This window comes from Gobius niger (assembly GCF_951799975.1).
Source record: "Gobius niger genome assembly, chromosome: 7".
In the NCBI taxonomy this organism is placed as follows: Eukaryota; Metazoa; Chordata; class Actinopteri; order Gobiiformes; family Gobiidae; genus Gobius; species Gobius niger.
In genome coordinates, this window is record NC_136858.1 from 8,735,162 (window position 1) to 8,807,250 (window position 72,089).

The window sequence follows — 72,089 nt, forward strand, 5'->3', positions numbered from 1 at the left end:
CTCTATTTGCATCGGTACAAGTGGGTAAGTTTAACCATTAATTGGTGTATGTTGAAAATTATATCTGTTCCACTGTACGATACATATGAAAATGGCAGTGGTGTGGTAACTTTATTATTTTTAGGAGTGTCTAAAATTCCTCTCAAGAAGTTTCATGTGAATTAATCAAATTTAAAGTGTCACTATCACACATTTTTTGATTTTGTAGAGTATTCAGTACAGGGTCATTACAGAGTCACAACTATGACTTGAGGTCTGTTTAACCTTGATGATAGATAATCAAATTTATTTTATTACAGTGGGCATTGTGTTTCTCAGTTGAGTACATTATTATTATTATAGGGGCAAGGGGCTCTACAGATCTTCTCCGCTGCTTTTGCGAGGCGCTTGAGGCTCCTTCGGCAAGAGGTAGTACTGGCACCGTTAGTCCTTTTTTTCAAGGTGAGTGAGGGCTGTATCAAGCACAGTGAAAGACTGAAGATGCTATATCTTCAGTTGAGTGATTGGACCGATAAGCAAACTGGTATCGGTCCAGTGTGTAAGGAAGAACAGACTTAATGTGGTCCATGACGAGCCACTTAAAGCACTTCATAAGAATTGGAGTGAGTGCTACTGTGCGGTAGTCCTTAAAGCAGGAGGGTGGTGACTTCTTTGGCACTGGAATTGTGGTCGTTGCTTTGAGACACCTTGGGACAAAGACCTGCTGCAGAGATGTGTTAAGAATGTCTGTGAAGACTTCAGTGAGTTGGTTTACTGCTCACATGGGCATGGATGTCGTGGTGTCCTTGGCAGACATTTTTGAGTCTCCATCTACAAAGTAATTCCTCAATAATTTGTCTGCTCAGTTCTTCATGCTTGATTGAAGATCCATCTACATGTTAATCAGAATGGCTTCAAAAAGTTGTAAAGCAGCTGTTATTGCAGCAAAAAGGAGCCAGTACATGAGTCAGTTGACATACCTGTGGCTATGCAGGTGAGTGTGACGTTGATTTTCCTGCTGTACCACTCCTGCCTGTGCTCCTGTGCCAGTTGTACTATAGTGTTGCTCAAGTTAGCAGCTGCATCATGGCGGTGAACATCCCTGGGGTGATTGCTATGGTGTTTTTCTACCTGCTGGTGCTCGGGACGGGCATCTGGGCGTCTTTCAAATCCAGGAGAGAGAAGAAGAAGAATGTGGTGTCTGAAATAGAGATGACCATCCTGGGGAACCGCGGCATCAGCCTGGTGGTGGGGATCTTCACCATGACAGGTGGGTGGGAATATAATTGCTGATAATACCAGGGGTGAAAGTTTGCCGATAGGATCCGTTGCTGCGTTCCGTTAAAAGATTTGCCAGTGGCACACCGGGAAGGAGAAGAGGGGCGCTCTCTCACCTCACCTCTCACAGTTGTCTGCCTATAATAATAGAGCGTGGGCTCAAACGTGTTGAAGTTTAGCCACTTAAAGCAGCACTAAGTAACTTCTTTACCTTAACCCTTAATCACACCCAAGCACATGTTTGTGCTTTGGACTGTTATTTTTTGCATAACTCCTAAATGTTTTATGCCAATTGATGGACATTTTCCCAGGGAGTGTGTTTTTGGATGATCTAAAATAATGTGATTTTTATCCCACTGTAAGCACTCAAAACAAAAATACTCACGTTAACGTCCCTTCGACACAAAAATGTGCTTGAAATCTATAAAATAATGGATTGATATTTTTTGAAACTCTTTTTCTTTTTTGTTTTTTCTTTTTTGTTTCTTTTTTTAATTTTTTTTATTGAGTTTTTACACAAATACAAACAAAGGCAGCAGAGCTAAACGGCTCTGTTAAACAGGGTAAAACGAGACGGCAGTTGAGGGAGGGGGATGTGCATACATTGATGGGTGGGGAGACAAAGACAACAAGAGTGGACACGTGTTTGCTTTCACTGTATAGATATTTTTCTTTGTTTTCCCCTTGGACAGAGAGTGTGTGTGTGTGTGTGTGTGTGCGTGTGTGTGTGTGTGTGTGTGTGTGTGTGTGCGCGTGAGTTTTAGTAATATTAATTATGGGAATTGTCATGGTGGGTGTCAGAGGCTGGCGCTTGAGGAAGAAAGGAAAATAAATAAATAAAATAAAATAAAAAATAAAGAGTAAAAATAACAACAACAAAAAAATAATAATAATAATAATAAATAATTAGATAATAATAATAAAACTAAATTAATTGAAAATAAGTATAAATAATAATATTTTTTGATAGATAGATTAAAAGGAGAAAGAATAATTATGTGATTTGGAGAGCAGAGAGGGAGGATGAGGGAAACAAACACGGAATAGACAAGCAGACACACATATACGTACCTACCATATATATATATATATATATATATATATATATATATATATATATATATATATACGTCTCTTAGCCACTCCTCTTTTTTTTCTTTTTTTCTTTCTCCTTCTCTTCCCTTTCACTTTTCTCCCTCCTCCCCTTCTCCTCTCAGGCCATTATTCCTAGTCGCACTCTAGCCCTGAGGAGAGCGCAGACCAGGATAGCTCCATAGACTCCAAGGCAACCCTCTCACCCCACTGGGGAGTCAGTCTGCCTCAGGGACTTTTGATGTGCCCACCGAGGCAACCCCCTCACTCCAATGAGGAGATGGTCTGCCTCAATGGCCCTTTGTAGAGCCACCGCCATTTTAGTTCAGAGAGGGGAGAGAGGAGAGACTTTAGGGATAGAGAGCTGCGTACTTGAGTGTGATGATGGAATGATGTTAGTAATAATAATCATAGTGATAGTTGTAATGATAATAATTATAATAATAATAATACAAATCTATTATTAAAACAGGCATCAACAACCAAAACATATATATATATATATATATATATATATATATATATATATATATATATACATATATACACACACATATATGTACATACACATACGTACATACACATACGTACATACATACATACATACAAACATACATAAATACACACACACACACACACATGTAGAAAGTTAAATAGGTATTAAAGAGGTATATGTGTGTGTGTGTGTGTGTATGCGTGCGTGCGTGTGTGCGTGCATGGTGGTGGTAGTGGTGGTGGGGGGCTAGGGTTGAGCACATGAACAAACTGATATCGAGTTGAATGTGAATGAGTAAAGTGTGAGTTATAGAGCAAGTTTGTCCATTATTATTGTTCAGTCTCCTCCACCTAGGTGCATACTGTAAAATGTTTGACCAGGATATATATGCATATACATATACATACATACACATACATACAAACAAAAATTAAAAAAAAAAAAAAAAAAAAAAAAAAAGAAGACAAAAAAACATTGATCATCAGGAAGAAGGAGTATCTAATAATAATAATACAAATACAGATAATAGTGATATTATGAATAAAAACAGAGATTAATCGTTATAGTGAAGTTATTGGTGTTGTAGAAAGGTTAAGAGTGGGGGCCAGATAGGAGGGGCTTCAGCATGTGGGGGGGGGGCTATGATTGTGATCCAGAGTGATAGTGTCTATAAGGAGGTTTTTCCATTGTGTGATGCTGGTTTTATGTCTTGTTTTCCAGTTCATGAGGATTGTTTTCTTGGCGACAGTCAAGGCCACAAGGAGTATTCTGTTATGTGTTATTCAGGGTGGTTGTGGATGTGTCACCAAGAATGCAAACAGAGGGTGACAGAGGGATGCGGCAGCCAAAGAATGAGGACAGAGTATTTGTGATCTTTGACCAGTAGTTCTGTATTGGTGTGCAATGCCAAAAGGCGTGGATATAAGTGTCCGGGGTGTTCTGAGTACAGTTTGTGCAGTTGATGGAGGAGTAGCCCATTTTTGATAATCTTTGTCTGGTGTAGTGTGTTCTATGAAGGATTTTGTATTGAATTAGTTGTAAGTTTGAGTTATTAGTCATAATGTACATGTTACGGCAGATTTGCGTCCAGAAGTCGGCACCAGGAGCAACCATTAGGTCGTATTCCCATTTCGCTGTTGGGATGCAAAAGGAGGTGTCTGATTTAGAGATCAATTGATAGGTTTGTGACAGCTGCTGTTTAGGTTTTAATTTGAATAGATCGATAGTAGGTGATGGGAGATTTAGGTCTAAATGAGTATTGTTGTATGCAGCTGTTAGGGATGATTTGATTTGTAAATATTGAAGAAATTGGTTGCTCCCGATGCCGTATCCCCGGACAAGGTGATTGAAGGAGACCAGTGTGTTGTGATGGAAGATGTGTCCTAGGTGTGTTATGCCTTTTTCGGACCAGGTATGAAAGTGGATTGTCTTCTTGTTGCTTAGTATGTCAGGGTTGTTCCAGATGGGGGTTCTTTCTGAGGGGGTGAGTTTTGAGTTTGTTATGTTATGGAATTTCCACCATGCCATCAGAGCTGAGGATATAGAGATTGATTTGAAACTTGGGTGGAATTTGAGTGATTCACTGAGGAAAGGCATGTCTGATTGTGGACTGGTGAGTAAAAGGTGTATTCATTTGCGGATGGATGTTGTAACCTCCAACTGTCACCAAGGCCAATACTCCCCATGAACTGGTTTATGACATTTGAGGACTGACAGGGGCGGCTTTGTGTGTTACTTCGGTCTATCGATGGGTTGAGTGTTGTGTTGAAATCTCCTCCGATAATAAGGGGAAAGTCAAAGCTTGTAGTTAAGGTAGTAAAAAGGGAGCTGAAAAACTGTGGGTTATCGATATTGGGTCCATAGACATTACAGATTGTTACAGGGTTGTTGCGGATTGAAATATTGATAATGATGAAACGACCTTCTGGATCACATAAAGTAGAGTTATGGGTAAAGTTGATATGTTTTTTAGTTAGTATAGACACCCCTCTTTGTTTTGAGTTATAACAAGAGGAGAATATATGATTAAAGTGGGTAGAGTCAAGTTTGGGTGTATCTAATGGTGATAGGTGTGTTTCCTGCAGAAGACAAATATCTGCCAATTTTGAGATATGGCTTAGTATTTTTGCTCTTTTCGACTGTGAGCCAATCCCTCTTCCAAGAGATAAATTTTAAAGAAGTCATTTTAGTGCGCTATGTTTTGATGTTTGTAAAAAATAATGTGCTTTTGTGTAGGTGTGTGAGTGTGTGTGGTGTGAATGAGGACTTTCGGGTGTGGATGTAAGTGTGTGTATGAGGAAAAAGCAAGAGAAAACAAAAACAGGTAGGGGGGAGAAACAAGCACAAAAGAACTGGACAACGGGTGAGACCAACAAAAGGGCCGAGCCCTTGCAATGGGGACATAACTTAAAAGTAAACAAATTCAGAGACAGGTGCGTTTTTTTTTTTTTTTTAAACTTAAATAAAAATGAGAATAAACTAACTCAACAAACAGTGGAGGGAGAGATAACATACTAATAAATATAGCCGCAAGCGGCGATTATCGGCCCTCGCCGACCGCCCTGCCCCCTTTGTCTCCCTCAATCTAAATTTACGGTGTTGCTACTGCCTTGTTTGTTTTTTAAGTTTTTCCCTAGGGTCTTAGTTTTGGGATTTTTGGAATGCGCTAATGTGCCCTCTCAGTGAGTTTTTGTCAGAAAAAAAAGAACGTTTTTTGACAATGCTGAGAACCCTGCTCTTAATTTATACATTATACAGAGAAAAATGTGAAAACTGCGTTCCAAATTATTATGTAAATGACTTTTTCTCTGATTTCCTAAACTGTCAACTCAAATGAGAGTCAGCGTCATTTTCAAGTCTTTAACTGGTCGAGGATCATTTAAATGTGGCTTCCAACCTTCTCAGTGTAAATGTGAGTTGACTTTCTTCACAGTGAGACTTTAGGTCAGACACCATGAGTGACAGTAACATGAGGCTAAATACAGTGAGCTCTTTGTTTCCAGTAAAAAGGCTGAGGCCTCATTGCTCCTCAGTCACAGACTGAGAATGTAAAATGGTAAATGGTCTCAACTTATATAGTGCTTTTCCACCTACATTAGGCACTCAAAGCGCTTTACAGCAAGGATCCACTCACCCATTCACACTCTCATTTATACATCAATGTACGCAGACACTGGGGCAATGTGGGTGAAGTGTCTTGCCCAAGGACACAACGACAGCGTGCACTTTCAGGAGGTGGGATTCGAACCCCTGACCTTCCGATCATGAGACGACCCACTCTACCATCTGCGCCACAGTGAAGAAGGAAGTCATGCAGCTTCTGCTTAAGACAGAACTTCAGACTTCTGCTGCATGTAAGAGTCATATCATATTCTGAAACTCAAATATGTAGGAAAAACATAATATATGGAAAATTATTATTACAACTACAAAAACGAGTAGCCTTAGCGAGTGTGTTGTCCAAAGTCCTGGAGAAAATACTGCTTGATTGTCTCGGTCAGTTTATTGGGACAACTGACAACCAGTTTGGATTCAAAGCAAAACTGGGAACTGAATTATGTATCTTTGGATTAAAGGAGACCGTACAAATGTATGTAAGAAAAAACTCTTCCATGTTAATGGGCTTTTTAGATGCTTCGAAGGCGTTTGACAGAGTAAACCACCATACGCTTTTTGTCAAACTTAAGCAGAGGGGTGTACCTGACAGTATTACAAGAATCCTGGCCTACTGGTGCTCTAAGCAGAAGATGCAGGTCAAATGGGGGAATACCATCTCCGCCTCCCTTGGGGTCAGCGATGGAGTGCGCCAGGGTGGGCTTCTGTCCCCGGCTCTATTTAACCTGTACATGGATGAACTGTCCCATCAACTAAATAAACCACTGTAAAACAGGATGTGTGGTTGGTGATACACTGGTCAATCATTTCATGTACGCTGATGATCTGGCCATTGTTTCTCCCAGTAGTACTGTTGAATCTTTGCTCGGAATATGGACTCAAACATGACATCATCTACAATGCGAAAAAGAGCACTGTGCTGATGTGTCGGTCTAAAGGAGATAAGGACCTCTGTTTCCCACATTTCTACTTGTCTGGGAAAGTCTTACTGTGTGCGACAGGACAAATACTTGGGTCACTTTATTACAGACTGCCTTTGTGACAATCATGATATTAATCGGCAGTGTCATATAATTTATGCCCAAGCAAACATTCTTGTCAGGAAATTTCACATGTGCTCTGACAGTGTGAAAATTAATCTGTTTAGAAGTTTCTGCACACCTCTGTACACAGCTCCTCTGTGGTGGAAATATAAAAAAGCCATGTTACAGAAGCTCAAAGTCGCATATAATGATGCTTTTAGGATGCTACTAAAAAAGCCCAGGTCTAGTAGTGCAATATATTTTTTACAAAAACAACATCGTCGCCTTCGCAAGGTGGTCATCCACTATATACCCCCATTCACACTATATACCCCCATTCATTTTCATGCAATAATAAGTAGTGACACTGTCACTGTGAGTTTATGCGCTGTTTTCGTGCGCTCCGCGCACATAGGTTAAGTGCGCTGCGCGCTATTAGGCCGCTCGGGCCTAATAATATTCTCACACGAAAACAGTGTTTCCGCGTACGCGGATACCACAAACTATATATTTTCGGAAAGTGCTCGCGCATTCCTACCTCATGGTAGAGGTCCTGGGTCTTAGTGCCCGTTAGTGACCAGTCGCCCATTGACTTTTATGGGCTCTGTACAATTACAATGTTGATTTTTGCATTACATATGTTAGTGCATTAGTGAGGGTTGTGCGCTCTGCGCACTTTGGGTGAGTGTCCAATTACAATGTTTGTTTTCTGATACATGTGCACGTGCACGGAACGTTAGTGCATGTTTGATAGGAGGCGAGCGCTTCGCGCTCGTTTTGTGCGCCAGCCCTGATGCCACTCGGGCCTAATTATTTAGAAAACTGAAAACAAGAAGACACATATTTCCACAGCTGTAATATTTGAGAAAATTGTGCTTTTAATTTTTGTGTGTGCACAACCGTAAACACACATATTTATGAGGGCTTTAACTCACGATTAATCGAATAAATATTCAATTGCGATTAATTAAATTAATCGTGATTAATCGTATCATATGTTTTGACACTGTGCTCACACATGACCTGAAAGACAAAGCACTTGTATTAACTACATATTGTAAGCTAGGGGTCTCCAACCTATTCACATGGTGAGGTACTTTTATGTCACTAAAGCTAAAGGTTTGCAGATTCTGTCCAAATTTTCAGCACCAAAATGTCTGTGTAGGCTCTCATTTGTACAGGATTTGTCCATCTGCAATGACGGTTCTTGAGTCATCTTCAGGACTCTGTAGTTGAAGTGTGGAAGGTTTCGCCTCTTATTCAAAAGGCTTCCTAAAGTTTCAGCTAACCCGCAGACCAGATATAGACCACAGGGAGGAGTTTAGCTTGGCTCAGTCCCTCCCCCCTCCTCTCACCTGCAGGTAAACAACTTTGCAGTTTTAAGTCCTAATGACCTAACTCACATAAGTCAGTCTGAACGGCCCTAATCTCATCTGATCACAGCTAATTACCTGCCTATTGATCTGACCTGGCCTGAGCCTCATTAGCAGTGTTGGACAAGTTACTTTAAAATTGTAATATATTCTATATTAGTAATTACAGCATTAAAAATGTAATATGTTTGTATTACATATTACTGTTTTAAAAATATGGCTGAGTTACACTACTTTTAGTTCAGGGATGTAGCACCAAAATCTGGGCCCAATAGGTACAAACGATTGTTGTTTTGGCAATGGAGAAAATCGGCCCTCCATGACGCAAACTTGCCTCCCCCTGATGTAGGTTATGTTGGACACAATAGGGGTTATGCGCTAACGACTTCCGCATTCCGCTAAGTGAGTAAACCACTTCCGGTCAGCGTGTTAAAGAATAGGACGAGGAAATTACTACCAGCATAACACACTGTTACATGTTGTACACAATATAAATGGATCACATTTGCGTCACCACATAGAACTCGCTGCTCAAACGAGGGATTCCCGTACCATAATTAGAGTATTTATTCATAGCTAACGCTTGCCGAGCTGCAATTTAGCTAGCTAAAGCTGGATGTTCACGTCGCTATGACAACAGTAAACAATGGTCCACTCCAGCCCGTATGATTGATAACAAACACTTCGGAGAATGGCACTTTTTTAACACACGATCCCTTCGGGACTTGCCCAAAATAGCGGTTTCGGATGTTTATCGCCTGAGTAGTGCAAAAACACCAAAGACCAAAGTAGACAAAGGCTTTAAGCTCTACGCATCGACTTGACAACTACGAAGGTATGTATAAATGTTAGCCTTACCGTTTTCACCGAAGCTAGTCAATAGAAATGTTTTATGCCTCAACTGGTCTAGATTAACATACTAACAAATGCTAAAAGCCTGTTTTATCATTTTGTTATCCTTAGTGCGTCTTGTAACTATCTTGATAGGCTACTGTAGAAAGTTACCTAAATCATCGAAGCTAGTCAATAGAAATGTTTTATGCCTCAACTGGTCTAGATTAACATACTAACAAATGCTAAAAGCCTGTTTTATCATTTTGTTATCCTTAGTGCGTCTTGTAACTATCTTGATAGGCTACTGTAGAAAGTTACCTAAATCATCGTTTGAGTGTAGTTTCACTGTGCTAATATTATTGTCTGACAGCGAACTAACAGCATGTTACTTTTCTTTACTTTACGTTTTCCTAGTGTCTAATAAAGACACGTTGTCAGGGACTGTCAGCATCCGGGCAGTGTGTCTTGCAAGTGAGTGCTCCTGCAAGGCAGGGACAGCATTGTGCAATCACACAGTGGCCGTGCTATTTCAAACTGCTCACTATTCTGAGCTTAAGTTGTTGGCTGTTCCCCCTGTCTTTAGCTGCACTGAGACAGCACAACAGTGGCATAAGCCAAGAACAGCTGTAAGTAGTGATCATTTTTTACACATTTCTTAGTGTTTGACAATATAATATTCCAGGATTGTGTATATATTCTTATTCTTATATTCTTATTTTTATTGTATGTTACAGGGTGTGAAACCTGGGCCAGTAAACAACATGGTTATAACCAGTCCCAGAATTGGCCAGCTCCAGGAGGGAGGAATAAGGTGAATTAAAAATAATAATAATTGCGTCTTGTTACTTGATTCATTTTGGGTAACTCTTTATTTTACTCTACCCTTGATACATTGTACTTGCCAAATTTAGTACAATGTGATGGGCATTGTAACAATGTGCAATAACTTGTACATTGTTACAATGCCTTGTAAGGGTTGTAACTTGTAAGGGTTAGACACACGATTTTGCAGGTACATAATGCAATAAGACACAAGACCATAATAACCTCAAGCCCTAACCCTAAGGGTCTTAGGTCTTATTACATTATGTACCTACAAACTACTAATACACATTATTCCATTGTGTATGTACAGCATAGATACAAGTTATTACAGATTGTTACAAAGCAGATGACATTGTTCTAAATTTTCTTAGGTACAATGTATCAAGGTACTATAAAATAAAGTGTTACCTAATTTTGTTGCAGTTACTTAGTTTACATAAAAAAATGCAAGACCAAGTGGTTGATTTTGCACACCGTTAGTTGAGTCTGCTTTTGGAGCAGTCCAAAAGGGGAGTGTGCTGTCTTATCCGCAACCCATTAGGATCAGCAAGGTTCTAAACATAATAAAAGATGCTCCACCATATCCGGCTGTTCCTTTGGAGGCCTACAGGCTGGAGCGCACAACATGTGCCCATGTGTGCACTGAGGAGGAGCAACTCCATCTTTTGAGCCTTGCAGTAACACAGAACATGTTGCACAGAATTGAAGCTGGAACCAGAGAGCAGGCTTCAGACCAAGAGTGGCACCGTCTTCGCAGGCAGCGAGTTACAGCTTCGCGATTTCGTGAGGTTTGCTTCGTTCGAGGAGTGAACTCTGCAGAAACCTTAGCCGAGCGCATCTTCAAAGGCACCAGGAAAACAGACTGCATGAGAAGAGGAGCGGAGATGGAGCATGGTGTGGCAGTGGAGTACTGCAAAAATGTAAATTACTTGTGGCCTTATCATACATCCTGATGCACCCTGGCTGGGTGCTTCACCAGATGGTGTGGTCTTTGATCCGGTCTCTGAGCCATCCTTTGGACTTATTGAAATCAAGTGTCCAAATGTTAAAAGCGGAACCGCCAGGCGGGGTCCTTCTTGTCAACATGTTTGCGGCCTTCCCTCATACATGAAGCGAGGCTGCATCGAACAAAGCTCACTGCCTCTTGTCTCATCATTTCTTCCATTTATTCAGGTAGTAATGTATAAAGCACATACAATATCACATACAACATGATTGTTTACTATTGTGGTTGTTTATAGCCATTTTTCAAGTAGTTTGGTAAAGCTAGATTACGTTAGTATGCTGTTTGGAATCAGGCTCGTGGTAGTAAGGCTGTAACAAGAACATAAGCTCCGAGACATTGTTGAATTGTAATTAATGTTTAAATGCTAGACTGCCTTCTTTTATGAATATAGGAATGGTTATCTGTTTTGATATATTTTTGGTTCGGTCATTTTGGAAAGAAAATGAACATTGATTAGCAGACCAAGCGATTGTACTTATAAACATTATTTTAGTTGTACTCAAGTAATGAAATACACTTGTTTTAAAAAAAGTAGAAAACTACATATGTAATTAGATATGAGTGAAGTGAAAGCACTATTTTCTGGTGAAAATTGCTAAAGCTAAAAGTAACATAGTGATAAACCAGATAAGATAGTAACCAGGTACTTGTACAGTATAAAGGTTACACGTGATTATTGAAAAAAAGTGAAACATGATTAGACAAAGTAAAAGTATACATGATTTTTGGTAAATACAGAAATGTAATGTATTTGAATAATTTCTGTAATTAAATATACATGAAGCGAGGCTGCATCGAACAAAGCTCACTGCCTCTTGTCTCATCATTTCTTCCATTTATTGAGATGTTTTTTCTGGTGCGGGTCTGCCCCCTAGACCGGACCCGTAGGGGGCTTACATGTCCCGGTTGCTTACATGTCACTTAAACCTCCACACTGGCCCAGGCTTTGACCAGTGGTTGGTTTTGATAATTACTAAGAAGACATGCTACTGTAAAAATCTGGTTAATGCTACCTGCAATGGTTAATGGGATGATGGTTTCAAATAACTTGTTCTCCTTGATACGCCTTATAACTCTTTCAACATGTATCCTTAGACGTGCAATCTCCTGAGTGGCAAGGACCTCACTGTGGGAGAGTTGTGACTTTTTTTTTTTTTTTATTACTTTATTTTTAAAGAAGTTTTCCAAATAAAAAAGAACAAAGAACACAACTCTTACACTCGGCAGAAATCTACATTGAATATTCTTTGTTTACAGATTCAACAGGGGTACAATTTGCATATTAAACATTTTGAAAATATTTTGTCCATTTGTCCCACCTCAAGAAATAAAGTTTAGCCTGTAGCCTCAGCATAAAAGTCAATCTTTCCATTTGGTGGGTCTCCTCAACCACCTTCAGCCAGTCTTCGACCGTTGGTGAAGCATCTTGAAGCCATTTCCTTGTAATTGCCTTTTTCGCTGTGACAATTAAAATTTGTATTAAATATTTATCCTTGGTTGTCAAGTCCACCGGAAGATCTCCAAAGTATAACACTAACATTGTTTGAGGAATCCTAAAACCTACAATTTCTTCTATTTTTTGACCAACTTCAGTCCAAAAAAGTCTTAATTTTGTGCAAGACCAAAAAATGTGAGTGTGATGTGCTTCCTCCTCTCCACAGCCCCTCCAGCATGATGAACTACGTGAGTTAATACCCATTTGTTGCTTAGGGGTCACAAAGAAACGTATCATATTTTTCCAGCAAAATTCACGCCAGTAAGCTGAACTCGACGTAGAGTAAACGGTTTCACAAATATTATCCCATTGATCATTAGTTATGTCGAACTTCATTTCTTTCTCCCATCTTTTTTTAATATAATCTGTTGAGTACCCTCTACTGTTAATCAGATTTTTGTATAGTTTGGATATAGTCGATTTACTTCCTTTGGAGTAAGTTTGTGTAATTAAATTAATTATTTCGTTTAGTTTTGGGGTATCTATTTTTTGCAATTTTGATGATAAATACTGCCTTAATTGTAGATATCTGAAGAAATCGTTTGATTCCAAGTTATATTTCCTCTGACATATTTGAAAACTTGGGACAGCCTTCTTGTCCAATATCCTACAATAAGCTGTAATCCCATTCTGTACCAAGTGTTTAAATCGTGAATCTATTTGGTTTGGCTTAAATTCTGTATCAAATGCTGCCCATCTAAGTACCCATGTCTGATTTGATAGTTTTAGTTCTTTTACAACTTGGAACCATGTTGATAACGTAAAAAATGCAATTGGAGAGAGTTGTGACTTTTTAAGGATAAAAGGAGGTCTGTAAATCTTACAGTGAACTAATTCATCAACTCTAAACCCTTTATCCATCATTACGGCCATATTATCATCCAAAAGAGGAATGATGCCGGACGCCTTAAACAATTCTGTATCCCTGATTGAGCCAGCGTAAAGGCAGGATACAAATGTTACAGCCCCATGTGGTGAGACGCCTACCATGGTTGTGTGAGACTTGTAAGCTGAATACATTTCACTTTGAAGTAGAAGAGATGTAGGAACCTGACAGTGTAACTCAGTGCACAATAACTTGGGTGTCCGAATAGGAGCCAAACACTTTGGGCATTGTCTTCTTGATGTTTTCAGGGCACATCCAAATCCCAACGGCACCAAGCAGTGTGTATAGGAAATTTACCCAGGTGTTAACAATGCGGCTCACAGTAGATTGGTGGATGCCGAACCGCTCTCCAATATCACGCTGGTTCAGTCCCAATGACAGGTACACCAAGAACAAAAAGAACTCATCAATGAGAGTTAAGCGACAGCTCTGGTGAGAAAGAAAACAGAACATGGACATTAAATAATCCTATTTGTTATAACACTCCCCAAAATGAAGTTTGAAAAAAGTGCATGCAATTAACCAGAATAACAATAACAACATGAAGTCTTTATAGGAATTAGCCTATGTTTAAAACACCATTCAGATGCTGCCTCACCTGATGACTGTGTGCCAACACGTACAATGCATTTAGTGGCAGGTTCAATCAATTTCCAAAAGGCCAGCAGATGGCGGTAGCTGGGAAATCTTGAAAAACAAAATATAAAACTATTATTTAAAACATTCGGCTACTCTGTAGGTCTACATGATTCTAACAAAAATGTTAAAATATGTTTATTTAGCTATGTTTAATGAAGTGACATTTTTAAACATGTTTGTCTGATAACAAATCTTTTTTTTTTTTTGCTGTCAAACCAATGCTATGTGCATAACATTAACATAAAAGAACATGTTGAGTCGTTCAACATGACAAAAAGACAAAAAAGTGATGTGAAAATTGGTCACTAGATGTTTATTTATGCATCATAAGAAGACGGTTTGAGCCTTCAGATGGTTCTATAGACACTGCCTTATTCTAATGTGCGCTTTTAACAATTAAGAATCATGCACAATTGGTTGAAATAGACTATTGATCATAATATAGCCCACAGTTTTTTAATTTCAGTAAGAAAGACGTGAACACACATTGTCAAAAGGCAGCCTGCTGTTTATAGCAAACGTCTCTAACTAAAACTTGGTTACATGCTAAAGTTAAAATGCTCACCTGGTATAGAACCTTATGTCATCGTCCGAGCCAGAAAATCTCTCCAGCTCTGTCGGATGGACGCGTCTTCCAGCTGCCTCCTGAGTTCCTCGATTACTTTCTCCTGGTCTTTTATGACATCTTGAGCCAAATCCAGTGCAGCAGGTTCAGGCCGGGAATCATAGTCATGGCACTGTAACACTAGGTCCATCTCGGTTGATTCATCCAGCTCTGGTCGTGTTCTTCTTTCCCATACGTTGGGCCTTGATATAGGCAGTACATAGTTGTTCCACTGGGACAGCACCTTCTCTTAACTGTCGCCGATGCACACCAGGAATCCCATCCTTTCTCAAAAAATGCAGACTACAGACGGTTGTGTTGGTTTTGATATCAAAATTATCACGTCTAATGTTGCGTAGCCATATTTTTCTCAGATTTTCATTGGTTAGAAATGGTGGAAACTTACGAAAGAATTGAATCTTCCAGACATCGTACAACGTGGCACACAGCAAAAGCCCGACCGTGGATTCTCACTGTTAAGATATTTGATTGGTTTACTAAAAGACATACTGAAAAAATGTACAAAAATGCAACCTCAATAAGCGTTTGTTATCAATCACACGGGCTGGAGGTGACCATTGTTTACTGTTGTTATAGCGACGTGAACATCCGGCTTTAGCTAGCTAAATTGCGGCTTGGCAGGCGTTAGCTATTAATAAATACTCTAATTATGGTACGGGAATCCCTCGTTTGAGCAGCGAGGAATTTGTAGTTCTAAGCTAAATTTACCGTGAGGCTAAATCCTATGGCTAAATTGACCGGGCAGGTGCCCGTGGCTCTGTGCGCGCTCTGTGCTCATTTGATGCGCGGTTGCGGTCAGTGAGGAGAGGGCTGACCTCTCCAGGTGAACTGTGTGGTCAGTGAGGAGAGGGCTGACCTCTCCAGGTGGACTGTGTGGTCAGTGAGGAGAGGGCTGACCTCTCCAGGTGGACCGTGTGGTCAGTGAGGAGAGGGCTGACCTCTCCAGGTGGACCGTGTGGTCAGTGTGGAGAGGGCTGACCTCTCTAGGTGGACCGTGTGGTCATTGGGCGCTCACAGATATGAGCGGTTGTGACATGGTTTCTACTGATCAGAGACGTTATGACAAGTTTACTAAAACTGAACGTGTCCAAAGAGACTTGCAACTATTCAATTCAAGCCAAACCATTTGTAAGCTTTTAGTCGCTACTGTAGCCAGAAAAAAACAGATACTATTTTATTTAGTATGGTATAGGGTGGCATATTCTGCAGTGTATGCTATATTTCTATAAAGAGTCAATACAAGTTTAAAATCTATATTTAAAAATCCAAAATGTAACAATAGTTTGTCCTTTTTAAATATAATTCAAATAGAAGACATTATCTTCTGATGTACAGAACCTGATTTGGAATTCCAAATTATGTACAAATCCTTTACTCTGTTCACTCTGTGATGAAACTACCATTAGTAGAACTACAGTTCTAAAACAAAATTAAAGTTTAATGTTGAATTAATAGTTGTCCATCATATGCACTACAAACAAGTGGATTGTTTGAGTCTACATGTTCTGTTAAAAAACAGCCGCAAACCGTGCGTACCGCAGCGGCCCTTTGAATGTATATATATGTATATAAGTGTATATATATATATATATATATAACCCCAGTGGCGGCTGGTGATGTGAAAACCAGGGGGGGCTGTTGCCTCCATAGATATATGATTTCTATGGTTGCCTCTACCTACTTTCAATTATATTTTACTTAGAAACATTGTTTTTAACTTCAAAAATAAATTTATCTTTGGGGCACTTAATGTTATTATTTTATGCAGAATATAATAAAACTAAACTTTTTTATAACAGTTTTATTCAACTAAAAAATAAAAGAAGCATGGAATGAATTTATGCTTTTGGAAAATAATTTTTCTGACTAAGTGAAATAAAAGTGTAATGATAGTCACTATACATATTTTTGTTGTGCACCACTGATTTGTGTTTTGCACCAACAGAACCAGAACAAAGGCAGGAGGTGTTTCCTCTTTGATTTCTTGAACAGTATTAGACTCTGACCTGTGATTTCATTATGACCCTCAGAGCCACAGGTTTAAACCCGTATAAACCGTCAGACAAATGATCCGCTCAGAAATAATGTGCAGCTCACGTATAGACGAGAGTCCTCCTCCTGTAGCACCTGGAGCTCCACCTCTGTTTCCCTCAGTGAATGAATGACGTTCCCCTCTTCTGTCATAAACTCCTCATGGTCCTGAATCTTCTCTCCATCAAATGTCCTCGTCCTGGGACAGAACTGGCCAAGTCAGCGAGGGTTGTCCCAAAGTGTAAGATAAACAAGCAGCAGCTAAAGCAGACGAGCTAGTTAGCATCGTAGATGTGACTTCTGACTGAAGAAAGTTGTCAAAAGTCCATTAGTTTGACTAAATCTTTCTCTCAGGAAACAACACGAAGCTTCTCGGGTCCTTTCTTCAATCGTCCGTGAGCTCAGAGCTGCTCCAACAACAAGCTCCTCACGTTTGTTTACAGGAGACGCTTCCTCGTCTTTCACCTGTTAAATCTCCGATGGGCGCTGAGGCCAAGCGCCCATCGGGGATGTATTATTGCGCGTCTCTGATTGGTTGAATTAATGATACACATTGACGTTTTTTTACCATAGTAGAGCGCCATTGGTTAGATCGCGTGGGCGCTGTTCCTCGCCGCCCCGAGCACAAAACTACACATTTATGATGCTGTTGCAGCACACGATGAACCAGGCAGACAAAATGACACACTCCTTCACCTCCGCTCCCCCTCCCTCAGTGTATAAAACACCTGTACAGAAGACAGTCATGATTTTGCTAAACTCAAAACTTTTTCTTTTTTTCTTTTTTTACTTGCAAAATTGATAGGAGGAGCGGCGCCCCACCACCCATAATGGACCAGCCGCCACTGTATAAACCTGTCTCCCAGCCATTAATTAAGATCGTGGTGCTTAGCACGATTGGGAGCCCTCCTTACCTCGTGTGGCACAAAAAGATCTGCAGAGTAATGTAAATCAGAGTGCCCTCTGCTGGCGAACAAATAAACCTTTTCTCTTATTTTTTTTCCGACACCCCTCGAGGTCGACTTGGGATCAGTCTGCAGTCTACCAGTAGACCGTGATCAACTTGTTTGGCACCCCTCCATTAAAGGTCATATATCATGCAAAATCGACTTTTTGGTGCTTTTAACCATGTTGTTGTGCTATTTCCTTATCAAAAACACCCCAGAGTGGTTTTTGGCTTCATTCACGCAGTTCTCAACAATCCTCCTGAATCCTGCTCTCTGAGCAGCTGCTCCGCCCTCTGCTGGAAAACCACTGACTTTTTTACACCATACTGTCAAACAGGAAGAAAAGAGAAAACAAACAGATGTCATGTTTGCACTGAAAGTTGTGAGGAAGGACCTCTTTCTAACCTACTCTGTACACACCTGTTCTTTTTCCTTCCCTACCAATAACATCACGGAGAAAAAGCGCATTTGGCTATGAGAGGACAGACTTTATTCAGCCTTCCTACAGAAGAGGACACTCGCCAGACTTTGGAATTTCTTTCCGGGATTCGGCGACTACAGTGTTTTTCTTTGACTGTCTCTTGGCTAACCTTCCCTGGAATCAAAGTGGATTAACTTTTAGAACCAACGCGAGTCCCAGAACATAAAAACTGGATGGAGCAGCCAGGACAGAGCGGTGAGTCAATCAAAACGCGTGTAGTGTGTGTTATGGATCTACAAAGCTGTGTTGCAGAAGTCAACTCCTTATAGCTGCATTGTGAAGTAACTTCACTTATTACTGTGATATTTATATTTCTTTTACTGCTAATTTTGCACGAGTGGATTAGCTCGGAGAGAGGGGACGGAGTTAACTGAATCGGAGCGTTGTGTCTTCCGGTTTTGCAAAATACCCCCAGGAAATACTAAAAAAAAATAGTACTTCCAGGGCTGCCAACTTTTCAACAAACTTTGGAGTGAGACTTTGGTCGGTCCCGAGCTGGGGGGCCTTTTCATGGCGATAGTGTCTCGTAATCGTATTAAATTCTAAGCCAAAAACAAGTAGGATTTACATGACTGAGCACATCAGGAGCTGCATAATGGATCAGAGGGGGTTTGGCACCACCCCACCATCAGTACCTATTGAAAATGTGGGAGGGCACTCTAAAGGGGGGGTTTAGGGGTCCTCCCCCAAGATTTTTTTTAAAAATCTAATATGATTTCCTGCAATCTGGTGCATTTTAGATCATCAACAATAATTTTAGCTGGTCTATTTACTGGTGTTAAAGAATTATATTTCTGGGCCCCTTTCGAATTGGGGCCTCTCAGCAAATGCCCAGTGGTCCCCCTTCATCGTTACAGCCCTGCCAAAAGGTACAATGACACAAAGCATTGTGCATATTTGAGGACAGTCAGTCACATGCTGCTCAGAAACACATTTAAAACATCCCCCGCTCTGAAGTCAGTAATAAGTTTAACTCAATCAATCAATCAATCAAAACTTTATTTATAAAGCGCTTTTCATACAAGGTTGTAACACAAAGTGCTTTACAGATTAAAAGCAGTTCCCGCCCACCCAACCACCCAACCACCCACTCTTCCAAACAGACAACACTGCTCTCCCCACCCCCCTCCCCATAGCCACACACACACACGCAGGCACACACACGCAGCCACACACACACACGCAGGCACACACGCACACACACACACATACACACACACACACGATGAGGTAATGGACGTAGTGCTGAGTCTGGGTACAGATGAACCAGGTAAGGAAATGCCATCAGAGGAGCCGTCTGCACCGGGGCAGAGGGCTCCCTCAGAGGAAACACTGGAAATTCTAAAAATGCAGAACTGCAATATGCAAATAATAACATTAGAATAATAAAAACATATATATAAAACTAACTGAAAACTAGTATAATAAGATAATTATAAACATAAATAATAATAAAAATAACTGAATAAATAAGTAAGTAGAAATCAGCTAAAAGCTAAGCTAAAAAGGTGGGTCTTGAGCCTGCTCTTAAAAACATGAACGTTCTTTGCAGCCCTGAGCTCCTCCGGCAGGTTGTTCCAGAGGCGAGGGCTGTAATATTGGAAAGACGCCTCGCCATAAGTCTTTTTGTTGACTTTAGGAATAACAAGGAGACCTCTGCCAGAGGAGCGAAGGTTCATGGGGTAAGAACAGTTCTGAAAGATAAGAAGGACCAAGACCATTAAGACATTTAATAAAAACCATTAAAAGAACTTTAAAATCGATCCTGAAACACACGGGGAGACAATGCAGCGATTCTAAAACCGGTGTAATGTGGTCCCGCCTCCTGGTCTTCGTCAGGACACGAGCTGCTGAATTTTGTAAGAGTTGTAAACCTGAGATCCTCTTTTTGGGAAGACCAGAAAGCAGGGCATTACAGTAGTCGATACGACTGGTGATAAAAGCATGCATTAGCGTCTCAGTGTTGGCCCGAGAGAGAATGGGGCGGACTCTGGGTATGTTCTTCAGATGGTAAAAACCTATCTTTGTGATATTCTTAATGTGTGGAATAAAAGTCAGCTCAGAGTCAAAAATCACTTGTGTTTCCAGTTATTATAATGTATTCATTTTATATTACTCCATTAAAAATATATATTTAAACTTGGCATCACTTTTAAAAACATTTATGTTAGGCATTGTTTGGCTTATATTTCAGTGTTTTTAGTTATCTCTGTTTCTCTGCGTCAGTCATAATTATTACCAACAAAAAGCAAGTAGCACAAGCTTTAGTAAATTTGAAAATTTGATCCCTGTATTTTACCGTATGCTAGAGGATGCTTGATGATAAAACTTTGAATATGATTAATAACTACTCTTTCTCTGCTTATCTCCATTGCGCAAGAGGGGGAAAAAAACGTAAGTGAAAGAGGTCTAGCTTCGGCGCGATCTCCTCTGTAACTGTTGTTTATTAGGCCTATTTCATTAGGACTTTTATTTCTCAAACTCGTTGCCTTATGCGTGCTCACTTTGAGCTCCTCGTGGAGCTGCAGCCGAACTGCGGTGGAGGGAGGTGACCGGGGCGGAGGAGGAGGCAGTGGGCGCGGTGATGTTGCTTCGGAGGCGGCCGAGAGTGGAGTGAGCTGAGTGAACAGGTGGAAGATGTGAGTGTCGGGGCTCCTGTAGCCGCCTCGTCACTCACAGAACCCACGCGCCTTTTCTCTCCCATGGCCCGGGCGAGCTGGTGCTGGGAGCGTTCGGGCGCTGTTTCCCCAGAGCCGCGCTATAAAACCCTTTCCCCGCAGGCCGCACTCACGTCCCGCGGTCGTGCATTCGCAGTCCCTCTGCCACTCCTTTCTCCGTCCGCCGCACTCCAGCAGTGACTTTTGTTTTGCAAAATAAGCATGCACATCCAATACATAAAAAGAGCCGTTCACCTCCGCGAACCTGTTCATATATCGTCCACTGTAAAGACTCGTTCAGAGCCGGATCGTTCGCGACCGACACATTACCAGAGGAGCCGTGGACAGGCACACAGACAAAATAAAGCGTCTGCAGCCGCTCACTGCAAAAAGTCAGGGATATTTTTTGGTTGAGCGTGTGATATGAGGAGTGTGGCGTGAGAGCGTGTGAAGGCACTCAAATGCGTGTGTCTCACGGTGAAAGCGTGAGAGTTGGCAGCCCTGTACTTCATAGTGGTAGAGGTACAATATATCATATAAATGCCTATACTTTACTTTGGGATGTTATAATAGCATGATACAGATCCTTTAAGTGCTAATATCATTTATTTCATATGGCCAAAAACAGTTGGATAGCATATTAAGGTATTGATCCGGGCACCACGGTGGCGCAGCGGTTAGCACTCGTGCTGCACAGCTTGAGGTAAAAGTCCTGGGTTTGATCCACGGCCGGGGCCTTCCTGTGTGGAGTTTGCATGGACTACCCATGTCTGTGTAGGTTATAATCATGCTATTATAACATCCAGGTTCCCCTACCACTAAAAACAATAGGCCTGGATCAATGAGAGTGTGTTAGGGAGCACCAGTTGGGAACAACAGACGGAAATGAGCCCATGTGTGTTCATTAACATGCACTGTCCCAACCAAATAAACAAATAAATACAATCTGAATGCATGAGTGTTTACGTACAAGCAATTCATGCTCACCATGTTCTGAAATGAGAGATCCAAAATACTTAAATGTTCTATTTTGATAATCCACAGCTACATGGGTTGGAGGAGGCTTCATCGTGGGCATCTCTGAGATGGTCTACACCCCATCCATGGGACTGACCTGGGTAATCCTCATGCTCGGGGCATATTCTGTTTCATATCTACTTTGTAAGTATTTTTCATTTTATTATTCACATTAAGCATAGCTTGGTAAAATAGGAGCAAAGACCAGCAAGATGGCTGCATTTATCAGAATCTTATCAAAATTGCATCTCGAATAGTTGTAGCACATCGCAAATACTGCTGTTAATTAGGCAACACAATGTTCTTTGCAACCAAGCAAATTTCCCGTATGGGCAAACCTTTTATTGCATCTACATCAGGGTTTTGAGCTGGAATGTTGCGATTTGCGACATTTCAACAAGCACAATTCTCAACAACACTGCAATTGCCTTAACGGAAAACACCAAAATGGCAGCAAACATGAATCATCTTAATGTCCGTGAAACTATAGATGGTTTTCCGTTCCCATGATCCTCTGCGCCGCCATTTGGTGTGGCGTTCGACGATGTTTATGCACGACTCGCATGCACATTTCATGAATAATTGTGTGGCGACACAGCCGTTCTGTAGTCGCTAATGTATTTTTTCACTCACAATGCTCCATGTGATGGGTAGGCTAACATACTGATTGTGATGTGCATGTGTACACATGCACGGTAATCATTACAGTAAAACACGTAGGCCATAGCGTGCTCTTAAACTTGTCCATCGAACCAAACAAACAGCTGTCATGTGAGCGGATAAACAATGAGGAATGGCTGTATTTATAACGTGTATCAGCGCCAATCTGTGCTGCGTTTACCTCCTGATGAACGAAGAGAGTAGCAGCGGCCGACTCGCTCTCGCCTCCCCTGCCTTCTCCTCACACTCTCCCCGAGCGACTAACGCTCTTCCCCGGCCGCCTCGCTCTCGCCTCCCCGGCCTTCTCCTCACACTCCCCGAGCGACTCACGCTCTTCCCCGGCCGCCTCGCTCTCGCCTCCACGGCCTTCTCCTCACACTCTCCCCGACCGACTCACGCTCTTCATTTCATTTCATTTTATTTATTTATTTCATTCAAAAGTGATGTTCACAATCACAATAAAACCGCCAACACAGTATGAATGAAACGGAGCAGAGGAGAAGAACAAGTCTCATAATATCTGCCCCTTTTGTTACTTTACACACTTTACACTTCACATTGTTGTGGTATGTCTACATACATATATTTACAGTCTTATGTATGTACATATGTATATTTGCAGTATTAACAGATGTTTTTATATTCTATATTCAGTTTTTCAATGTATAAAATACAGAATCTTCGTATTCTTGAATGTTTACAAATGGTCAAAAAGAAACAAACCGTCGTATTCATGTTTGTTCAAATCAAATATCCCACATTATTCATGTCCAAGTACTTCATACTTAGTAGCAGCGGCCGACTCGCTCTCGCCTCCCCTGCCTTCTCCTCACACTCTCCCCGAGCGACTAACGCTCTTCCCTGGCCGCAACGCGCTCTTCTCCTCACACTCTTCCCGACCGACTCACGCTCTTCCCCGGCCGCCTCGCTCTCGCCTCCCCGGCCTTCTCCTCACTCTCTCCCCGGCCGCCTCGCGCTCTCGCCGGGTCTGACTTTACAGGGACGGCCTGTGCTTCCTCCGTGATTTGTCCGAGTCTCATTTCTCTGCTAGCTGCTACTACTGTACCTGGTTTGCGTTTGGCAGCAGCATGAAAAAATAAGTCTATGAGCTCATCGTAGACTTGCTTTATTTCATGCTAGCAGCTAGCCCCGTTGTCAAATCTGTTTGATGCCACTTTTTCTCATTTATTTTTTATCTGTCAGATAAAAGCTGACAGACCCTGGCAAAACCAGGGTACATCAGCCAAGGCATGAGACAGACACAGACTCAGACACAGAGCGGAATAAGCACAGGCTGCCCCGTAAAGTCAGACCCGACACCCGGGACGAGCGGTAGGCGGCCATAGTTTAAATCTCTCGTACGAATGTTTCTGTTACTTAGTGATGAATTACTTTTGGGATATTGAGACATTTTCTCGTCGTCATGTCGGGATCAGCCCCACACAACACAGGTGTGAGCACTATTTCTTCACGATAGTATCAATGATCCGTAACACAAACAATTAGACCCTTGACACACACGATGGCCGGATAAAAGGCCCACTAATTGTTGATGCCGCAGATCAACATATTTAAATTTCCTTCTCCCATTTCAGGTGGCTTTATTTTTGCTAAACCATTACGAGACCAAAAGTGTGTGACCATGATAGATCCGTTCTGCAGGAAGTACGGAAAAGGCTTCACAGCAGTCATGTGTTTGGCCTCGATGTCTCTTGACGTGCTGTTTATGGCCACAACACTCATCAGTTTGGGTAAGGAACAATTCAGTGAAAGAGTTCTCTCTTACTCGAGAAAAGACCTTGGTGCTAGCTGAATGGTAAAGTCAGTTTTGGGTATTTAAACCATGACACATGACAGTGAAACCATGAAACTTGTTTTATACTTCTTAGATATCAGGTATTCTGTTCTTCAGGTATTCATACCCTGGCCGAATTTTAGATGTTTTTGGCCATTTTTCACTGAATGTGATTGTGGCATGTGTGGCGGTAGGTCCCCACATCCACCGGCAGCCTATTACGCGCCACCTGAACCTTTAAGTGGAGGTATCCTCACCTGCCGGCCCCCTTGGTTGCCTCTGACGTCACCCGCCGTTTGGGAGCTGAGCACGAGGAGTGGAGCCTTGTCCTTACGAGCTTTGAACCTATTAAAGGAATAGGCCACCGTTTTTACATACTGAGATATGTTCTTACCTTAGCTTTGACGAGTTATTTAGGACCTGTCTGATCTTCACCCGTGCCTTCAGTCACGTAAACACAGCGCAGACGGCGTTAGCATCTAGCCTCTCCCCCTCTCCTCTATAGCTCCAAAATAGGTCAAGATAGAAGCTACCAAGCTCTTCCACGTTTTCCCATTTAAATATGGTGTCATGGTTCTGTCTATTTGTGTTCTGTCCCCTGTTTTGGTTTGGTTCTGTGTCTAGTCTTTTATTTTGTCATGTCTGTTCTGTCCTTGTGGCTTTGCTTTGCTTCCCTTGTGTTGATTACCTGTCCCGCCCTAATGTGTTTCACCTGTTCCCTGTTCCTTCTGTATTCAGACCCCTGTGTTTTCCCTTGTCCTGGTCGGTTCATTGTATTCTGTTGGTGCGTTGTGTGTGTGTCCTGTTCCGTATTCCTGCTAGTGAGTTTTGCATTTTTTGTCTGTTCTTGGCCTTGCCTTTAAATTTCCTTTGAACTTGTTTTGGCTGTTTTTGCTTTTGGGTCAAATCCCCACCACACTCGTGGCAGAATGAACCGACCAAAATCTGACCCAGCAGACAGCCCACAGCAGATCACTGTAAGGAGCGCCTGAGGCCTGAGGAGCAGAGATCCAGGCTTTCAGGTAGACACTGCGAACACAAACATATCCAATAATCCTCGATCTTCTGCAAGGCTCAGTTTGAACTGGGCCTTGAACATCCAGATCTTGAGACTGTACACAACTTTGGACATCCAACAGGTGTGGTGCTTTGGACCAGGTGACTTGAATCGCACTCCTCGTGAAGGAGCAGCACCGAGAACACAATCACAAGATCATCTCTCAGAAGACTTTGCTCAAGTTGCTTGTTGGCATAATCAATGGTGCTTTGCCGTATGTCTTCCACAAGACCTGCCATATCATCAGTTGCAATACCCGGTTCATACTTGGCTATGTTAATAAATCTCCAGTATTCCTGGGACCGCTTGAAGAGTGGAACTTCGGGAGAAGATGTGGCCCCCATACGTACTTGGAACACTGTACCAATGATCAGTTCCATTATGTGCGAGCCTGCGCCTCGTCTGTTCTGGATGGAACCTTGGCAACTGTAAGTTGCTGAGAAATTCCTTTAGCTGAAACCAATACTGGCAGACCATCAACCTTCTCCTTTCCAATCAGATCTGGAATCAGTTTGCCATCCCAATGAATAACAAGGGGAACGTTGCACTAAAACTCTGCATTTATGTCTGCAGCTCTCTGGCCTCTGTATTCTACTCTCTCTCTTTCGGTGTATTGAGTCTCTGTTTAGAGCAATATATCAATGTTCTGCCCCAAGCTTTAGTCAGTTTCTGCTACGATAAAAACAGTCTTGCGGTCTGACACTTTAGTGCAATCAAGAGCAACTGCGAGTTCTGGAGTGATGACGGTTTGTCGGACCCTCTTTCTTTTTCGCGTATGAATTGCGATGTCCCCAACTGCGCCTTCACCTTCATTGTCCCCATTTTCCATCTTTTCACCATCTTCTGCTGAGCTGGTATCAGAAATCATCTCAGTGGTAGACGCTGCTGACTGTCCCCCAGCTCACATTAAAGAGTAACTAAACACCAAATCCACTTTTTTTTGCTGATAAACGGTCTAAATGGTTGTTGAATAGAATTAGCTACATGTCCCAGTCAATATGTTGACATTTGGGGCAAACTTGTTCAAAATCTCACTTTAGTGTCTAAAACCGCATGGTTCGCGCCCCCTACTGGTTTCACGCAGCAACTACATTTGATATTTTGCGGTTGGAGGAGAGTGTGTCCACGGCGTCCACAAAACGTCATCAGTTCTGCCCGTGGTTCTGCCTCTGTGCCTCTGTGGCCCCGCCCACACACTCCTCCGCCTCCGTCATGTAGCAACCAGGACACGCGTCGCGCACACACCGCCTGAGCTCATGAGTCAAACCAGTAGATGGCGCCCCTGCGATGCTCACACTTCGGCTGAGGTGGTGTAGAGGAATAAATCCCTTAGAAAAGCTACTGTGCGATGCTCTCTCTGTTCGCAGTCACTGACAGCGGGCGAGTCGAGTTTTTGGCGTAAATATACGTCGGATTTTCATAAAACAAGCAGCGTTTTGCAGCTTGTGATCCAGAGAACGCTTTTGTGGAGCTCATGTCTCCTGTTTTCCACCGTATGTGCGACTGTGTGTGACTTCGCGTTAGGCCGACCTCTGCTCTCTTCCTCTCTCCCTCTTGCCCAGCGCTCTTCGGAGGGAGAGAGAAAGCGAGAGCGCGCGATGACACGCCGGTACTGCTCATACGGATCATATTTGTAACGAGTAATATTTAATGGTTGCGGGTGCTGGGCGGGTTGTAAAAATAGAACAACGTTGCGGGGCGGGTTGTAAAAATAGAACAACGTTGCGGGGCGGGCTGGGTCGGGTTAGAACCTGCTCCAAATGCGGGACCCGCGGGTTGAAAAAAACCCTGACCAGCATCACTAGTTGCTACATCAAGCAATCACAAGTCATGAGAATGTACCAACTCTCCTACGAAAAAATAAACCTTGCGCACAGTCGTGACAGCGGTAACAGCAGTCTGTCAGTCCTGTCAGATCTAGGGGCTTGGTCTGAGACTGTCAACAGAGCAGACCCCGCCCACACACTCACCCCCCTCTTCTCCCCCAAAGCCTCCGAGACCACCCCTTTCTCAGCACTTTTTGACTTTAGTTTGTGGGTGGGGAAAGGCTCTGCCACGCCCGTTTAGTTGCACTTTAACTACGGTCTGGGTTTGGTCCAGATCCAGTCCGTGTTTGCCCCAAACTACCACTCACAGTGAGTCCGGCTGACACTGTGGCCAGCTCCGCTGGTTCCGACACCAGACAATGTGCCAGGCACAGAAACGGCACTCATGAGAACAGAAATGCACACAGGTTGTCCTCTTGGTGCGAGTTCACGTGATGATTATTCCCGTATATACGTAGTTTTTGTGGAGTCCTGACTTCCTGCTTGGCTCGTGTTTTTCTGTCCGCTTGATCTGCTGGGCTCCGGCCTCTGGTAAAAATTGACTTCTTGATGCTAGAAGGCTGCCGGATGGCCTCGCTAACTGGACCCGAACTTCACGGAGCAGTGTGAGTGTGCACCATTGGTTTGAATGACTTTCCAAGTTCACAGAGGCCGTACCGGACCTTAAACGGATTTAAAGGAATAGGCCACCGTTTTTACATACTGAGATATGCTCTTACCTCACTTTAGCCGGGTTAATATATCCCCGTCTGGTCTTTGTCCGTGCGCTCTGCCAGGCAAACGGAGCACATACGCAGCCTCTCCCACATGTCACATAGCTCCAAAAAAGCTCACGATAGAGGCTACCAAGCTCTTCCACGTGTTCCCTATTTAAATAAAGTTATGTGAAGTGTTTTCATGCGAAGTATATTTACACAGAAATGTAGCATGTCAATTTTATAAGCAAATAAAAAGGGGGACTATATTGTGAGGCGTAATGATACGAGGAGTAAAACGTCCGCGCAGTAACTCCTAAAGGTTATTGACGGAAGTGAGCGGGGGAAGTCTTTAGGAGTTACTGCGCGGACGTTTTACTCCTCGTATCATTACGCCTCACAATATAGTCCCCCTTTTTATTTGCTTATAAAATCGACATGCTACATTTCTGTGTAAATATACTTCGCATGAAAACAATTCACGTAACTTTATTTAAATAGGGAACACGTGGAAGAGCTTGGTAGCTTCTATAGTGAGCTTTTTTGGAGCTATGTGATATGTGGGAGAGGCTGCGTATGTGCTCCCTTTGCCTGGCAGAGCGCACGGACAAAGACCAGACGGATATATATTAACCCGGCTAAAGTGAGGTAAGAGCATATCTCAGTATGTAAAAACGGTGGCCTATTCCTTTAATGTGAGCTGGGTGTGTTTCATTTCATGACTGGCATTTGCGCCTCTCTTTTGAATGCCCTTTTCTCCTCCTCCTTTTCTCCACAAGAAATCCTTGTCTTCTTGTGATACTGTCGTCTTGGTCAGAGCTTATTCCACAGTGTCTTGTGAAATGTACATGTTATGGCCAATAAAATGTGTTAACATGTAATTGTTTGGGTGGATTTTGATGAAGATCAGACCACGTTTTATGACCAAATCAGGCAGAAATTTGAGAAATTCCAATTGGTTCACATACTTTTTCCTCCCACACAACTGCACATTAAAACGGCTAAAGCCTCAGCTCAACAGTCGACTGAAGAACAGTTTTTATCCACAAGGCTATCAGGAAGCTGAACCCTCTCCCTTCCCTAACAGAATACCTGGTGTTTTTTCATCATTTTGTTAATTTGCACCGATAAGGTGCTTGTTGTTGCAAATGTGCGGCCCACCCATTCACTATGATACACTACACTATGATCTTATAGACTCGCCAACCTGACTCCGCTTCTTTACAGAAGAGGGTCTGGCAACACTCCATTGCGCGCTTTCAAAGGAAGTGACGCAGCGATATGCAGCCTACCGACCAATCAGAGCAGAGCAGCTCCCTGAACGGGCGTCACGTTGTTGCGCATTTGTTTTGTAGTTTTTCAACACAAGCAACCACTTCACGTAATGCTCCGGTATGCTTGTATTCTTAAGGTTTTCTGACATAAACGACAGAAGTCATTTACTGAACTCCGTGTGGCAGGAGCGCCATTGTTAATATCCCAATGACGACAACTTTCTTGTGGCTGTTTCTGTCGTCACATCTGCTATGTTCTCATTAGCTGCTATGCGCTTCGGTTGTCCCACATTAGTCCCGCCTCAAGCAGTAGCTTGTCTACGACAGGGTCGCCAGACTAGTCTCCTGTTTATTAATTAATAAACATCGGAGATTAGTCCGGTTGCCAGGCTAATGATCTTACCCACCCCTCACATTTAAGCCAGAGTTTCTGTAAATCCTTGTTGTGTCTCTAACAGGTGCCACCATCAGTGTGGTCCTGGACCTGTCTTATGGAGTGAGTATATGGATCTCTGCAGCTGTGGCCATCACCTACACTCTGATGGGAGGACTCTACTCTGTGGCTTATACTGACGTCATACAGCTGACACTCATCTTTGTCAGCATGGTGAGACGTTAAATTACAAATCACTCCTTTGCTGACAATGAAATTTAGGCCTATAGATACAATCGGCATCGCTGGAATCGCCCATGTATAGTCATGTTTGAAACCGTTAAGGGGGAAAACAAAGAAGAGAAAAATATTAACTTTCTCCAATTATTAAAAAAAACTATTGTAGCAAATGCAGAATTATTTTATATAGTTTTCTACCTAATAAAGACACAAAGACATGGAGAGGAGCAAAGTGGTTCAAAAGCCCATAATTAAATAAATAACGGAGAATGCTAACATGATGCTTCAAGTTAGCCTCATGCTACATGCTAGCGCTATCTAGTATAAATAAGTTCATATCCCACCAAAAAATGGCTAAAACTTGTGGAAAATTGTGTTTCACAAAATATGATATTTTCCCCCTCGGCGAAGCCACGCCCCTTCTATGACGAGATGCCGTCTGTATCAACAGATCCCCATAGCTTTGCCCCTGATGGTTTGTCCTTTGATTAACACAGCGCAAATTAACTGTTAACTTCAGGTTTGTTCTACTCAAGTGAGTGCAGTAGGAAGTTCAGTTTACTTCCAATACGCCTCTGTCCAGCGTCTATGCCGGTATACAGTAAGCAGTCTGCTCATTTCGTGGTATTCTGCCCAGTCTCGTCTCTCACTTTTTCAGGCCTTTTTGATTGAACCCAGCACCTCTGTGAGGCGCAAGCACTAACATGTTCATGTCCTCAGGTGAGGTTGGCTGCAGAGTGGAGCCATTATAACAACATACTTACTCCAATTTGGTCAAATTATTAGATTTTGTTGGAGCAGCTGAGGTTTTAGCTCTAACTACCGCATTTCCTCAAGCCAAGCCAAATTCTTCAAAAGTGACCACGAACATCACAAGCCGAAGATGTGTGTCATGTATGTCACAAATGACGGGAAAATGCCATTTGTAGCACATCGGACTTATGTGTAAACCAAGGCAGGTTTGTGTGTAGAAGACTCGTGCAAATAATACATTGTGCAACATGTGTATCACAGACACAGAGTGAAACATTTGGAGATAACAATTTTACATCCATTTAAAATAGTTGAATCCAGAATGCTTACTGTTTGCTTTTGTTGCTTTGTCTGTTTTTATTTCTCTGTGACTTATAAAATTCCAAATCTTTTCCAGGGCCTTGAAATTTCATTTTCAGTTTCCATGATTGTTCCCAGTTGAACAGACTCCCTCACAATGAACCCTTTTGTGTGTGCAGTGGATCTGTGTTCCCTTTGTGCTGATTAACCCTCACACAGTGAACATTGGAGAGACTCTGATGAACAACACCCTCCACGCTCCCTGGATCGGCACCCCCAAACTGAGCAAGATCTGGATTATGATGGATGACTTTTTATATTTGGTGAGCTTCATACCAGTGGCGGCTGGTCCATTATGGGCGGTGGGGCGCCGCCCCTCCTATCAATTATGCAAATAATATAACAAGTTTTAAGCTTAGCAAAATCCTAACTTTCTTATATACAGGTCTTTTATACAGTGGAGGGAGGGGGAGTGGAGGTGAAGGAGCGTGTCATTTTGTCTGCCTGGTTCATTGTGTGCTGTAACCGCTGTAACAGCCTCATAAATGTGTAGTTTTGTGCTTGGGGCGGCGAGGAACAGCGCCCCAAGCATCTAACCAATGGCGCTCTGATATGGTATAAAAACGTCACTGTATATCATTAATTCAACCAATCAGAGACGCGCAATGTTAAATCTCCGATGGGCGCTGAGGCCAAGCGCCCATCGGAGATTTAACAGGTGAGAGACGAGGAAGCGCTACTGTAAACAAACACGAGTAGCCCGTTGTGGGAGCAGCTCTGAGCTCACGGACGATCGGAGGAAAAACTTCTCATTTGAGAGACGGAGAAGCTTCGTGTTGTTTCCTGAGAGGAGGTGAAAGGACTTAGTCAAACTAATGGACTTGGGACAACTTTCTTCCGTCAGAAGTCACGTCTAAACTGACTTTCCTGGAGGTAGCATGACGATGCTAACTAGCTCGTCTGCTTTAGCTGCTGCTTGTTTATCTCACACTTTGGGACAACACTCGCTGACTTGGACAGACAGTTCTGTCCCAGGACTTGGACATTTGATGGAGAGAAGATTCAGGACCGTGAGGAGGAGCTACGACAGGAGATGCAGGGGAACGTCATTCATTCACTGAGGGAAACAGAGGTGGAGCTCCAGGTGCAGGAGGAGGAGGAGGAGGAGGAGGAGGACTCTCTTCTAAACGTGAGCTGCACATTATTTCTGAGCGGATCATTTGTCTGACGGTTTATACGGGTTTAAACCTGTGGCTCTGAGGCTCTTAATGAAACCACAGCAGGTCTGGGACTAAAACTGTACATGGAATCAAACAGGAAACACCTCCTGCCTTTGCTCTGGTTCTGTTGGTACAAAACACATATCAGTGGTGCACAACACAAATATGTATAGTGACTATCGTTACACTTTAGTCAGAAATGATTTATTTTTTAGTTGAATAAAACTAAACAATAAGTTTTGAATATATTCTACATAAAAATAATAATATCAAATGCCCCAAAGATAACTTTCTTTTTTAAGTTAAAAACAATGTTTATAAGTATCTTCTAAAATATAATTGAAGTTAGGTCGAGGCAACAGCCCCCCCTGGTTTTCACATCACCAGCCGCCACTGCTTCATACATACTACTAATAATATAAGAATTGGAAGACTTTTAACAATAATGACAAGGATCATTTCTTGCAGTCGGTTGGTAGTGTCGCATACCAGAGCTTGCACCAGAGGACACTGTCTGCTTCGTCAATGCGGACGGCTAAACTCACTTGCTCTGTAGCTGCATTCCTCATCGTGGTCTTTGGAACTCCAGGCATGCTGCTCGGGGCGGCGGCTTCATCCACAGGTACTGAGGCATTGCTCATTTGTCTCTTCAGTAGGGCTGGGTTAAATTCTTCGACGTCACATTGGGCCAGCTAGCAGACTTTCGTTGGCTGGATTATTGATTGACTGCGGAATTCTTCCGCAGTCAATTATTGGTTTTCATGTTCTTTATTGATTGACATGACATTTTATGCAGTTTATGCAAATAAAGCAATTTATGCAATTTGAACAGTTTATGCAATTTCTGCATTCGCTTCCCGCATTTCCGCAGTCAATCGCAATGGTGCAGCCATTGCATTTCTAGTTGATTGACTGCGGAATTCTTCCGCAGTCAATTATTGGTTTTCATGTTCTTTATTATTATTCCTCTTCCATCTTTTTCCCGATTTTCTAGAGCTTTCAGCACCTTCATGCTTTGTGCAATTTATGCAAGTTATGCATCAAAATGTTCTGCATGTTGAGGAGAAGGGTGCTATTACTTTTGGGACTTCTGCAACTTACGGTTTTTCCGCAATCGGCCAAAATGTCTGAGATTTTTCCCATTGACTTATAATGGGGCTGCCGCAAATCCATGCTTTTCTGCACTTTTTTCTGCATTTTATGCAATTTCTGCACTTTGTGCATGTTTAGCTTCTGCAACTTGTGGGTTTTGAGAAAAAATTGGCCTTCTGCAGTTTTCCAGTTTTTTTATACGAGAGTTTGACATTTTTGCATTGGTGTGTATGGGGGGAATCCAGCCAATGGGGAGACTCCAGGACTCTCAGTCATTTGTGCAGCTTCTGCCAATCAAGCACTTTCAACAGTTTGACCAGTTTATGGAATTTAAAAAGTTTATGCAATATTAATAATTTATGCAAATTAACCACTTTATGCATTTTAAACCGTTTATGCAACTTAAGAGTTTATGCCATTTAGGATTTATGCATTTTAAAGAGCTTATGCAATTTACATAATTTATGCAAATTAACCCATTCATGCATTTTACCATTTTATGCAGTTTATACAGTTTATGCAACATGACATTTTATGCATTTTACCAGTTTATGCAAATTAGATTATGCAAATTAAGCAATTTATGCAATTTGAACAGTTTATGCAATTTCTGCATTCGCTTCCCGCAATTCCGCAGTCAATTGCAATGGCGCAGCCATTGCATTTCTAGTTGATTGACTGCGGAATTCTTCCGCAGTCAATTATTGGTTTTCATGTTCTTTATTGATTGACTGCGGAATTCTTCCGCAGTCAATTATTGGTTTTCATGTTCTTTATTATTATTCCTCTTCCATCTTTTTCCCGATTTTCTAGAGCTTTCAGCACCTTCATGCTTTGTGCAATTTATGCAAGTTATGCATCAAAATGTTCCGCATGTTGAGGAGAAGGGTGCTATTACTTTTGGGACTTCTGCAATTTACGTTTTTTCCGCAATCAGCCAAAATGTCGGAGATTTTTCCCATTGACTTATAATGGGGCTGCCGCAAATCCATGCTTTTCTGCACTTTTTTCTGCATTTTATGCAATTTCTGCACTTTGTGCATGTTCAGCTTCTGCAACTTGTGGGTTTTGAGAAAAAATTGGCCTTCTGCAGTTTTCCAGTTTTTTTATACGGGAGTTTGAAATTTTTGCATTGGTGTGTATGGGGGAATCCAGCCAATGGGGAGACTCCAGGACTTTCAGCCATTTGTGCAGCTTCTGCCAATCAAGCACTGAGGCCATTTCAACAGTTTGACCAGTTTATGGAATATAAAAGTTTATGCAATATTAACAATTTATGCAAATTAACCACTTTATGCATTTTAAAGCGTTTATGCAACTTAAGAGTTTATGCCATTTAGGATTTATGAATTTTAAAGAGTTTATGCAATTTACATAATTTATGCAAATTAACCCATTCATGCATTTTACCACTTTATGCAAATTCGATTATGCAAATTAAGCAATTTATGCAATTTGAACAGTTTATGCAATTTCTGCATTCGCTTCCCGCAATTCCGCAGTCAATCGCAATGGCGCATACAAAATTTGTATACAAATATGTTTGTTATTGTTATCCAAATGCTTTGACTTTTTTGTTGTTGTATGCATACCAATAAATATATGAAACAGAAATAGAGGCCACCTGTGTGTAATCTACTCTCAATATAATTTCAGCTGTTCTTTTAGGCCCTCAGAGCTGTGGTCGGAGTGTATTGGTCACTAAACAACATCATGAAGGCCAAGGAGCACCAGAGAGGTCAGGGATAAAGCTGTGGAGAAGTTTAAAGCAGCGTTAAGTTATACAAAGATTTCCCAAGATTTAAACATCTCCCGGGGCACTGTTCAATCCATCATTCAGAAATGGAAAGAGTACAGCACCACTGCCAACTTACCAAGACACGGTCGCCCATCTAAAATATTAGACCAAACAAGGAGAGCACGGGTAAGAAATGCACCCAAGTGCCCCAAGATAATTCTGGAGGAGCTGTGAAGTCCTGCCGCTGAGCTGGGGGAATCTGTACATGGGACAACTATAAGTCGTATCTACACAAATCTGGCCTTCATGGACGAGTGTTAGAAGAAAGTCATTATTGAAAGGAGGCCATAAGAAATCCCGTTTGAAGTTTGCTAGAAGTCATATGGAGGACACAGCTCCATGCGGAGGAAGGAGCTTTGGTCAGATGGGACAAAAATTGAACTTTTTGGCCCAAATGCAAAACGTTATGTATGAAGCAAACCTAACACTGCTCGGAGTTTCCGGTGACGTAGGAACCATGATGGTAGCCTAAACCTTAGCTCCTGACTAAACTACACAGGAATCCCACTTCTTGGCATCCTTGGAGATATATTTATCGGTATTTTGGTGCTTAAACATGCCGGTGGGAGAAGAAAAGGGTCCTACCATGGGAACGAGAAGCAAAAAAGGACAAATTGACTCAGAAGATGCAAGCCTCGACGGAGCGGCTAGCCAGGCAGAGCCGGCATCGCTAGCTTCCATCCGCGAAGTTATCAACGACTCCATGGCCAAGTCCATGTCGGATTTGGAAAACAGACTTTCCCAGCAGCTCCAACATTTGCAAGACACTTTTTCACAAGATGTTAAAAAGCAGCTGGGAGAGGTACGAGCCGAATTTCGCGAAATGGTGGAAGAAACTACGGGGAAAATGGAGGCTACATCACAGCGACTCCAGGAAGCAGAACTCGAAGGGTTCTCGCGCCGCAATAATATCAGAATCTACGGCGTAAAAGAGGGGGTCGAGGGCACTTCCATGATTCACTATATTGAAAATTTGCTCAAAAGCGAGCTGGCGGAGAGTATTGGTTTGACCGAGCTGGGTATCGAAAGAGCGCATAGATCCCTGGGCCCGAAGCCAGCTGTAAGCGCACCTCCGCGCTCTATAGTGGTTAAATTCTTGAAATACACCACAAAGGAGAAGATTATCAGCGCAGCATGGAAGAAGCCAATCACAGTGGAAGAAAGGAGAGTGTTTTTTGATCACGACTACGCAACCGCTGTGATGGAAAAGAGGAAAGAATATCAGCCGATTAAAAAGCTACTGAAAGAGAAGGGTATAAGATTCCACACCCCAATGACAAGGATGCGTGTTTTTCTGGACTCTGGGACTGAGACCTACGATAGCGCTGACCAAGCCGCTGAGGATCTACGAGCGAAGGGCTTCCCAATCCCCCCGATGCCAAAGCGAAGAGCAACAACGCAACCAACTTCTTCCTGGGAGCGAGTGAAGAGCACCGGTACCAGAAGAGCTGAATACCGCCAGAGAGCCAAAGAAAAACTTTCCCAATTCCACTACAGGTCAGCCGAAAACAACGCCAAAGATACTTCATCCACCCCGGTTTAAGCAATTGTTTTTCTTTTTTTCCCCTCTGCCTGTTCATCTTAACCGGACTTTTACAGTAAGCATTTTCTTTATTGATACTCAACCCACTGGGAGTAGGCTAAATCCCCAAACAGACGTGAATGATAGAGTTAAATTATTTTTGTTTTGTTTTGTTTTGTCGTAAGGGGTTGATTGTTAAAATGGACCTATTTTAATAATCTACTTGTTATGGTAAGGTAGTCAGTCTACTTAATATGAAAGTCACCACAGTCAAACTTTTTTTGAGGGGGCCTCGCCACCTAGTGGTCGATACATCCCCCTACCCAAGAGGTCTTGGAGTGACCTCTACGATGGAAGCTCTTTTCTTTTTTCTGTTCTTATGTTTTTCTGTTCCAAAGTTTATTTGTGTTGTTCTGGGGTTTAAAGAGTATGTATTTCAAACCTGAATTTATCTATGCAGTACAAACAATATAAAGTTATTACGCATTAAGAGAAGCAAGTTACTATCAAAGGCTAAAAAGGAAATGGCCCAAATTATATTTTGGCAAGAAACACATCTCAGTAGCTTAGAACATGAAAAATTAAAGAAATTAGGTTTCAGGAACACCTACTATTCATCATTTAGATCAGGTCGTAAGAGAGGTGTGGCCATTATGATACCAAATTCTGTCCATTTCGAATTTCAAACAGAAATTAATGACCGAGAGGGCAGGTATGTTATGGTGAAAGGAAAGATTGATGGCAAAGAAATAACTTTACTGAATGTTTATGCACCACCAGGTAGTAAAAAAGCTTTTTTTAAGAATATGCAATTTACATAATTTATGCAAATTAACCCATTCATGCATTTTACCATTTTATGCAGTTTATACAGTTTATGCAACATGACATTTTATGCATTTTACCAGTTTATGCAAATTAGATTATGCAAATTAAGCAATTTATGCAATTTGAACAGTTTATGCAATTTCTGCATTCGCTTCCCGCAATTCCGCAGTCAATCTGATCTCATTACATCCAAATCTACTGGAGTTGTGATTTGTGCAGGTGACTTCAATATGATATTGGATTCCAAATTAGACACCACAAACAAAAAAAGAAATATTACAAATACTGAGAGATGGTTTAAAATGAGAATTAAAGATTTAGGCATATTGGATGTTTGGAGAGATTTACATAGGCAGGAAAAAAGTTATACATTCTACTCTCATAGACACAATGTCTATTCGAGAATAGATTACCTCTTCATGTACAACTCTGACAGACATAGAATAAAAGAATGTGGAATAGGTCAAAGAGACCTCTCGGATCACTCAACAGTTCACCTGAAAATGCACTTGGAAAGTAAATATAAAAAAACTCTATGGAGGCTTAATGTCAGTTTGTTAAACAATTTTGCATTCAAACAGAGAATAAAGGAACACTTGCAGATCTATCTTGAAAATAACGATAATGATAGTGTAAATCCAGCAATATTGTGGGATGCAGCGAAGGCGGTTTTACGTGGTTTTATAATAGCGGAAACGGCTTTTGCTAAAAAGATAAAAATGGAGAGATTATTAGACGTCCAAAACCAACTTTTGGAACTTGAAAAAAATCATAGTGAAACAAATAATCCACAATTACTACTTCAAATGAGACCACTTAAACAGGAAATTGACAAAATTTACAGCGAGGAAGTAGAGAAAAAGCTTAGATTTACAAAACAGAGATATTACGAGGCTGGTTCTAAGGCCTCCAAAATCTTGGCATGGAGGTTGCGGAAACAGCAGTCGGTAAATACCATCTATAAAATAAAAAATCCTGTTACAAGGAAATTGGAATTTGATTTGGATGGTATACAAAAGGCTTTTGAAAAATACTACCAAAATTTATATGACCAACCAAAAACATTTAATGCTGAAGCGGTGGATGACTTCCTGACTCAGCTGGATCTGCCTTCACTTGGTAAACTGCACAATGAAAAGTTAACCAGACCAATAACAATTGAAGAAGTTGATAAAGTGGTTTCCTCCCTGAAATCTAACAAATCTCCAGGACCGGATGGTTTCCCGGGCGAATGGTATAAATCACTGAGAGAGTCACTGCTGCCAATGATGGTCAAAAGTTTTAATTATACTTTTAAAGAGGGTTTTCTCCCCCCTCCTGGAAGGAAGCCTCTATCTCAGTGATTCCAAAAGAGGGGAAGGATTTGACAGAATGTGGATCTTACAGGCCCATTAGTGTATTAAATCAAGATTACACAATTTTTGCAGCCATTCTTGCTAAGAAAATGGAGGAAATCATGACTTTTCTGATCGATGAGGATCAGTCAGGATTCGTCCAGGGAAGGCAGACCCAGGATAATATAAGGAGATCCCTACATACAATAGAACACATAAAAAAGCATGACCTAAAGGCTATTCTACTGAGCATGGATGCGGAGAAAGCGTTTGACTCTGTGGGGTGGGAGTTCCTTTATAAAGTTATGGAAAAATTTGGTTTTCACCAAGATTTTGTTCGGAGTATCAAAACATTATATACAGGCCCTACAGCCAGAATTAAAGTGAATGGGAGTCTATCTGACCCAATTCACCTGCACCGTGGTTGCCGACAAGGCTGTCCTACAAGTCCAAGTCTCTTCAATCTGTTTATTGAACCGCTTGCACAAGTTATAAGACAAGACACAATCTTGCAAGGTATAAAAATAAGGGGCTCCGAGTATAAGATAAGCCTTCATGCCTTCATGATGATGTTTTGGTCAGTCTTGAAAATCCAGATTTAGGTGTCCCCAGATTGATGGATCTGCTGCTGCAATATGGAAATTTATCAGGCTATACTCTCAATATTGAAAAGACACAAGGCCTAGTGTTTAATTTTAAACCAAAGGGCGACCTTAGAACAAAATACAAGTTCGGATGGGCTTCTAACACTATAAAATACTTGGGTGTAAGACTGACAAAAGAAGTATCTGAGCTTTATACAGAAAACTACCAACCGATTAATGTGCGTATTAGAGGTGACTTGGATAGACGGGCTTCTTTGACCCTGGATTTAGGTAATAGAATAATGGTAATAAAAACTAATATTTTGCCCAGACTGCTCTATTTATTCCAATCTCTGCCCATTCAAGTCCCTGATTCTCAATTTAGAGAATGGGATAAGGCGATCTCCCGCTTTATCTGGAATGGTAAAGCCCCAAGAATAAGATTTAAAACTCTACAATTACCTAAATCAGAAGGGGGAATGAGTTTACCATGCCTGAGAGATTACTTTGTAGCAGCACAGATAAGACCACTTATGCTCTGGTGTAATAATAATTATATTGCAAAATGGAAGACCATAGAGTTGTCTCTATCAAATATACCATTACAGAGCTTATTAGGCAATCCACTACAGGCTAAACATTTCGATATTCAAAATCAATGGGTCAGATTTTCTTTAAAGGGGGGGTATTATGCAAAATCGACTTTTTCAAGCTTTACATCATGTTATTAAGTCATTCCCTCATTAAAAACATGCCTGAAGTGTTGCCTTAGCACATTCACGTATTTTCGAGTAATCTGTAAAAACTCCGATGGCAGCCATTTTAGGGATAAAACGCCTGATTCCTTCAGGAAACGCCTCCGACCTCCAGGATACGCCTCCGACCTTTCGTCACCAGCCGCGTAACCAACCACTGCTCCTCAGCAGAACCCCCTCCCCGCAGTGTCTAGCCCTAAGATGTAAACAGAGTCATCATGGAGGATTAGCTTCATGTGTTGTGAACCGGAGCCACAGCAGACTTTTACAAAGACACACATCAGTGTTTCTGTTCCCAAAACACCCAGGATTAAAACCGGTGACAAGAACACTTATTTCAGTGTCTGGTTCTGCGCTGGGCCTTGATGATGCACAGAGCCTCCGGAGAAAGCTAATGCTAAGCTAAACCTCGAGTCATCACGTGAAAACGAGAAATATGCACACATAAAGTCAATAAAACCACCACACACATAAAGAACCGTTTAACAATGATCACACACGGAGCCAGGCTTGTTGATTTGGAAGTTTATTGCTCACATTTCATCTACAATGGGTCATAGCCGAGTGGTTTTCTCCCGGAGCTAACAAGCTAGCCGCGACAAGCTAACGGGAAAATTCACTGAATACAAGCAGCATATTATGCATTGAAAACGTCACTAAAACAGGCAACTGCTTGAAGCAGCCTTTATGATGATCACACACGGAGCCTGGCTTGTTGATTTCGTAGTTTATTGCTCACATTTCATCTACAGTGAGTCGTAGCCGAGTGGTTTTCTCCCGGAGCTAAGGCACTATTAGCCACGACAAGCTAACAACCTTCACCTTCACAACATTCATTGAAAACAGGCAGCATATTATGCACAAATAACGTCAATAAAGCAGGCAACTACTTGAAGCAGCCTTTACGATGATCACACAATGAGCCTGGCTTTACACATTTGTGGTTTATTGCATACTTTTCATCAACAATGAGCTGTAGTCGATTATAACAAGCTAACGGGTAACCTCGAAAAACCATTGTCCACCTGCACAGATAATGTCCGTCTTTGAATCGTATGGGCTCCTGCAGATCCTGGTGTCGTCCATGGGGGTATAGTTAGAGATCCATAGGGCATGACAGATGCAAAGAGAGAGCCTCCAAACAGCAGTTATTTTTCAGGCAAGCGCCCCTTCCAAGCGTCCGGTGTGGAAGGTTTGTCTCCAAATAATATCCTGTGTGGCCATTGTTCACAAAGTGATAAACAGTAGCTCCTTTCCAACCATAAAAATTAAAATGCACCGATCGTAGTTTCAATACAGTTGAGACAACGAGCGCAGTGTTGTGATGCCACAGACAGCGTGTGGAGGGGGCGTGTCGGAAAGGGTCAGAGGTTCTTAAAGAGACAGGGGCCTATTTCAAGTCTTTCGCTACCGCCATTTTGAAAGAGCAATTTTATACAAGGCAGTTATTCTAATTTACTGCATTTACAGACCAACAGAAGGTTTCGTCATCATTGTAGTGTGCCATAGACTGGTGCTATGTGGCTGAAAAAAGCATAATACCCCCTCTTTAAATATTTGGTTAGATCTAGTCAAACAACTCAAACTTCAAAAAGAAACTCGCTGTCTAATGTGGCCAGTTCATGACCCTCATTTTGAACCAGCTGTGATGGATAGAGGTTACATCCAGTGGGAAAGAGCAGGAGTTACTACATTGTGTCTTTTAATGGATAATCTGAACTTCATAGATTTTAAAACGATGTGTGAAAAATACCAGCTTGATCGATATGATTTTTATAAATATCTTCAGCTTCGACACTTCTTTGATAAAAATATTAAAAACCTACCCATAGATAATCTATCAGGTATTATACAGATGTTTATAAAAGCCTACAAATCAAAACTGCTTAAGAAAATAATTGGAGAGCTATATTGGAAGATAACAAAATTAAGAGGTCGTTCTACCTCCTACATAAAGGAGAAATGGGAAAAGGAATTGGGTGTTGAAATAGTGTCTGATGAATGGGAATTTATTATTAATAGTCAAATTACCGCTACTAATTCGCAAATGTGGAGGGATTTCTCTTGGAAGAACATTGTTCGGTACTTCATAACCCCCAAACTAAAATTTAGGCAGACTGGTCAACTACCCGAATGTTGGCGAAAGTGTGGTCATTGTCCTGCAGACCATACCCATGTTTTTTGGAGATGCACTGTTCTTGACCCCTTTTGGCGAGACGTGCAACAAACGGTAAAAAATGTTCTTGGTTTGACATAACATTTACATGTGTGTCTTTTTATCTAGGGAATATAGATCAGAGGTTGTCCACAGCTGATAAATATCTTTTAAAAATCTTCATGACAGCAAGTAAAAAAGCGATCACTAAGCGCTGGCTAAGTACAGACCCACCTACAATTAGCCAATGGATGGCCATAGTTAATAACATTTATCGCATGGAATGCCTGACTTTCAATCGAAGACTACAAAAAGAAAAGGGTGATGCCTTTTGGGAAAAATGGGACGCATACTTAATGAGAAGAGGCGATATTTGAACTTGTACACAAAACAGTGCTTTTGCTCTATACTTATTTGTGTATGGATTTTGTACCTCTTGTAAACCCCCAGTTTGTTCAATATGTGTGTTTTTTTTTGTTTTAATTTTGCAAAATATGTATAAACCTGAATAAAAATAAAGTATAAAAAAAAAAAAAAAAAACTAACACTGCTCATCGTCCTGAGTGCACCATCCCCAGTACCAAATATACGGGGGGGGAGCATCATGCTGTGGGGCTGCTTTTCCTCAGCGGGGACTGGGGAGATTGTAAGAATAGTTGTGAAGATGGATGGAGCCAAATACAGGGACATTTTGGAGGAAAACCTGCTGGAGTCAGCAAGAGAACTGAGGCTGGGGCGGAGATTCACCTTCAGCAGGACAATGACCCTAAACACAAAGATAGATCTACAATGGAATGGTTCAATAAAAACATATTAATGTGTTAGAATGGCTCAGTCAAAGTCCTGACCTAAATCCTACTGAAAATCTGTGGAATAATCTGAAAACTGCTGTTCACAAACGCTTTCCTTCTAATGTGACAGAGCTTGAGTTGTTTTGTAAAGAGGAATGGGCTAAAATGTCAGTCTCTACATGTGCTAATCTTGTGGAGTCAAACACCAAAAGACTTGCTGCTGTTATTGCAGTAAAAGGGGGTTCCACAAAGTATTCATTCATGCTGTATGAATACTTATGCACCCCCCTCTTTTCACTTTTCTATTTTATTGAAAAATAAAAGAATCATGTATCATTTTGCTTTCACTTCACAGTTGTCTGTTACTTGTGTGTGAACGTTCAGTAAAAAAATCAAAATAAAATCTTTATGTTTAGGGTTGTAAACATGACAAAATGTGCAAAGGTTCAAGGTGTATGAATACTTTGGAGAGGCACTGCATCTTTAACAAAGCCTGATTGAGTTTCACTAACAATATCACCTATCCCAGTCTTTAATCTATTGGCTATAATTTGAGTGAAAAGTTTCTAATCTACATTCAATAAGGGTTTGGGTCTTAGATTTTCAATATACCTTTTATCTTTTCCTGGCTTTGGAAAGAGAGTAATGACCCCTTGCTTCATCGTTGTTGTGAGGTTATTATTCTCAATACATTCATTGAAAACTGAAAATAACATTTGTTTTATATCTTTCCAGAAAAACTTGTAAAAATTGGATGTTAACCCATCTTGACCAGGGGCTTTTCCCAAAGCCATACGCTCAATAGCAGCATCAAGTTATTTTAGTTGTATTTCAGCATCACATAACAATTTAAAACCCTGTTCAACTTGAAGAATATTGAGGGCCAGATCTTGTGGCGGCGCAGGGTCCTGGCGAATTATTTTCCCAGTGGCCCATATGTGCCATTCGCCTCCGCCACCTGTGAGGGGGCGTCACAAGAGGAGGTGACTGCACTGATGGAAACACGGCTGACATTCACTTCCTCGTTTGCATTGCGCTGTCTTGTGTTCTTTCTTAAGCCTTAGGCTCTCACAGGTCAAACCAAAAACTTTATTTACCCCATCATGAGCTAAACGATGTTCACGTCTCGAGAGAAAAAGAGCTACAGCGTCCGCTGTGGCGCGGATGGGCCGCGCTTGGCGTGAACACGAAGCAAAACAAAAGCACATGTTCACCCCACACAACCACTCTCCTGGACACGGAGTCGATCTGGTTGGAGGACAATGTGTGTCTCCACCCGCTTAAATGCGCTAAGTCTGGAGTGGCAAGATCACAAAGTGCGCTCCTACTGAGCGCAAAATGTCACGCTATCGTCTGCGTTTTGATGCACAAGATCGGGCCCAGAGTCTTATATTCTCAAGGAAATTTTCAGAACTTTCAGAAATGTCCGGTGGCTGTGATTCGTGATCACGAAGAAGAAGCTAACATGCTAATGGGCAAAGCTAACTAGCAGCAAGTCTTTTGGTGTTTGACTCTACAAGATTAGCACATGTAGAGACTGACATTTTAGCCTATTCCTCTTTGCAAAACAACTCAAGCTCTGTCACATTAGAAGGAGAACGTTTGTGAACAGCAGTTTTCAGATTATTCCACAGATTTTCAGTAGGATTTAGGTCAGGACTTTGACTGGGCCATTCTAACACATTAATATGTTTTTTTTAAACCTGTCAATTGTAGATTTATCTTTGTCTTTAGGGCCATTGTCCTGCTGGAAGGTTGCTCCGGTCCGACTGAATCACGAAGAAGCAGCTAACATGCTAACGGGCAAAGCTAACTAGCGTCACTTTAAACAGTATTTACAGCCAAGTTTGAGTGAAAAAAAATATTTCCATTGTATAATTGGATGCACAATATCCATCTCTCCCTTCGCCTTTTCTGTCAGCGTAGTATTTACTCTCCAAGACAATACGTTAAAAAATCTTGCTATGACACGTGCAGTTGCGCTTATGGCCTCTAGGGGCAAGAGTTACTTAGTACTGCTTTAAGAACTGTGTTATACTGGTGGTCATTCTAAAATGACGGATCTGTCTAGCCCAGGGGTGGCCAACTAGTCAGAGACCAAGAGCCGAAATTTTCAACCTTGATCCTCTGAAGAGCCACAAAGGCACCGACCATTAGCGAGATTCCGGGGCGGTAGTTTATTGTGATTAAATAGAATGTGACCGTTTTATTTAATCACAATAAACTATAACTTTATGCCTGACCTTTTTCTTTTTTTTTTTTTTTATAATTGTGTTAGATTGAATGGTTTTACTTCTCAACAAGACTGAAATACATGTATATTAACTGAAATTCTGTGCTTTCTGCTCTGACTGAGACAGAATTATATTATTATTATTATTATTTATTTATTTTAATGCTGGGGTGTGTTTGTATGTGGGGCCCTGCCCACTGAGCCCCCTCCTCTGATTCACCCCTGGCCTGTGCGCTCAGTGCCTGCAGCTTCGTTCTGACTGGACTGTGCAGAGAACGCAGTCTAGGCTGCACAAAGTTCATGAACTTTAACCAGGAGCCTCTGGACGTCTGAGAGTCTGTTTTAAGCATTTAAGCATCTGTTACAGCTACTGTCACATGTGAAAGAAAAGTCATGACTTTGCGTATTTCCGCATCTATGCGTTCCGCGTAGATGCTTCAAAAGAGCTCCGCTTTTTTCCATTTCCTAATTTTGATCTTTTTCTGTGAATATGAAGCCAAATTACATCAAATAAAGAGTAGGCTGATCAGAAACCTGAAAAGCACAGAAGCTAGTCCTAGTGCCACGATCTGCCTGCCTGTTGTTCAACCTACATCCCACTTTGAGTGAGGCTGCACATGCACCTTTTACACGCCGCCTCAAAAAGGAGGGAGATACAGACTCTCATTCATGTGTAGAGATGGAAACAGGGTCTGTAGGACGATGGTTGGATTTTTGGTCAAAGACTGCTACAGTTTATGGGAAATATTTACCAATTATTTTGCAAAGAGCCGCATTGTATTAAACATATCCAATCATGCAAAGAGCCGCACTCTGATTGGCCAAGAGCTGCATGCGGCTCGAGAGCCGCGGGTTGGCCACCCCTGGTCTAGCCATTCATCTGGTGCAATGTTAAAATCCCCTCCAAACATTGTAAAACCAATGTTATAAGCAAGTTTGAAATAGGCGATTATGTCTGTTATATCATCAAACAACCTTTTGTTCTGATTTAAATTGTTACACCCATATATATTTGCAACAAAACATAATGAACCCTCCAAGTTAGCCTTAATTTGTCAGCTTTGTAAGTTAATACTTCTCCAGGAAAGCGTTGAAAACATATAGCCACACCTCCAGAATTATTTGTACCATGTGAATAATAAATCTTCTCTCCCCAATAGCTCTTCCAAAAAGTCTCATCCTCTTCACAGGAGTGTGTCTCTTGTAAGAAAACAGCATGAGCTTTAAAACCTTTGCAGAAAAGAAAAGTAGCACTGCGTTTTACATTGTCTTTCAGACCTCTTGCATTTAAAGAAATGAAAGATAGTTCAGATCTTAAATTAATCATAAAAAAAAGGCTTAAAGAAAATAAAGAAAATACTTACCCCAACCAAGGGAATAGAACAGTTCAGTTTATGGAAATAATACAAATACATCTGTGTACCCTTAAACTGCGAACATCAAAACAGTTCCTCTATCATAAAATTTACTTTCCTTTATATGTTGAGCATATTTAAATGTTGGTGATGAGATCCGTTTACCGTCTATGTATCTAGCCCTTTTTTCTGCTTTCCTTGCCTCATCGATCCTCGGCCACAGCACCTCCCTTGCTTGTTTAACTGCCTCCAATAAGTCTTCAGTGAAGAAAACCCTGGCTTTCTTGCAGACAGCGGAGTCCTTCGTAAGATCCCAGATGTCATCTCTGTCCTTTCTTTTCACAAACCGGATAATGACCGATTTCGTCAACTTCTCTTCTTTCTTCCCGACACGGTGAACCACATCCACAATATCATCCATTTTCCCTGCCATGCGTGGTGCCACTTTCTTCAGTAGGTCGATAACATCTTTGCGTATGTTTTCATTCATCTTTTCTTTCATTCCCTTGATTCTTAAATTCCAGCGACGGCTGTGGGCCTCTTGATGACTGACTTTCTTCTTCAAATCACAGTTTTCTTTTTCCAGTGATGCAATTTTTTCTTCCAAAACTTCCACTTTGGTCTTGCATTCTTTTATCTCGGCAGAATTAAACTCGAGTGTTTTAGCTAGGCTGCAAATCATGGTACCATTCTCTCTGATTTTGGACTTCACGTGTTCCAAACCACTTTCTTGTTTATCAAAGCGGGAGTTCAGGCGAGTTATAGCCACCATTATAGACTCAAATGAAGCCTCTTGATTGGGTTTTACCCTCTTTTCGGAGATCCTTTGACCGGAGTGTTCAGCGGAGAGTCCTCAAGCTGTTGCTTATCTGCACCTGCACAAGTGGCATCCATGGCAGCATAGTCATGGAGCAGAGTCCCGCTGCTCGCTTTTACCATCTTCCTGTCCTATGTTAGCTTCGTCGCTTGAGAACATTTTCTTTCTGTTTTTCTTCAAATCAGTTACTTAACATTTTGTAACCGTTAACAGTTTAATTTGTTTGGAAAGTATTGTTCTTGTTCGTTGTTTTGAGGAACTGTACGGAGAACTCTGAAAAGTGTCCCCGCTCAGTCAGCCATCTTACCACCGCTTTCTCCAACCGTCAAGTCTACGACTTTGGCGCGTATAAGGCCATTTCAATGGAGCTGTCCCTAGGAGGCCCATGCTCCAGACCAAAGCGCCAAATGCTGTTTAGAAACCTGAAAAAGATAGATTCTGCCTCCATGAACCAGGACATTCAAAAATTCTCCTCACTCACTAGCTTTACAACAATCTTTTCAACATTACAACTCAGGCCTACATCCATCCGTTAAAAAACAGAGCAGTTTCTTTTCCTAAATCCTCCCCATGGTACACAGATGAGCTGAGGAAAATGACTTGTCGAGCCCTGGAGTGGCAGTACCTGGCTAGCAGGCTGGTAGTAAATAAGGAAGCCTACCGAAACCATCAAAAAGCCTATTCTAAAGCTCTAGCTACAGCCCGATCTCAATTCTATTCACACAAAATCACCAGTAGTTCAGGAAATTAAAAAAAAATATATTTTCCACAGTGAGCTCTCTCCTCAAATCCTGCACACACACAAACAGTGATACCAGTGAGGATCAGTTTAATAGGTTCATGGACCCTTTTTCCCACAAGATTGATACAATACGCTCTACCTTTCCTGCTCTGACCCCTCTTCATCCAGGAAATATGCTTTTGGAGCCACTATCCACGTTCTCTCAATTCCACAGTATTACACAGACAGAGGTAGAGGGCATCATGATGAACTTGAGGGCCTCTGCATGCTCCCTCGATCCACTACCAACACCACTAATAAAAGCCAATATCCCCACCATCAGTCCATTAGTTACAGCCGTAATAAATCATTCATTACAATCTGGTGAAATCCCGCCCGCTCACAGAACTGCAGTCATTCATCCCCAACGGAAAATAACCCCCTGATAATCTGGCTATCCAATATCCAACCTACCGTTTTATCCAAGGTCCTGGAGATGTTGATGTTGAAGATGATGTTGCAGCCCAGCTTCAACATCATCTTCAAACACATAATCTGTTTGAAAAATTCCAATCAGGTTTTCGGTCAGAACACAGCACAGAGACGGCCTTGGTGAGAGTCACAAATGACTTGCTGATGGCTGCAGATAAGGGCCCACCATGCCTTCTGGTCCTTCTGGATCTGTCGGTCACTTTTGACACCGTGTACCATCACATCCTACTCCAATCGGCTCACCGATACTACCCTTGATTAGTTCCCCTCATACCTCGCAGGAAGAGAGGAGTATGTCGCCCTGGGGGAGGCTAAATCGTTGCCCCACACAGTCACCTGTGGGGTCCCTCAAGGATCGGTCCTTGGACGGGTCCTTTTTACAATCTACATGCTCCCCCGAGGCCATATCATCAGAAAACACCTAGTCTCATTTCACTGTACATGAAAATTGACTCCTCCTCAGTCCCACCGTCTGCACTCCACGCCTGCCTGGAGGAGATAAAGGCATGGATGACTAACAACTTTCTCCAGTTGAATAGCAGTAAAACTGAAGGCATCTTGATTGGCACCCGGCACCAAATCCAGTCATCCACCATATCCAATATTCACGTCTCAGGCCACAACATTCCCCTTTCCTCCTCCGTTACAAACCTAGGCGTCAGATTTGATCCTCATCTTTCATTTTAGAACCATATCCGCCACCTCTGTAAAGTGTCCTTCCATCACCTACGAAACATTGGCAAACTCCGCCCCTCCCTCTCACTGTCAGACGCTGAAAAAGCGGTGCATGCCTTTGTCTCTTCCAGGCTGGATTACTGCAATTCCCTCCTTGTTGGGATCCCTGGTAAGAGCCTGCTAAAGCTCCAGCACATCCAGAACTGTGCAGCCAGATCCTGATGAGAAGGCGCAAATATGACCACATCACCCCTGTCCTCCGGTCCCTTCATTGGCTGCCCGTCCATTACAGAATCCACTATAAAATCTGCCGCCTCACATATGGCATACCTCACTGAGCTTGTTACTCCACACACCACCACAAGGTGCTTACAGTCCACTTCCGCCCACACCCTTCACCAGCCCCCAGAGTGTTGAGACCTTTAAAAAAAGGCCTGAAAACACATTTATTTAAAAAGGCCTATTAGTCCGTTAAAGTTTCTATGTAGCCTTTGACTGTTTACTTGCGCTTCCTTTGTTTTACTATGTCAAGGTTCATTTTATTTGTATCTTATTTTATTTACTTGTTGTAGCACTTTGAGGTTTCTTTGAAATTTAAAGTGCAATATAAATACAATGTATTATTATTGCTACTCATATTTGTATTTTAACTCCCATATATTAAGTTTATGTGCTATGTGAAAATAAATTCCAAGAGTCCAAATAGAGTAAATGTGTGATAAAAGTCTAATAATAAATAAATATAGACCTAGGCTAGTTAGGTAGCCTCTATCTAACCTTTTTTTCCTTTCAAAGTACCGATAAGAGTACCGTTAAAGAACCGTATCTTAACGATACTCATCCCTACGTGTGCCTGTCGTGCATCTGCGGAGCGGAGATCAAAGTCATACAATAGCGATAGGCAACGTCTAAACAAACATTCGTTTACTGCAAAAAACATTCACAAAGCTGACTTTGTGGCATTTATGGATAAGAATTGTATGTTGTAAGCCAACAATGTTAGGACAGAAAAAAATGTGTGCACTTTCTAACCCGACCCACCCACACCTGAAGTTTGGCGTATATTTGAGGTACCCAGTTGGTGGTCAATATAAAAAATTTAAGTTTTATTTTGAAAGGTCAAAATACACTTTGTAACAAAAGCGAATGCAATATCTCAGATACGGAAAAAGTGTCAGGAAATGCCCCAACCGAACACAAAGTTTAAGTTGTTTATGGCATTGTAAAGTTTTCAGTCAGACATCATCAGACCATGTTCAGCATTTGCACTGTCCTCTTGTAAAAATGATGGTGAGATTAGCTGTGTAACCTGTAGAATCATCATCAAAGCCTGTACATAGGTATTAAAGATATTATTGCTTCTCCCTCAGACTGGAACCAGACGTCCTATGGCTCTCCCTCTCCTTATGAACGAGGAGAAGCTGCTCATGTGCTGCCCATCATGCTGCAGTACCTCACTCCGTCTTACATCTCCATCATCGGGATTGGATGTGTGGCGGCTGCCGTCATGTCCTCCGTAGACTCAGTGCTCATGTCCGCAGCCTCGGTCTTCTCCGCCAATGTGTACAAGAACATCATAAGGCCTCAGGTGAGATGATAGAGGAGAGTACGAATGTGTTTTCAGAGTTTAAAAGGCAGCCATTTTACACATATTATGAGAAACTAGATGGTCTTGGGTTTCAAATGAAGTGATCACACTGGCACATACTGTAGGCTGTAAGCTCTCCTGTCAATACGTTTTGAGATGTCCATTTTGGTCTTGCAGCTCTCGGTGTAAGAACATAAGTTCTTGCGTCTAATGAAGTTCATTCTACACATTAGGACATTGCTGGTGCAAGTAGGGGGTGGAAAGTACATAATTAAGGTGGCAGTTAACATGTTAAAAAGGAGCCATTTGGTTCCAATATATTGATATGTGGTGGCACGCTAGCACAGGTTAGCGCTCTCGCTTCATAGCAAGAAGGTCCCTGGTTCGATTCCCACCTGGACGGGGCCTTTCTGTGGTGAGTTTGCATGTTCTCCCTGTGTTTGCATAGGTTTCCTCCAGGTACTCATGTTTCCCCTACCACTATAAACATGTGCAATTAGGCCAGGAAGAATGATGTGAGTGCGAAGAATGCATGGTGGCAGCATAGTCACGACAGCACTTCTGTCAGTCAGTCTCCCCCAGGGGAGGCTGAAGCTACATACGTAGCTTTCCACCACCGAGAATGGAGTGAATTTAAAATTGTCTCATGTAAAACACTTTGTGACTATGTCTGTGAAAGGCACTATATAAATAAAGGTCTTCTTCTACCATGGAATCGATCAGGCCATCCCTATTGTGTGCGATGCAATACAAGAAAGTTGAAAAGCGTTTTCAGTCTTTTTTCAGCCGCTGTGGTGTGGCACTGCATCAGTGATGGTTTCATGGACAAGCCAACGATCTGAGAGGGTGCTATAGCACTTTTCACAATCAACACCAATAATTGATTAAAACTGAGGAAAAAACTTTTTTTTATCTGTCCAGTCTTCTCACACTCATAACATGTCCAGTTCGGTAAGATTTTTATGAATTGCCCAACATTTCTAAGCCTATGGAAAACTTAATTTCCTACCAAATAAGTAAGTTCTTTATTTGTTGTTGTTCAACCGTATAAATGCAGTTTGCAGAAAAAGGCAACACAGATGTACCAAGAGAGAGGAAGTTACTGCTGTTGGCCTTTCATGAACAACATTCAATATTTTTTAACTTATTATCAATATCATGTAATAATTTAAAGACGGGGTATTATGCTTTTTTCAATCACATAGCACCAGTCTATATCACACTACAATGATGACACAACCTTCTGTTGGTCTGTAAATGCAGTAAATTAAAACAACTGCCTTGTGTAAAATTGCTCTTTTAAAATGGCAGCACTGAACGTCTTGAAATAGGCCCCTGTCTCTTTAAGACGCTCCCTGACCCTTTCCGACACGCCCCCTCCACATGCTGTCTGTGGCATCACAACACGCCGCTCGTTTTCTCCACAGTATTGAAACTACGATCGGTGCATTTTAATTTTTATTGTTGGAAAGGAACTACTGTTTATCACTTTGTGAACAATGGCCACACAGGATATGATTTGGAGACGAACCTTCCACACTGGACGCTTGGAAGGGGCTCTTGCCTAAAAAATAACTGCTGTTTGGAGGCTGGATCTCTTTGCAACTGCCATGCCCTATGGATCTCTAACTATACCCCCATGGACTACACCAGGATCTGCAGGAGCCCAGACGATTCAAAAGACGGACATTATCTGTGCAGGTGGACAATGGTTTTTCGAGGTTACCCCGTTAGCTTGTTATAATCGAATACAGCTCATTGTTGATGAAAAGTCTGCAATAAACCACAAATGTGTAAAGCCAGGCTCATTGTGTGATCATCGTAAAGGCTGCTTCAAGTAGTTGCTGCTTTATTGACGTTATTTGTGCATAATACGCTGCCTGTTTTCAATGAATGTTCCGAACTGGTTGCTGGCTTGTCGCGGCTAATAGTGCCTTAGCTCTGAGAGAAAACCACTCGGCTACGACTCACTGTAGATGAAATATGAGCAATAAACTACAAAATCAACAAGCCCGGCTCCGTGTGTGATCAACATAAAGGCTGCTTCAAGTAGTTGTCTTACTGACGTGATAAGTGCATAATAGGCTGCTTGTTTTCAATTAAACGTAGCGGCTAACTGCTAATACTTGTTATCTTCGAGAGAAACCACTCGGCTACGACCCATTGTAGATGAAATGTGAGCAGTAAACTTCCATCCGGCCACCAATACACAGCCAGGGCATCATCAGTTGCACTGGAAAAGTTAGCTTGTAAAAGTTCACTGGTTTCACACAGAAAAACAAACTTCTGCAGTAGTATTCCAGCGTTAGCAGAAGTGCAGGGCCTCCGTCAGCCACACACAGGGAAGAGTTGCATAACAATGAAGCCACACACACAATGACACTAGTGATGGGTCGGTCGTGAACGAGTCGGTACAAAGAGCCGGCTCTTTTAAGTGAACGATGAGAACTGAGTCTCACCTGTGAGCCGTTTTTTTTTTTTTTTTTTTTAAGGTTGCATGTTTATCAAGCTCTACGTGCACCGCTCGTGCTACATTAGAGAAAAATAGATAGAAGAAGGCAAATGCTAAAAAAGAAAAGAAAAGAGTAAAAGAATGGGATCGGGGAGAGAGGGAGAAAGGAGGTAAAACATCTGCAGCTGCAGCCCCGTCCGCCAGGAATGAACCTGCTGTTTATACAAAATCAAGATCTCTACAAACTTAAACTAATCCATAAATGTAGTCAGAACATCTCTAGCTTTTAGCCACTTCTGAAATGAGAAAGATCCGCCACATATTTTGGGTTTTATGGTTAGATAAAGCTACGCTGGGTTTGTGGAGTGAAAAGTAAACAATGCGATCACGCACGGAGCGGCGATACGTCGCAATGTCGGCCTTTACTGCTCATGTGTTTGAGCCATTGCAAGAGCAACTAAGGCAGAAGTACAACAGAAGTCCTGGCTAAAGTTTGGACTTCAGTGATATCTGGAGTCTGTCCCTCTCTCAGGTTGCAGCAGCTAGAGATGGAGCAGGACCAGGGGCGGAGCAGCTGAGGGACTGGGGACAAGCACTAAGGATTTTAACAGTGGCGGCTGGTGATGTGAAAACCAGGGGGGGCTGTTGCCTCTACCTACCTTCAATTATATTTTAGAAGATACTTCTAAACATTGTTTTTAACTTTAAAAAGAAAGTTATCTTTGGGGCATTTAATATTATTATTTTATGTAGAACATATTCAAAACGTATTGTTTAGTTTTATTCAACAAAAAAATAAATAATTTCTGACTAAAGTGTAATGATAGTCACTATACATATTTGTGTTGTGCACCACTAATTTGTGTTTTGTACCAACAGAACCAGAACAAAGGCAGGAGGTGTTTCCTCTTTGATTTCATGTACAGTTTTAGTCCCAGACCTGCTGTTGTTCCATTATGAGACTCAGAGCCACAGGTTTAAACCCGTATAAACCGTCAGACAAATGATTCGCTCAGAAATAATGTGCAGCTCACGTATAGACGAGAGTCCTCCTCCTCCTGTAGCACCTGGAGCTCCACCTCTGTTTCCCTCAGTGAATGAATGACATTCCCCTCTTCTGTCGTAGCTCCTCCTCACGGTCCTGAATCTTCTCTCCATCAAATGTCCACGTCCTGGGACATGTCTGTCCAAGTCAGCGAGGGTTGTCCCAAAGTGTGGGATAAACAAGCAGTGGCTAAAGCAGACGAGCTAGTTAGCATCGTCATGCTACCTCCAGGAAAGTCCGTATAGACGTGACTTCTGACGGAAGAAAGTCCCAAGTCCATTAGTTTGACTAAATCCTTTCACCTCCTCTCAGGAAACAACACGAAGCTTCTCCGTCTCTCAAATGAGAAGTTTTTCCTCTGATTGTCCGTGAGCTCAGAGCTGCTCCAACAACGAGCTACTCGTGTTTGTTTACAGTAGACGCTTCCTCGTCTTTCACCTGTTAAATCTCCGATGGGCGCTGAGGCCAAGCGCCCATCGGAGATTTATTATTGCGCGTCTCTGATTGGTTGAATTAATGATATACAGTGACGTTTTTATACCATAGCAGAGCGCCATTGGTTAGATCTCGTGGGCGCTGTTCCTGCCGCCCCGAGCACAAAACTACACATTTATGACGCTGTTGCAGCGGTTACAGCACAAGATGAACCAGGCAGACAAAATGACACGCTCCTTCACCTCCGCTCCCCCTCCCTCCAGTGTAAAAACACCTGTACATAAGAAAGTTATGATTTTGCTAAACTTAAAACATTTTATTTTATTTGCAAAATTTATAGGAGGGGCGGCGCCCCACCGCCCATAATGGACCAGCCGCCACTGGATTTTGACTGTAAATAAAAGAGCTATAATAAACAATGGCTCTACCATCTCGAAAAATCAATATTGAAGACAATACAACACCACTATAAGCCAAAATCACTTCATTATAGCAATGAAAAAAAACATTATTTTTAATTTCTTTCTTGATTATAGTTGTTTTGTGCTGGGAGTAGTCAAAAAGCTCATTTAACATGCCATGAATCCAAATCTCTCCTAAATTTAAACTGTATATGTAAAAACATGAAGAGCCATTTGGGAGCCAAAAAAGAGCCGGCTCTTTTTGGTGAGCCGATCCAAATGATCCAGTTCACCAAAAAGAGCCGAAAATCCCATCACTAAATGACACGCCCCCATACAGTGCGCTATTCCTCTGACAAAACAAGACTTTTTCAACCTGAAAAACTGATCAACAATAGGCGTATGTATAAAACTGCCTTTCTTGTTTGCTAAAGCATGTGTCAACAACGCAAGCCAAAGCAACAGTGCCTCCTCCCCGGTGTTTACCCAGTATGTAAATACACACAGATCTGGTTTGAACCTACAGGTTTACGCTTTTAAATATACCAATACTGCTAGCTTAAACTTGGAGAGGCTACTTCGTGACTTCAACTGAACGATTCTGCAAAAAACAAAAGCGACTTTTCAAAAGAAAAAAAAAAATCTTGGTCAATTTGCTATTGTGAGTCAGCCAAATATAAGCAGAGGCGTGCAGTGACTTTTTGAGTTAGGCAAGCAGTGGCCTGGGACTAAAGGAGGGAGACCCCCCCCCCAGGAAAATTTTAAAAATCATATTTGATTTACTGTGTTCTGATGCATTTTAAGTGCACCCGCGGGAAAATAAAAACAATAAGCTGTTTGGATGATGCGATCATTATGCCTGAAAATCAGTATAAAATACACTAGTTGTTAGTTAATATTTTAGTAAAGTGATGCAAAATAAATGAATAACTGTATTTATGGGTTATGGGCGCTATGACCAAAATACTCACTGATGCGCATGTGCTGCTGCTTCGACCACCCAGACACATAAACTGCGACAAATTATTATGCAAATTGCATTTTTGTGTAAAAAGGTAAAAAAGAATAATAATAACAATGAAACTCATGGATGGTATCGTGTCTCGGGGCTCTATGAATCACTGACATTAATCTCAGAGACCCTGGATGATTAGTTTTCAGGTTAAGCCCAGTTAAGGGAAAAACTACTGCTTTATTAAGCAGATCATCATTTTCAAGCAATAAGGGAAAGAAAAAGGATCTCTCTGCTGATGAAAAGTGTAAAATAGTTGAATGCCTTGGTCTACGCATGAAAACCTTTGATATTTCATGAAAGATTAAGCGTACGCATCGTACTGATAAAAGATTTGTGGATGATTCAGAGCACACAGATAAAGGCACAATATGGACGGTTTCTGCCAGACATCACATGCCACACATCAGATTAAGGGCGCACTCACACTCACACATCCATCCGAACCGCGCCCAAGCGCTGGAAGCCCCTTCAGCACGGTACGTTTGTGTAGTGCGAGTACAATCAAACCATGCCCGAGTCGGACTCGGTTCCAGACTTTGGCCCGCTTAGAGGACGTGGGCCAGAGCGCGGCTCGGTTGCTCGTGTATGCGCACACGCACGGATACAAGCGGCTGTTATATGGGTGGTTGCATTTGTCACGTAAAACTGTGAGAAAAGGCTGTATTTATCAAACAGAGCAGCGGCTGCCTCGCTTTCGTCTTCCCGGCCCCCGACCGCTTCGCTCCCGGGCAGCTCCCCGGACCCCCGGCCACATACCACTCGTCTCCCCGACTGCTCACTCCCGACGCCCTGGCCGCTTCACGTACGTCTCGGGCTGACTTTACGGGGAGCGGCTGCGCTTCTCCCGCCCTGTATCTGAGCTTCTCTGCTGCTGTACCTGGTTTGGCCGCAGGCTTTAGTCTGACAGATAAAACCTGCGGGTGCATTTATCGCTTGTGATTTTGGTGGGCGTTCGTGTTAAGTGCTTTGTCGTAACGTAAAGCGTAGACTTCCAGGAGTTCACCAACATAGAGCTGTTTAACCAGTGGCCGAAGCAGCAATGAATGACATATACTGAGAGTCATATCTTCTGTTCTCGTAGCCTTTTTTTGAAGGCTGTATATGACTCCAAAGAAAGGCTCAGGGCGGCAGGTGCTGCTCCACCCTCTGCCTCAGCTGAGCGGGGGTGGTGCCTCTGGAGTCTCCCGAACATCAAGGTGTAGGACCCTCCAGAGTCTGCAGTTGTGCATAAACCTTCTATCTGGCCTCCCCTAAACTGTTCATTGAAGCTGATGAACAGAAACGGCTGCAGTGGCTCAGAAATACATGAAGACTCATTTTCAAACAGTCTTGTTCACTGATGAGGCCGTGTAACCCTGGATGGTCAGATGGATGGAGTAGTGGATAGTTGGTGAATGGCCACAATGTCCCAACAAGGCAGTGACGTCAGTAAGGAGGGGGCGGAGTCATGTTTTGGGACAGAATCATGTTGAGAGAGCTGGTCGGTCCCTTTAGGCTCCCTGAAGGTGTGAAAATGACCTTTGAAAAATATGTGGAGTTTCTGACTGACCACTGTCTTCTATGCTACAAAAAGAAGAGCCGTGCTTTCCCGAACAAGATCATCCTCATGCATGACAACGCACCATGTCCTGCTGTAAAGAATACCTCTGCATCACTGGCTGCTATGGGCTTAAAAGTAGAGAAACTGTGGACCCCCTCCTCCCCTGACCTCAACCCTATTGAGAACCTTGTGAAGGTAAATTCATGTTGTCATGACAAATCATTTTTGATTTTTTTTTTTCCCTCAGGCCTCAGACAGAGAGATGCAGTGGGTGATCCGGGCCTCTGTGGTTGTAGCTGGTGTAATTGGGACTGCGCTCACCACTTTGAAAAACAGCTCCATCCTGTTCTGGTTCCTGGGGGCTGAGGTGGCCTATGCCGTGATCTTCCCCCAGTTCCTCTGCGTCCTCTTCTTCAAACAGAGTAACCTGTACGGAGCTATCGCAGGCCTGCTCACAGGCTTCCCTTTACGCCTGATGTGTGGAGAGCCCTCGCTGGGGTTAGCTCCAGTCCTACACTTCCCAGGATGCACTCTGGAGGATGGAGTTTACATCCAGTATTCTCCCATTAAAACCATCTCCATGTTGTCCTCTGTGGCCGCCATCCTGCTCTTCTCTTACCTGACCTTTGAACTCTTCAACAGAGGCCTGCTTCCTGAGAGGTTGGATGTGTTCCATGTTAAAGCTCAGACGTCACCGCTGTCAGAAAATGACAGCAAACACAGAGACGATATAGATATGAACATGACTAAGACAGACCCTCAGGAAGAAGCTCTGGACCCTATGCTGACCACTCTGCAACTGTCTTAAAGGTCCTATATCATGCTATTTTAGCCATTCCAAGGTTAAGTATAGGCATTTATATGATATATTGTACCTCTACCATTATGGAGCACTCATTTTTGTGATAAATATAAGTGTTTTCTGGAGGTGTTTTTCAAACCGGGAAGACACAATGCTTCGATTCAGTTAACGCCGCCCCCTCTCTCCGCACATCCAACTTTACCGTAGTATAAATATCATAGCAATAAGTGAAGTTACTTCACGATGCAGTTATAAGGAGTTGTCATCTGCAACACAGCTTCATAAATGGCTAACACACACACGCTAACACACAAGCTAACACACACGCTAACACACACACTAACACACAAGTTAACACACAAGTTAACACACACGCTAACACACAAGCTAACACACACGCTAACACACAAGCTAACACACACGCTAACATACACCCTAACATACACACTAACACACACGCTAACACACAAGCTAACACACACACTAATAACACGCTAACACACACGCTAACACACACACGCCAACACACAAGCTAACACACACGCTAACATACACGCTAACATACACACTAACACACACACTAACACACAAGCTGACACACACTAATACACACGCTAACACACACGCTAACACACAAGTTAACACACAAGCTAACACACACGCTAACACACACACTAACACACACGCCAACACACAAGCTAACACACACGCTAACATACACGTCCTCGTAGCCAAATGCGCTTCTTTTTCTCCGCCGTCCGTGACATTATTGTTAGGTAAGAATAAAGAACAGGTGTGTCCAGAATAGGTGACAATGAGCTCCATCTTCAGCTGCAGCACAAACATGACGTCTGTTCAGACGCTCAGGGGTGCGTTTGTTTTGGCCCCAGCTGACCTGGAAGCACCTAGGGCACATCCTTTTTTTATTTTTTTATTTTCTCTTTGTTTCTCTCTCTTACGACAGAAATAATAAAAGAGCTGTTTTACAAATTAAAAGGCCGTAAGACATTACATTACAGACGCCAAGCACTTACGTTCCGCTGTGACGACACAACTGAACAACTCATTTGTTCACCAGCAGAGGGCGGAGCAGCTGCTCAGAGAGCAGGATTCAGGAGGATTGCTGAGAACTGTGTGAATGAAGCCAAAAACCACTCTGGGGGTGTTTCTGATAAGGAAATAGCAAAACAACATGGCTAAAAGCTCAGAAAAGTCGATTTGCATGATATAGGACCTTTCACCCTAACCCTTAACCACAAATAAAACATATCTTTGATCTGCACAAATATTACAGAAATCACCAAGGCCCAACTGAGAAGCAACGACAAACCTGCACTTAACCAGCACTGAAAGGAAATGTACAGAATTTAGGGATTACTCAGCAGACAACAGGCCCGGAGGCGTAGTTTCAGCTGTGAGGAGGGACGTCATTTTTTCCTGTTTTTGGGACGGGCATCTGGACTTCTTTCAAATCCAGGAGAGCAAAAGAAGAACGTGGCGTTTGAAACAGAGATGATGGTGGTGGGGATCTTCACCATGACAGGTGGGGTCGAAAATGTATAAATCAATTATAGTTTTGCATAGTTTTTCAGTGTTGTTACTGACAATACTGAATGTTATCTGACAGATTATGTACACAATTAAAGATACATCTCCAGATATGCCATGTATACTGAAATCTGGAGCCCAGTATCATCCATCTCATTGATACCTGTATGTGACCAATGATTATTCAATTCAAAATTCAGTTTTTGGGTGAATGACGTATAAGGATTCTAAAAAGATATATAAATAAATAAACACAATTTAAACTGATGGCATGCATATTTTCATGTTGATAATTATGTGTTTTAACAAGTTATGTTTGTTAAATAACATGTAAAAGTATTTTAGAGTCTTAGAGTATCCGCAGTGAACAGCACAATATTTTGTGTTTTCGTGGGTGCAATCATTTAAAGGCACACCGCGGACTTTGTGACCTGAAGAGTTGACAAATATTATTATATTATATTATTATTTTCAATGATTCTTCAGTTCAATATACAGTGTTTGACACTGTCAATGCTCTGAGCGGGGCTGCCATCTTGAAATACCGCCTATGTAAGTTTTGAGACAGCGCACCGTCGTTGGCCAGGTCACGTGACCTTGAAGAACGATTTGCTTTACGGCTACAGGCGCTGATATACTCGTGGAGCTACGGCTTTTGCTACTATTTTTCCGCCTGCTCGACTCCTGGTCATGGCTGAGGCAAGGAAAAGGTCTAAACCTTCCAAGGAGGCTAGAAAGAGAAAACGTGAAAGAGATCGTGCTTGAGGAAAACAAGAGTTGATCTTGGATATGAGTTTGCTCGTTGGCGCAGGTTGAAAGAAGAAGCTGGATGTAAAACTGATTCTGTTTTTTCAACCTCATTATTAGACTGGTAAGTGAAGTCTTTGCTCCTAGTATACAGTCACATGTCTTATGCTGCGTCCACACCAAACTCGTTTTGGGCGTCAAAAACGCGCCTCAAGCGTGTCGTTGGACGCTTGTGCTTACTGAAGTCAGACGCTCGTCACAAATGTCACCGAGCGTCAAAACGCTCTGGCCGCGCGTCAGCTCAGAGTCTGTTCGTAGCATCTTGGAAGTAGCTGTTGCCTGAAATACACCTGCGCAGATTCAGCCACTGAAATATCCTTTCTTGTTGCCGCTTTTAATCATGGGTGTTTAGATAAAGAAGCACTGATGTGTCTTTCTAAAAGTCCCAGAGCTGCTGTAGCTCCGGTTCACAAAGAAGCTAAACGTCCGTGACTTGTGACTTGTTCTGTGGGGCTGGCGTAGAATCTGCCCCGGTGGCTCAGCTACAACGTACGTCACTATGGGAAGAAAGCTCCTGATTGGTCGACACTCGCAAATTTAGCCAAAAAGTTCAACATTTCCCAACTCGAGCGTCGACGCTCGACGCCCTGGAGGCGCGTCAAACGCTCACCAAGCGTGAAAAACCTCAAAACGCGCCACAGAGGAGGCGCGTGACGCGCTGCGGGACATCTTGACGCCCCCCAGAGGCGCGTCCTCCATGTATTTTAAATGTAAACCTGACGCTTTGGAGGCCCCAAAACGCCTTTGGTGTGGACGCAGCATTAGTCATTATTATTATTATTATTATGTTTAGTAGGAGCAAAATGCGGGTAGATGAAGCTAACGGGCTACAAACCAAAGCCAACGCAACCCCGTAGCTTATATGTGTAAATCTCAGGCATTTCGCGCACGCGACAGGTCCTACTTTCATAAAACTAACGTAGTAGTGGTAATTTTGTACGCCCATGTTACTGCTTCGTTGGTTTTATTTGCACGTAATTGGTACCGCGGATGTTTATGCCTAAGTAGAGCTAGCAAGCAAACGCTTTCTCCTGTCATTCAGGAACAAAACAAGGAGGCTACGTAACGATTAGCAACAGGCTTTATTCAGTTTTATGTTTGTATGCAATTCATCTGGTAGAAGTTGTATCTGAGGTAGTCCCATGATACTGCTTCGCTGATTTGCGGTTGGTCTTGGCATTGCTTTGAAACAATGACTTGTCTTTTTGTTTAGCTACGAACGGAGAGGTGTAGCAACGTCCACACCATATAAAGGAGAGGGCACAGCAACACCTCCTGGACCACCAGTATCGAGTGTTACAGACTCTTCGGATCATGACAGGTTTGCACTATGTTTCAATTGTTGACAGTTTGTGGTGCAAGTCAAAACATTCATTCAAAGATAAAAATAATAATAATTATAAGACACAACACATGGCTCATTGATGGCAATGTTAATGCACCTACACAAGCAGATTGCCGGTGCTCCTACATTGTAAATGTAAAACTAACTATGAAGACAAACCAGAGCTTCAGTGATATTACAGTCCAACATTCTCTTCTACTTTTTCTAGGGGTAAAGAAATGGTCCTTTCAGGTGTAGAGGAGTTGATCTCAAGCAGTGAAAAAGTTGATGTGCTTGAATCAAGGTGAGACCATTACATAATAAGCAATAATTTTGGGAGAAGAATATACTCATGATTCTCTATTCTTCTTTGCAGGATGCACTCATTGGCAATTTCCGAAAAACACGATGATGACCTAGAGGCTGCTAATGATTTGCAGAATAGTATGTAAGTGCTTTACATTGTATGTAAATTACCTTTTTCCTTTTTGTATGTGTATTGTGTGCAATTCATTTCCAATATGTATTTTTCTGTGTAGGATTGAGATGGAGGAAGCTGTTGGCTGGGAAGATGAAGACGCTGATGAGGATTATGTTCCTTTCCTATATCTACGGTATGTGCTGCTCATAAATTACTAATAATCATACTAATTTTCCTCTTGTCACAGAATATAGAAAGCTGTTTAATGACACTGACTAATCAATGTTATTGTAACAGAGCTACTGGAGCTTCAAGGGTAGAAATTGACAAGCTTCCTGAAATACACATAGATGAGGCTGTGCTGGATGTAGAGGAGGTGCCCATAGTTCCTGAGGAAGAACACGTTCCTGTACAACACAGGGTTGAGACTGTAGAGGACCTCATAGGAAAGAAAGCGAGCATCTGCTACAATGACAACTTGATCTCTCTTGCAAGGTATATGAATCTATATGACCGATAGCTTTTCTACTAATACACTTTGTAACGTTTATTGTGTCTGCTCGAGTTACAGTATCACATTTAGGGTTCATTTTGTCAGACACTAGGGTTAGAGATGTTGAAATCTTTTACCTTTACGTTTCAGCCGCCAACTACAGGCCGACATTAGAAGTATCACCGCCGTGCGGTGACATGCCGCTTGTCGGCTGTTCTTATTTCCGAGGCGCACCAAAAGGTCCGGCAGGCTGAGTACGCCCCGTTGCCCCGGGTAGCAGGGGGCGTGACCAGTCTGCCGGACCTGTTTGGACCATCAGACTGGTCACACCTCGGAACAGCTGATAATTGAGACGTCTCCGCGCGCAGGTGATAATTCTGATGTCGGCCTGCAGTTGGTGGCTGAAACGTAAAGGTAAAAGATTTCAACATCTCTAACCCTAGTGTCTGAAAAAATTAACCCCTATTAGTGATAGCTTTTCTACTATCTTATGCTATCCTCTGATTTCCTGTTTTACCTTTCAAGGTACATGCAGTTACCTGTATAGTTTTGTCAGTTCAGAGACCCAATTTTGGGGACACTATGTAATGGAAGGCCTCCTTTTCATGTTCAATTGAAGCCCAGAGGGACTGGTGTCATTCTTGAATGGGTAAGTGTAAATGCAAGCACCACTATTGTTTTGAGGATGACTGTATGTAGAGCCTGGAAAATGGTGTCACCTGATGTGGGGGTGTTGGTAAAGGTTGTGAGATAATGTGTTGAATTGTGAATTGCTTTGTACATCTTTTCTTAGGTTTGCCCTCATGGACACACAATTTGGCATTGGAATTCTCAGCCACTCCTAAAATTTGGAATGCAAGGAGGCGATTTCATGCTGTCAACAAACATTCTTTTGTCTGGCAACAACTACAAAAAAATCCATCTCCTCTTCAACTTCATGTGTATGGGAATGGTGGCTGAGACTACTTTTTTTGCCATACAGTCTGAATACTGCCTAAAGCAGACCTGGGCAAAGTACGGCCCGCGGGCCACATCCGGCCCGCGAGATGATTCAGTCCGGCCCATAACTTGTAGGGCATAAATTCATAAGCATGTCAAAAAAAAAAGTAAGTCTCTAGCTCATTCCTGTGCGGAGTTGTGATTTTTTATTTTTATTACCAGAGTGCTCACTCCAGCCACTAGGGGGCAGATTAAATAAGAATAAAAGTAAAGAATTCCACAGGTGTCCAGCAAAGGGCACTGGCATAATAAGATATAAAGATATAAACAACACATTGTGTGACTTGCAAGTGGGAAATGGACAGTCTGCCCCTGGGCAGCTGTGGCTACAATAGTAGCTTACTACCACGGAGTGCGGAGTGAATGAATATTGACTACAATGTAGCAGAGACTTGTGACACAGGCTTGTAAAGTGTAAGCCGTTTTTATGAGGCTACAGTCCTGCCAGGCTCATCATTATAGATTATATAGATATAATCTATAGATATTGAAATAATTTATAGATATTGAAAAAAAGTCCTCAATGTATTTTCCCAATCAAAACATTTTTTTTTATTTTGGAGCTTTTGTTCATGGACCCCAGCGATACACTCCCGATATATTATACTTATATCCCGATATAAGTTTGAGTTATTGTTGGTGCGGCCCTCCGACTCAATTCAGGCTCCTCATGTGGCCCCTTATGAAAATGAATTGCCCACCCCTGGCCTAAAGCCTGTAGAGGAGCTTTGGAAAGAGAGTAGAGAGAGGGTGTTGAACAGGCTTCGACAAAAGACTGAAGTAGTTGTAAGTGTCATTTTCAATGTTTGTATATCAATATCTGTGTCATTGTTAGGAAGCTGATCACATAGCTATATTTCAGTTATAATCTTATCTCTCTTTTTTATCAGGTGATGGCAGAATGGACTCCCCAGGTATTTAGTGCCATAAAAAATAAATATTGAAAAAACTTACCCAATGTTATTTTTAGGCCACTGTGCACAATTTTTTACATACACTATGATTGAGCACGAGAGTCGTGATATTGTGCACATTGTGAGCGAGGACAAAAGGAAATGTGGCAGGAATTCGGTGATCTTGGAGAAAGTCTGTTTTGAAAGTACAATGGACTGCCTTCTCAACGAAATCCCTATCAAAGAAGTAGTGACGGATGCTCACAGACAAATATCTGCCTTGCTCGGTAAATATATTTAACACTCAATCAGAGTTCTCATCCAAAAATCTATCTTATGAAATATATGACCTTCAGATCCAGTACGTGGAAAATACAAGGATTGGAGTTTAACCCATTCGCTGGATGTCTGGCAGTAAGTCATTGTCACTGTTATATGTTGAATGATTTAATCTCAAATAGGAATAGACCTTTGGTACAAAGTCATTCTCATAAATGCATTTTGTAATCAGGCAGCAAAAGGCAAGGAACATTCTGTGCTGATGCATTGGGTTAAGGACATTGTGAACCATTTCTGGTATTGCTGTCAGCATGCAAGAACTGTAGAGCAGTTTAAGGTATGTGAATAAGACAATAAGATAATCAAAGTGTGTGCTATTGTCAAATCTAACCTATCAATGCTTTTACTTTACAGATGCTGTGGCATGGTGTACTACATCATGTACGCAATGAACACACATGGGCCACAGGGTTGGAGTGTGCATGTTACAAAGGAGGCCAAGACGTATGCCTACATTCCCGACCTTCAGAAGGCAATTCTTAGGAGAAGATTGGTGAGTGGGTCAGGCGTTCCTCGAAGAAGAACCCTTTCAGAAGATGACCCTGAGCGCCTTGGACTGGTTGGCACAGCAGACACACCACCCCCCACTGCTGAACTTGTGGCAAGACACATTTCCCGAGGAGCAATGGCTCTAGTAATGGAAGACTAACACAGAATCTTTTTTTTTGTAACTGTTTTTGTTCATTCTTCATTTGAATAAAATTTATGATAAGTTTTATCCTGTGCATATTATTTTTCCTATGTACTGTAAGTGAATCGGTAGTTTGTTATTAGACTTTACAGTGATTTCTCAAAGATGTAAAGAATGGTCAAATCTTCTTGAACTACAAAAGAAATACAAGTATTTTCATATGTACTTTTATTGTTATTAATACGTCATCGTCTGGATACTTGTCCCTAATGCGCCACACAACACAGCTTGGTATGACCCCTCTATTGCCCTCCCCTAAACGCCCATGTTGCCAGAGCACAAAATTCCTATACGCTGCATGTCTGTAAGAGCGCTGGTCTTCGCCTGGTTCCTGGATGTCATCAACTGCCAAGATGTCATTCCACGCAGCACGAGCTAGACGCAGAACTCCCTCATCCAGGATATAGAAGTCCAGTGTGGCAGTTTACTAATATGGCGGGCTGGAGGTTGACCACAGCAGAGTCTCTCAATATCTGTAGGCATGTCTCTACAGTTTGAACACACACACCAATGCATGCGACCAGGTACAGGAGGTGTTTGAGGATGGTCCTGCAGTGCAAGGAGATCAAAAAGCAGTCCAGGCAATCTGTCTAGCACTAATTGGAGCAGGGCATCTCTTTGGTCTGCTTCAAGTGATTGTAGTCTGGCCTAAGATGCATAAAACAAATTTGTCAACATAGTAGTCTTAAAAATAAAAGTATAAATAATAAATAGTGTACACATACCTGCATGTCAGCTCTCTTCCTCTGTTGAAGATCCTCGAGCCTTTCATAATCAGCTGTAGATGGTCTGCTGCTGCTTCTTCTTCCTTCTCCACAGCCCCCAGAGCTCACACCTCCTCTCCCCCCGCCTCTCCCTCGTTGTCCTCCGCGTCCACCTCGTTCTCCTCCACCTTGTTCTCCTCCGCGTCCTCCACCTCGTTCTCCTCCGCGTCCACCTCCTCGTCCTCCGCGGCCTCCTCCATGTCCACCTCGTCCTCTCCATGTTCCGGGAGGGGACTCTGAAGAATCTTCAGGCGGCGAAGAAATTGATGATGATAACTGAAAATATAATATAAACATCGGCATAAATGTGGATAATGTATTTACTGCAAAGTCGTGTAAATAAAACTCATATAGAAGTCACAGTCTTTGGTTTGTTTGTGCTTTTACACATTCATATATGTTTATTATTCGTGGCTTATACGATTTTAGTTACAAATTCATAGTTTTACAACAGAAAAAAAAGACGACGTGAGTCCGATCTAAAGATAAATATAAATCCAAAACGAGCACAATAACTTGATTTTTTTTGGAAATTTATTTATTCGGAGGATGTCTTCTTTTCTTCAATAGTAGATGAGCTCACTTCAACCAACAGGTCGTCTGCATACACAATCAAAAGACAAGGGAGGCTGGCCGGCTGACTGTTTTGCGACAGTGCTGCGTCGCTTGTGGCCACTGGGGGCACTAGACGTGAAATTTATAGGTCTAGCGCCCCTAGTGGCCAAAAGTTACACGGTGTGCCTTTAAGATGATTGCATTCTGATAGTGAAATATTAACTTTTTAACATGATTTTACAATTACAAACAGGAACATTATTTTATGAATATATAAATGATTACATTCAATACACGCGCCTTTTTGGGCTTCTCTGAATTCTCAAACCACGATTGCATGCTGCTCACCAACTTTGGGAGATGATGAGTGATTACAAAGAAATGTCCAACCCGTCACACAGTTCAGCTGTAGACCAGTGGTTCCCAACCCATTCCAAAAACTATGGCCACTACAAATGTGTAAAATAATGAATGCTAAAAATAATTTCAAACAAACTGCAATTGGAGTGTTTGATGCACCCGTACTCCTTTCTTATATACTACAACGACAATATGTTCGCTAAACTCAGGGAATAGAATTCAAGAGACAGTGGGATAATTATGGATAAATATTAGGGGTTCAGCTCTAACGGTTCAGTTCACGGTGCAGGACCGGTGGTTTGGTGCATCACGGTAGTGTACAATCAAAAAAATCAAAAAAATAATAAGTTGGTTTTGAACTGAAATAGCCTAATGATCGTTGTTAGACAGTATTTATAACCTTACAATAAAATTGGCAATGTTTTCAAAGCTGCTTTAGAATAAAATGTACCTCTGGGCTCACAATACCTGAAAGCAAAATAGAAAACAAATGGTACAGCAGCAAAGAAAAAAAAAAAAAAAACTACGCAGTGCAGGCCATGCGCTCGTTAAGTGGTAGTTTCATTTTCGCTTTTACTCACACGGAGGATAAATCAGTCGGAGCAGCGCGTTTGATTAGAGGCTTGTGTTTGAGCAGGTTTTGGGCAATGTTTTGCGTGTACTTTTTTTCGGAGACAAAGCTTTGGAGACGGAATACGGCCAGGATTGGATCTTACGCATGTGTCTGCGCCTCTGACATTACGCAGCAGTGGATCTATAATGAACCACAGCCACGGTCACTGCAGGAGAAACTTAAACAAAGACACGCAGATGTCATGTGTTTTGGAGGATGTAACTGTACCTGTGCGGAGCGTCTACAGCTGCAGTTTAGGGTGAGTGACATGGCACACATCGCCCTGTTTGGATGCGCGCACACGCACGGCAGTCAGATCTCGTGCACTCGCGTTTTTGTGACGGCGGGTTTGTCCTCGGACAGCAGCACCGCGGTCCATATGGACCCGTGGTCAATCACCCTAAACTGGGACCGTCACGTGGGGGCCGGCCGCGGATGTAATAATAATAATAAGAGTAATAATGCTTTAGTCTTATATAGCGCTTTTCCAAACGCTCAAAGTCACTTAACAATTTGGTGCATTATTCATTCACCCCATACTCGGTGATGATAAGCGAGGCAACCAGTTTGCGCACATCAGCCCCCACCACTAACCACGCACACACTCACTACTGTCGCCAGGCTTCCTGGTGTTACCAAACGGTCTCCCATCCCAGTCCTAACCAGGCCCTTCCCTGCTTAGCTTCAAAGTCGGTATGGGAAATAAAGATGGCGGCGCCCATTGAGATTGCGGTTTCTATTATAGATTTTAGGCCACCGTTTTTACATACTGAGATATGTTCTTACCTTAGCTTTGACGAGTTATTTTGTATCTGTCTGGTCTTCACCCGTGCCTTCAATCACATAAACACAGCACAGACGGCGTAATATTGTAAGTCGTACTAATGCAAGGAGTAGTTTGGCGTCCGCACAGAAAAGCGAAGATACTACTGCGCAGATTTCAAACTACTCCTGGGATTAGGGTTGAGGTCAGGGGAGGAGGGGGTCCACATCATGAGTTTCTCTCCTTTTATGCCCATAGCAGCCAGTGATGCAGAGGTATTCTTTACAGTATGACATGGTGCATTGTCATGATGAATTTTGGGCCAAAATCTGTGACTTGTCGTCAATGTTCACTGGGTGAAAATTGCGACGGCGCAAAAGAAAGAAAGAAAGAAAGAAAGACTAATATCCCCACACGAAAACAGTGTTCCCGCTTACGCGGGTACCATAAACTATATATTTTCGGAAAGCACTCGCGCATTCTTATCTCCTACCCCCACAAACTGGTTGGTCAGACGGGATTCTGGGCGTTACACATCCAAACAATGTTGGAGCTTTTATTTATTTAATATAGTATAGTCTAGTTTAGTAAAGAATAGATTAGTCAGTTAGTTTCATTAGTAAGTTTAATTTTTTGTGAAATTTAATTGAAATCTGATTTGTTCTTGACTTGGCGGTGCATGAATGATTCTGTCCTGACACTGTTGTATGTCTGACCCAAGCCATAGAAAAAACTCATGACCGGATTTCCGGCTCTTTTGGCTCCCAAATGGCTCTTCATGTTTTTACAAATACACTTTAAATTTAGGAGAAATTTTGATTCATGGCTTGTTAAATGAGCCTTTCTACTGCTCCCTACACAAAACAATGACTATAATAATAATTTTATTCCGCCTCTCCGTGCATGTTCCCATTGTTTTCACATCACAAACCCAGCGTAACTTTATCTAGCCATAAAACTGAAAATATGAAGCGGATCTCGCTCAAATAAGACGTGGCTGAAAGCTAGGGATGCACTGACTACATTTATGGATTAGTTTTATTTTATAGAGATCTTGGTATTGTGTAACTCGCAGGTTAATTCCTCGCAGATTTCTTGCCTCCTTTCTCTTTCTCTCTACCCGATCCCATTCTCTTACTCATTTAGTCTTTGCCTTTCTCTATTGTTCTCAAATGTAGCACAGAGTGGTACATGCATGTGAGCATGATTTAGTGAGTGACGGGCACAGAGCTGTTATATTATGATGGGAAGACAGGGAGAAGGAGGACCCTCGAATTACGGGACAAAAGCCGTCCCTTTAATTGATTCAATACAGGCCCGGCCTATATTTTTAAAAAATTCCGTATTTCAAGGGTCGGTTGGCAACCCTATGCACAGCATTTTGACGGTCTAGAACTGGGCGTAAGTAACCCGTTTTCGTTGGAACGAAGAAAAATCTCGAGTTAAAGCCCCCTGGGTCCAGCAGGGGGTCCACGGGCACAGTAGCACCCTCAGTCAGTAAGGTGCATATTTTTGTGTTCGTGCCCTGATCGGGTTGTGGATCCCAATTGTCTGGCTGTGAGCATCCCAGCAACTGAGGTGACCCGGAGTAAAATATTCAATCGCCTGCATACCCGTTGCCTCCTGGAGGGAGGACGAAAAGATCCCCTGCGAGGAGGGAGACTCTTCTCACAAAAGGTTCTCTGTTAATGGGTCATCTTGGTCTTTACTGCGCTCGCTTTAATGTACCAAACTGGAATTCGCCAAACAACACGAGCCAAAGCTAAGAAAAGACAAACAACGCCAAATACTCGAGCACGCAATGGCTGATGAAGACACACCTGGGTTCAATAACTCCTAACCGAGGTGTCTGAACTGAGGAACTCGTTTTGGATGCAGATGGATGCTCTCGACACACAAAAGACATAATGAAGGTGAAGTGAGCCACTGTGAACCGGGTTGCAAATGCAGAAATTAGGGATTTGGAAGACGAAAATGCGTCCTCTGCAGAGACACTTAGCTCACTTACTGAACAAGTGAGGTTGCTCCAAACAAAGTGCACAAACTTGGAAGCTCAGAGCAAAAGGAACAACCTCGTTTTTGTGGGATTGAGCAAAGGATTGTAAAAGGACAACCCAGACAAAATGATACAGGACATTCTAAAATATGTCTTGGAGCTGACCGATAACGACCTGGTGCCGGAGGTTGAGCGACACCACCGAAGCCTGCGCCCCTGGCCAGACCCATCAGACCCCCCAAGACCTTACCGTGTGCCTATATTTTGAGATGGACCGACCAGCAGAAGATTCTCCCAGCCGTGGCGAAAAGAAATAAGCTCATCTGGAAAGATACACCTCTCCGTATACCAAAACCTTCAGCGGAAATTAAAAAGCAGCGTACATGACATCAAGAAGAAACTCCGGGGGACAGGCATCCACTGTGGGGTGATCTATCCTTCCAGTTTCATCATAACCATCAAGGAAGAAAAATAACCCCTCCCTTATGTGTTATTACATAGTTACATAGTACACAAAAGGTGTATCAAACAAAACTAAGAATATTAAAATTATTACACATTTGAAGGTTCTTGATTGTGATATAGCTTTGCTCCAGAAAACACATTTAAATGAGAAAGACTCAGCAAAGCTTAAACAAAGATGGGTGGGTCAAGTTTTCTCTGCCCCTGGCAATGGGGCGTCAAGAGGAGTTGGTATATTATTTGCTAGAAGTCTGAAGTTCACCGTAGAAAGACAGATAATTGACGAAGAAGGTAGATACTTAATACTATCAGGATCTGTACAGAATCAAAGGTGTACATTTGTCAGTGTTTATGCCCCCAACATGGGACAAAATACTTTCCAATCCAAACTGAATTTACTACTTGCAGAGTTTGCCGATGATCCTCTCCCGATGTAGCCTGGCTAACACCAGACTAAAATCACAAGTGATATTTAGCCTGGGGACCACCAATTCATTTTCTCGTAGGAGAGGTGTGGTTTACGATCGTCCATAGTCGTTTATTGGGCGATACGAAAAAAAAAAAAGTCTATCATGCGTCTGCACATAGCCATGGCCAATCGTATCATCGTATGAGATGACGTATGACGTACCCGCTGTAAA

At 42.2% G+C, this 72,089-nt stretch overlaps 1 protein-coding gene and 1 long non-coding RNA gene across 2 annotated transcripts; both read left to right on the top strand.

Annotated features, from left to right (window-relative positions):
• Nucleotides 1–1,065: 1,065 nt before the first annotated feature.
• Nucleotides 1,066–58,426, top strand: LOC306965124 (high affinity choline transporter 1-like; the record flags this gene model as incomplete). The annotated part of the gene is made up of 8 exons (XM_079559366.1): nucleotides 1,066–1,249; nucleotides 21,825–21,941; nucleotides 24,053–24,208; nucleotides 29,563–29,711; nucleotides 30,950–31,093; nucleotides 32,459–32,612; nucleotides 50,513–50,730; nucleotides 57,866–58,426. 8 exons carry the CDS (start codon nucleotides 1,066–1,068, stop codon nucleotides 58,424–58,426), a joined length of 1,683 nt encoding a protein of 560 aa, XP_079415492.1.
• A 4,065-nt stretch (nucleotides 58,427–62,491) lies between these two features.
• On the top strand, nucleotides 62,492–62,836 carry LOC306965527. The gene is made up of 3 exons (XR_013793035.1): nucleotides 62,492–62,547; nucleotides 62,639–62,713; nucleotides 62,818–62,836. It is a non-coding gene; the product is annotated as an uncharacterized lncRNA (long non-coding RNA).
• Nucleotides 62,837–72,089: the final 9,253 nt, after the last annotated feature.